General features: G+C 39.7%; 4 protein-coding genes across 6 annotated transcripts in view; 2 read left to right on the top strand and 2 right to left on the bottom strand.

Moving 5' to 3' along the window:
- Positions 1 to 2851: 2851 nt before the first annotated feature.
- Positions 2852 to 17651, top strand: shroom1 (shroom family member 1). Of its 3 annotated transcripts, XM_061055155.1 has the most exons (10): positions 2854 to 4055; positions 6699 to 7818; positions 7849 to 9620; positions 9714 to 9900; positions 10190 to 10236; positions 10584 to 11231; positions 11327 to 11926; positions 12582 to 12690; positions 13322 to 13594; positions 14982 to 17651. In XM_061055155.1, exons 2-10 carry the CDS (start codon positions 6919 to 6921, stop codon positions 15234 to 15236), a joined length of 4791 nt encoding a protein of 1596 aa, XP_060911138.1. In that variant the 5' UTR covers positions 2854 to 4055; positions 6699 to 6918; the 3' UTR covers positions 15237 to 17651. The 3 variants fall into 3 exon arrangements, with proteins under 3 accessions (XP_060911137.1, XP_060911138.1, XP_060911136.1); XM_061055154.1 differs by having other exon boundaries at positions 2852 to 4055; positions 6699 to 9620; positions 13325 to 13594; XM_061055153.1 differs by having other exon boundaries at positions 6699 to 9620.
- Positions 17652 to 21454: 3803 nt separating this feature from the next.
- LOC132988048 (ankyrin repeat domain-containing protein SOWAHA-like) lies at positions 21455 to 23632 on the bottom strand. The gene has a single exon (XM_061055152.1). The coding sequence runs from the start codon at positions 23621 to 23623 to the stop codon at positions 22142 to 22144; it is 1482 nt and encodes a 493-aa protein (XP_060911135.1). The 5' UTR covers positions 23624 to 23632; the 3' UTR covers positions 21455 to 22141.
- A 1974-nt stretch (positions 23633 to 25606) lies between these two features.
- septin8a (septin 8a) lies at positions 25607 to 56168 on the top strand. Its single transcript, XM_061055149.1, has 10 exons — positions 25607 to 25760; positions 35345 to 35459; positions 35774 to 35969; positions 39855 to 40041; positions 45743 to 45904; positions 47167 to 47263; positions 52282 to 52450; positions 52601 to 52733; positions 53298 to 53467; positions 55070 to 56168. Exons 1-10 carry the CDS (start codon positions 25731 to 25733, stop codon positions 55071 to 55073), a joined length of 1263 nt encoding a protein of 420 aa, XP_060911132.1. The 5' UTR covers positions 25607 to 25730; the 3' UTR covers positions 55074 to 56168.
- Positions 56169 to 59251: 3083 nt separating this feature from the next.
- Positions 59252 to 60948, bottom strand: part of ccni2 (cyclin I family, member 2) — a 9619-nt gene continuing 7922 nt past the window's right edge. The window contains exon 7 of the mRNA XM_061055150.1: positions 59252 to 60948. This exon is cut by the window's right edge and continues 59 nt beyond it. Within this exon, the coding sequence (XP_060911133.1) occupies positions 60678 to 60948 (271 nt within the window). The 3' untranslated portion in view covers positions 59252 to 60677.

Genomic DNA, 60948 nt, shown 5'->3' with positions numbered 1-60948 from the left:
TACTGGTATTGACTCTGCTGCATTTTGCATGTGGGTGTATGGTTATGTTATATTACACTGTTTAACTAAAGGCCATATGGATGGCAGAGCAGTCAAAGCAATGTTAGTTTCAATTGCACATTCAGAGGATTCACTTCTTTCAACAACTTTTACTCAATCAAGTTGAATTCAAGTAGACTAAACGTTAATAATGGCAAGGAAGTATTCAGGCCAGATCAGGGCAGGAATGCAGAGCTTATTAGAGTGTGACAGCTTCTCCTCCTCAGCTATAGATTTTAGACACATGGTATGAGCACTGCCCAGCAACACAGTTTCTCTCACCCCTGCAAACAGAGACATACCGGAGTCAACGCTCACACATATACAGGAGGAATTGCAGTCATTGCTGGTAACACTGACTGCATGGCAACACAGCTTTCCCTTTCCCATTTCTGGAAGCTGTACTCTGTCAGTGGTCAACAGCCGACCACTTCCACCTTTAGAAAAACAGCTTCCTGTCTGTTTCTGTTTGATCAGGGACAATAGGAGTGATGTCTTTCAGGTCCGGTGGGAGTCCAGAAGTAAGGTAGTCCAGTATTTGTCATGCTTCCTTGCACAGATTTCTCATCTGAAAACGCAAAGTAAAGATTTGTTATAAATGTCTTGTTTTTTGTTGTTTAGTTTCTTCAGCCATCTGAGTTCAATGAAACCTAATTTGTGTGTTATGGAGGTTTAAGCAGTATACTGCAAGTAAAGACTAAAATGGTTTACATTTTCATGGTGGCCTGTATGGGTCAAGAGGTCAATGGAACGATTTAAATCCTTTACAGCAGGGAGCTTAAACTATATGTAAGCAACAATGGGACCTTGTGACGTACATCTACAGTGTATTTAAGTTTTTATTGTCCTGTGAGTCAAGTCTCTGATCAGTCAAGAGTCTATTCTTGCTTTATGGTAAGGAGGACTTCTCTGTCCTGTAGAGCAGGGGTTCCCAAACTTTTCAGGTCGTGACCCCCAAAATAAGGGTGACAGAAACTGGGGACCCCCCACTGTTCTTTAAGGTGGTTAGTTAGGTATACAACGTAGCGACAGCCACGCGCACACTCTAATAAACCTATCCAAAAACTAGGAACACAAAATAATACAACAGCCTAAAAGAATTAAAAAGGTCATTTCCATTTCACTTAATGATACTGTCTTATATGACATTGGACTACTTTTTGTATATTTACAAAAATTGTAAAAATATATATTTATGCACTTTTAATTTTTTATGGAAGGCATCTCGCAACCCCCCTCTTGGTGGCTGGTGACCCACCTTGGGGTGGGTGTAGAGGACACTGCTGTCCTGTAGGCTACATGTTGTCTCTGTAGAGGACACTATGTGGTATATCTTAGAGGACACTATGTGGTATATCTTATTCTCTTACACATTTCACAAGAGTTGTTTATTCATAAAGCCGCATTCTGACAGTTCCTGGTTGTTCCTCTTGTACCTTACCTTGGTAATTGTTAATCCGAATGTTCACATCTGGATCTTTAGTTGTCTTTCAGTAGAAGTGACCTTCCATTCCACTAAGCCTGATTTTATATTAGTGTTAGAAGTTAACATGCAAAAAAAGTCATTTAAGTTTTCAGACATTTTCAGGCTTTTTGACCTATGGGAGGAAGCGCACAGGTGCATTAAATAACATTGACGAGTTAATTGTGGTGCTGCAATGGATCCCTCTCAAGTGGGAAATTACTGATATATAATGTTGTTGTTTCACAGAGTTAGACTTAGGCTAAGAACAAATTCATTAACAAAAGCTATTATTAAGCACTTTTAAATGTGTTTATAATGTTTCTTATTAAATGCAACAATCAATCCATTAAGCTTCTCAGTCAGAGGAATGGAGGTCCATCAACTCATCATCTAAATCAACAGATTAAGCACGTCCAGCAGGGCTAACAAGCTTATTGGTTCTGGCATGTTAGTTGATTGGCCAGCTATCCATGGCATCAGCTGTGTAGTCCCTGATTTTCCTGCTTGTGTCCTCCTCTCTTGCATACAGCTATGCCAAGTTTGACCATACTTTACTTTCATTTTTGTAATTCTGTTGCAACTTCTTACCATCCCTGGCTCTTATTCTCTGTCTTTCCGTCTAAATTCTGCCTTCAGTTCTTTGGCGCCTGGTGGTCCAGTCTCGTGGCTGCATGGTGAAGGTCACGCTGGAACACATAATCACTATGAAATACAAAAAGAAAAGAATCTGAAAGAATTTAACACCCACTGGTACCCTCACCCCCTTGTTCTTGCTCTCGTTCATTTGAAAATCCATGCTTCTTAAAAAAAATGTGTCCCAGCCTGAGTCCTTCCTTGACCCTGCTGGATGTTTTTAAACATATGGTCTTTAAATTCTTACAAGTCTTAAGGCAAACTTAAGAAGCGTAAGAATAGGACTTAGCTCAGTTGTCAAGCAGAAGTTGTCATGAGCTTATCCTTGTTTACACATCTCTTTTACATGGTGACCCCTGTTGTAGAGGTTCCTGGTAAACACGTCTCGAAAGTGGATTAAAGTATATTATTTTAAGGCTAACTCTCTTTGGCTTTTTAGCTCATAAGTTCCAATCAGGTAACTTGTGTTTTTTTGTTTTTTTTGTTGTCATTTTGTTTATTGACATAGGGGCACTTGAGGGGAACAGCATAGAGACAAGGGTGGAGAGGATGACATGAAACAGACAGGGGTTGGAATTACATCCACAGGGCCAATACAGGGCAGACTGTAGCCTTTTTACACTGGGCAGGTGATCTAACCAAGGGGCAGAGTATTAACAAAGACTGAGAATGAGTATAAAAGCTGTATAAATAAAACAGTGAAATGCCTGGCTGTGTGTTGTGAGTTCAAACTCAGATTTTCTTTGATTTTTACACTTAAAATATAATATTTGAAGCCAGAGATTTCTATCTTTATTATTAAATCAGGGGGGAAATGAATTGGCCAGGAAGCTCTTTCCAATTGGCGACCATAGTACCTCTGATGTAGGACTGAAATGATTCCTTGAATCACTCCACTCAAGTTAGGGCTTTGTTAAGATCAACTATACAGAGCAATGTGTTTCACAGGGATGGTTACTTCTGTGCAGTGTTTTCCCTACCATATGCGTTTTGCTGTCAAGAGCAATGTCTCTGCTCTGCTGTAGTGTTCCTACAGAGTTTCTGTCTTTGGCACAATCACACTGAATGAACCCTTTATGGTTTGTCTCAAATGAAGCGCAAGGAAATTACCTTACTGATTCCGACTATCTCTTTGGTGGCAGCCATCTTGGTTTGTACAAAATTGGGTTTGATTAGGATGTTGATTGAATGCTGCACAATTTGTTGTTCTCAGTTGGAGTCAGGTGTTAAAAACAAAAAAAAAAATATTGAGGATGATGGTGAGGGATAGTTAGTATTTTGGACCAGGGGGTTGAGGCCGATTGGTCACCCATACACCCAGCCGCTCCACCACCAAGACTACCCCCTCAAGCTTTGGCTAGTCTCCATGTGCAGGGCTCAGGGCCTTGGGAATGAATGGCGCCCGGCTCTGCTCCGTCTTTGAAGCCAGCCAGGAATGCGAGGCCTCCTTTTTTTTTTGCTCCCCTCTCTCTGTCTCTCTGTCTCTCTCTCTCTCCCTCCCTCCCTCCCTCTCTCTCTCTCTCTCTCTCTCTCTCTCTCTCTCTCTCTCTCTCTCTCTCTCTCTCTCTCTCTCTCTGTTGTTCATGCGACCGGCAGCACTAGCAGCTATCTGCAGCAGTGAAATATTCCCTCCGCTGCGCTCATTGTGCATCCGAGAGCCGGACGTCATCGGCTGGCCAATCAGTTGCTCCCACTGGGCAGCCTGGGGGGGGGAGAAGGGACTCACTAGAAGTCTTCCCTCTAATATGTAGCTCTCCTGGTTACTCGGTCTGGTCCCTCTTTAGAGGAAGAAAGATGTTCTGAATAAGAAATGAGGACAGAGATCTTTCAACAAATCCTTGTAATGGTTAAAACTAAGGAAACTTTTTCTTTTTCAGATGGAAATCAGGAAAGTGAGCAGCGTAGACTCAAAGTTTGGGTGAGTTTTTCTACCTTTGTCTTACTTACAGTGCTCTCTTAGGTTTGTAAACTTCCATTAGAACATTTAAACTGCACGTAGCTGGCCTCTTAGTGGTTCCCAGTCTTCCCTGTGACTGTTGCTCCAGCCTTCTAACTTGTGTCCAGTTTTCCTGCCCTGCTGTCATTGTTCGCTTCGCTTGTCTCTTGTTGTTGTAGTTTGCGTGTGAGGGTATTTGTCCGGGCTGGTCACCCACAGCCTCACCCTCCTCTCCCTTCCCTCTCCCCTCTCTGTACATTTTGTCACTGCCTGTCCCCTCCATCACTTCCACTTGAGTGCTCCCCTGTTTGGGAGCCTCTCCCTCTGTTCACAGAGGGAAGAGGAGGGTTGGAAACCACACACACACACACACACACACACACACACACACACACACACACGGATTAACAACAGATCAGAAGGCCCGTCAAACACACATGGGATCCACCTTAATACTGTGTGTTTCCAAAATGACAATATGGATCAGCTTTGATTCAGTTTTTTTTTTGTACTGAGCAGGAAAAACTTGGCAATAAAGGGAAAAAAAGGCTCCTTGATAATACAAGAGTTGTGAGTTATCAGTCTTGGTTTCAAAGCTGGCATTGATCGCTGGATTTTGATAATTGTCTGTGAGAATAACTTTTGGATTTTTAAAACAAAAGGAATAAAATCAGCTGATTCATAATGGGTCCAACATTTCTCCATCCATTGTGAGGCCTAAGTTTTATACTGCCTTTACAAAGTAGATTTACTGGTTGGCTTGTTATTATTATTGTGGTATCATTGACCTTTGTTTATGCATGACAGGTATGTAACTTACAATTTGATGACAAAGTCATGGGCAGGTATGCGGGTCATGGGATAGCCTACTTTTACTCTGTCATTAGAAGCCGCAGTAAAACCTAAACCTATCATTAACCTGCAGGGGCTGGTTTCTGCTCTGAAGATTATTTTTGGATAGCTAATGATGACAGAAATTGTAGGTTATCATGTTTTCAAATTCTATGTTTTTCTACAGTTAACAAGGACTGATTGGAAAAGGTCGAGGCAAAGCTATAAGAAACCCAAATCATATATTAGCAGGACTAAGGTCAGGGATATAGCCATTTGGATTATGGTCATTTTAATAATTTACCACACTCAAAATTCAAAATGTTCTTTGGAGAATCAATGTTAAAGCCGATTAATTATAGAAAGCACAAAATCATTGTTTAAATAGCACTTGCATTTGATGGTTTGATTTAGCTTTACCGTGTTTCTGTAAGCGATGAACAATACTATTAGTGCACTCTTCAAAGCAGAAAGCAAGAAACTTTAACATTTCCTGAATAATTGGGGAAAAGGTTGACTTGTCTTAAGGGGTTGCAGTGCTGTATAATGGGACCTTTTACATCTTTCACATGACTAACCTCCCAGATTTCTGCAGTTCCATATAGAATTCCTTACATTTTTTATACATGTGCTGCAACGTGCACTAAGAACCTCAAGGCCCTTAATGAGAGGCCTTGCTGATGCAGTCAGATTCCTCAACTGGTGGCTAATTGTACTAACCTAAAAAACGCAGCTTGGTGCCGTGTCAGCTGTTAAAAACATAAATATGACATCAAACCATCGGTCTTGTTCACACAATCATGTTATATTAAAATATAAAGTGTGAGGTATAAAGTGTCAACGTTTTTGTTTTCAAGCGATAATGACTGTGACTTAGCCAGACAGACTAAGTTAGCTATTTTGACTGAAAATGCTACTATTAGTTTATACAGAGATCTATTGACTGAAAATCAATCTGTAAGTATTTTCATAATTGGTCCTTTAAGCAAACATTGCTAGGGTTTTCAGCTTTTTAAATGTTCGTCGGAAAAAACGGAATGAAGACGTCACCTGTCATTATTGAAAAATGTTACAGACCAAAAATTACAAGATAGATCTTGTCGGCAGATGTTTCAATGTAAAGAATCATTAGTTGCTTCCCCTTATTTTGGCACAATATTATTGAACATGAACTAAAATTGGCTTCAACTTTTCCAAAATGAAGGGTTAGTAAACTTTCTAAAACAAATTCAAACACTTAAAAAAGAGAAGGGAATCAGACACATTTTGAGTCAAAAATAGGACAGAAAAAGATAGAATACTTTTAACTTTTGGGAAATAAAAAACAGTCCTGTGGTGTATGATTTGTCTCACTCAAGGAATTTGACCTAGAAATGCCCGGCATCACTGCTGAGTTACCATTTTCTGGCATCTTAATGGTGTTTGGGTAGAAAGCACCTGGCATAAAATACTTTTTTTTGCTATTCACATTTTAACAAACACAGAATTTTCTTTCATGCAGAGTGCTAGATGTGGTATAATTGTGTTTATCTTTGATGTGTGTGTATGAGCTATGTGTGCCATTAAACAAGATGACATGCCAAGTTGACAATCTAATACAAACACGTGTTTATAGTGTCATTTTGATGCAGGCAGTGAGTATTGGTAAACTTTAAAAAATCATTTGTGTTACACATTTAGTCAATCTATTCACTCTTGAGCAACCATTTGGCACAGATGTATGACTGAAGCATGAGTCCTAAGTCAAGACTTTAGACTAACCAGTCAGTGCTGTGTTTATGCTTTCTCCCCCAGGAGCTAACGAGCAGACCCTTTCAAGATTCTTTGAATAAACAGAAAGAAGTAAGGAAAATGACCTAATTAGCAGCAAGTGTGACAGGCAACCTTGTGCAAATGTGTTGGTGGTAATTCTCCCAGTTTCATCCACGAGGAAGACACATGCATCAGAGCACATACACATACCACACAACTCCAAACTCTGCCCTTCCCTTCCTGCTATCCTTCCCAGTCCTCCATGGATTCCTACAACTTCCACTTTGAGAGAATGAGCAACGTGGACCTGCATCCTCTGAGCCTGTCAGTCAGTCGGCTCTCCCCAGCCAAGTCCAACAGCAGCATTGCTGACCAACTTGCCCATCACCAACACGGCAAAGGAGACTCTGCTTATAGCTCCTTCTCTGGAGGGTCTAATGCCCCAGACTACCCCTCTCCCTTTCTCCCAGAAGACCTGCAGTCCAGCCACTTCAGCCACTATGCTGATCTTAAGTATGTAAAGTCCATCTACAACCCAACCCAGGTTCTCCAATCTGACTCAAAGACCATGGACCAGATCTATCGCTCTGTTGAAGCTATCTCACAGCAGTATCGCAATAATACCAATAACAATGTTAACCATAGCAATCATCACGGTAATAATAGTCTCCACACCAACAACAAAGCACTATCTAAGCAGGATGCACCTATTGATCGTCCTCCTCCAGTCCCAACACGCCTGGATAGTTTCATTGCCACAAAAAACTTGGAGAACAGCAGGATTCCCCAGCAAGACACTGAGTTTCGACCCCAGCAGCCAGAGGCAAAACAACAGCCCAGACCAACCAATCGACTAGTTCCACATCAACAGGGTCTGACTACCCCAAGACTTGAGGCGGCTAACCCAGATACAGCAAACTTCAGCTTCAATTCCGAGCCAGTGTTCTCCGTTTGGAGGGGCTCTCATCAGCAGCAAACACAGGCTCAGCAGCTACCAAGCTACCATCCCCACCTCCAGCCACATGACCAGACCAGGGTGAACCAGCAGTTTAACCCAGAATATCTTTTCATCACGGACAAAAAATCTGCCTCTGAGCAGCAGAAGTCAACAAACATTTTAAGCCGAGCCATGAGCCAGCCTGACCACCTGAAGTCCATACAGCTCCCCAGCAAGGCTGGGTGTAATGGAAACCATCCAAACAAGCCCAGTGGTAGCAGTAACCACTTTGAGAATCATCGCAAAAGGGCACACTCAGCTGACAATTGGGTTAGCGCAGAGTCAACCCAAGCAGCAAGCCCCTGGAATTCCAGACAGAGTTTTATCAACAGCAGCATTCAGCACAAGGGTCAATTCTACTTTGTCACCGGAGTGTGTAAGCCGTCTGAATCTGGTATGAGGACACACTCTTCATCAGTATGTGGGTCTGAAACTGGGAGTGAGAGCTCCACTGTGTTGGAGACACACAGCCTAAGAGAAAAAGAACGATCTCACAGCACAATGGACAGTTTCTTTAGACCTCTCCAAGAGAGCTCTCGTTCTTCCAGTGGCATGATTTCAGATGAGAAAGAGGCTTTCCATTCTGTGCCCAGGTGTAAAGAGCTGTTCTCCAGTAGCCAGGACCAGGAGAACTGCAGGTTTTCCCTAACATCAATGCAGTCATCTCAAAGCTTTGATGCCTTGGAAGAAATCGACATGATGCATTGTCGAGACATTGGTCGCCACACTGCCAACAACCCTATATTCTACTGTGGACCTGACAAAAACTGCCTTCCTGATTCAACAATGAAAATGAAGGAGGTCACAACACTAAGCAATGAACAGACCAACCATGCCAAGAAAGCGGACCAGGCAAGGAGAGGTAAACGGCAGCCCTTTGCAGATGTAGCCAGTGAGAAGATAAACAAAGAAACGACCCCGCTTCTGTACCACCTCACCGGAGCCAGTAGGGCAGCGTTACAGCCAAAAAAGGCTGTTGATTTCAGTACAAAAGACAAGGACACCATTCAAAACAAAACAGGACATGGCGATGGGGTGGTTATCGATAATGAGAGACATCCAAAAAGTGACAAAAGCAAGAATGATAATAAAGGGGATATTGTCTCTAGTGCCTGTAACACCTTGGACGACTCATTTAAAAAGTACTACAAAGAGAAGCTGAAAGATGCCCAATCCAAAGTCCTAAGAGAGACTTCATTTAAAAGGAGGGACTTGCAACTGTCATGGCCACACCGCTTGAGGCAAAATCTTGAGTTGAGGCCTACTGTGATCCACACTTTCTCCTCCTCGCAGGACTCTGACACCTCCACAGACACGATCACTCCCTCATTGACCTCTGAGGGGACAGAGAAAAGTAGCATAAAAGAAGAAATCAGTGAGAATCACAAGGAGATGGATAAAGAGACTGAAAAGGAAAATGGAAAGCCAGCAAATGTTGCCCAGCCTCAGGTAGCACGCATCGGAGGCAGAAGGCGCTTGACTCCTGAGCAGAAGAAGATGTGCTACTCTGAACCAGATAAACTCAACCAGCTTGGTAGTGCCCCGGTCCACTCTGCTTGCCGCTCCTTTGGCAACGAAAGTGATAACGTATTTGATGTTGAATGCGAGGAAGAGGAGCTTGTACATCAGGGGGAGCAGGGACTGGTCGCAGCACGTAGGAAGATTTTTGAGACGAGGAGTCGAGCCCTTTCAGCCTCTAGTGCTTCAAAGACGAACCTAAAACATCTGCAACAAAAGGCCCTGGTGGAGTACATGGAGCGCAAGACAGGTCAGAAAGTGGCAGAACCACAGCAACCAGCACCTCAGTTCACAACCCCATCAAGACAGCGGCATTCTCTAGGGGAGAAGCCATTTGACTGGGGTGCAAAACCTCTATCAGGAAACCAGGACGGTAAAAACATTAAGAAGAAACTTCACAGACCCCACTCTGCAGGACGAATCCTTGACTCCTCCACCAGCTCAATCAGGTATTAAAGCAAACAGAGCCAGAGAGCAGAAACACATTTATGTCCTTTTTTTTTTAATGCTGTCAATAAAACTTTTTAATTTTCATTGTTCAGGTATGCCCAGTTTTTCTCAGCTCAGTCTTGTTCAGGCCAATATGCTGGCCAGTCTAATCAACCAAGATGGAGGGAGAGCCATGGTCCATCTCAGGGGAAGTCTGCCTCAGTGGAGAGTCTCTTAGACCAGCCTGAAGTGCCTAGTTTCATCAGGAACAGATCCAAATCCACACCACATGCATTTCAGGTAAGCATATTCAAATGACATACTAACAACAAAAACAACTGAATGTAAAAATTAGGCCAGAAAACCCAAATGTCTCCTAATTATGAGAGAATGTGTTTATGGGTATATTAAGAGGTTATCTTTTCACCCTAAACAACATTTCTCAATGTTTGCAGTTAATTTCTGAAGTGAAAGTCAAATTACAAAATAACCCCGTTTACCTAAATCTGGCTGTTACTGTAATCATTTCAGTAAAGTTTGTACAACGTTAAGTGTAATTCATGTGCTTGTTCTTCCTCTGGGTCTGCAGGCACTCGAGAAGGATCTGTTACCTGTTAATGCTATGGAAACCTGGAGGTATGTGCCAGCAATCTCAGAAAAATTGGGACATTTTTAGGTTTTAGGTCAGTGGAGTATTAGGTCAGTGATGTGTGTGCTGTTGCAAGGACCATAAATCTCCGTGTGAGTTATTGTGGCACTGGAAAGTCAACACCCACCTGCTCCAGCAGACCAACAGTCCTTTTAAAAGATTTAAACATTAACTGCAAATTAAGAACTGTACCATTTTCTAAGGAGTTGGTCTATTTGTCAAAGTACAGCTTAATTTTGTAGGGATAACATTATTGTCAGTCTTGAATTAAAGATTATGTACGTTTGATTGTATTGCTATTGGCACATATTTAATCATTTAATGTCAATGTCAGTCCCCAGAAAAACAATACAGAGGATTCCTTAACAAAGCCATTACCTGAGGACCAAAAGCGTGTCCGTGTGGTTGCACAGAGGGGGAAGTCCATGGAAGAGCTCGGGGCCTCAAAGTTAACAAGATTGTCAGCTTTGAGTAAAAGTTCTGAGCAGCTGGATCAAATATCGAGACATTTGACTGGACCAGGAGGACAGAACAGACACAAAAGGAGTGTTTCATTCTTTGCTGAAGTCAGAGAGCCCCAGGGACAGGACGAAGGGAGGAAGAAGCAAAATGTAACGGAGCAAGCTGAAGAGATGGAGGGTCTGGAGAAGAAAACTCAGGGGCAGACACAAACTCCAACCCAGAAAAAGTCTATGTTGAAGCAGAACTCGGAACCAGAGCAAGATGCCTCAGCAGGAACAAGGAACTCTAGTAGATCCACCTCCCCGGCCTCCCGCTCTTCTTCCCGGGCCAGGGTTCACTCAGGATCTCCTGGTTTCCACGGTCCTGTCACAGATGAGTTCAAATCCAGCAGGCCACCCAGTGAGACTTCATCTAACCCACCTTCCCCCAGAGGTCCAGATACCTGCGAGGGGGAGATGAAATTCACCTTGTCCACCCCCACCCAGACAAAGCTTTCTTATGAAACCAGGCCTAGCTCCAGGTAAGATTAGACCCTTTTAAAATGCAGCACTTTTCCTTTTTTTTTTCCAATTCTTGTGTTCTTTTTCAAACCACACTTTGTTTAACTTCTCGCAGAGTCCGGACCTCTCCTCCTTCTCTGGCCGGATCAGAGAGAGAGCAGTCAGTGGACGAACCCAGCAATGAAACCCTAACAGCTGAGTCAAACCATGAAGTCTCTCTAAGCTGCGGCGTCACCACAGATCCATCGCTGTGGACTGTCCCCTCGGAAGATGAGATCAAAGACGAAGTCCAAATCTTACAGCTGACAGACAACGTTTTTGAAGAGGAGTCCACCACGTCAGCCCCCCCAACAGAGACAAGTAATACCTCTGTGTCTCTGTCCACCTCCGTCTCAGACACAGATGTCAGTCAGCAGGTGGAGGAGGAGAAAAATTCAGAAACAGAAGATGAGGAGCCCAAAGAGAACCAGGAGCTGGAGGAGAGGGGGACACCAGAGGGCGAGACTGAAAACCAAGAGAGGCCCACTGAGCGACCTAAGTGGGAGGAGCTCGTAGAAGTAGTGGTGAATGCCGACCAATCACTGGCCAGAGTGCTTTATCCACTTACAAATCGTAAGACAGCGCTGATGCTGATGGAGCAGCTGCTATCAGAGGACACGCTGCTGATGGAGGAGCACTACAAGAAGAAACAGGAGCAGAGGGAAGGCTGTGAAAGGTAAATGTTTGCTTTTCTTGTCCTCCACAAACCCCAACTAGTTTCCACAAATCAACAATACACATTTTAACTGAAAAGGTATTATTTTTACTTCCTGAATTGGGAAAAATAGCACACACTTTAGAAGACTTATTCTGAAACGGTGAACATGCCTTCTAGTGTAAAGTGTAAAATAAAAGAAATTGCTACAGACATCAAAGACAACTAGACACTTGATACATTTCCTAAATCCTTGAGTTTCTACACTTGAGCTACACAATCCTTTAACCTGTGTATACACAGCTATGTAGATGGAAAGAAGTATCCCTCCCACTTACATCAAGTTCCCTAGTGTAATGTTCCTCTATGAAACTTAATACTGGTTTCTGATTGCCAAAGAACTGCTCCACCAGTGCACTGTTACCTTTTGTTGCATCACATGCAGAGACACACTCTGGCTGTCTGCTGACAGCCGTGCCTGCACCCAGGTTTTTGCTAGAGTAAGCACACTGCAAATATATAGAGAGTGTACAGTTGCATTTCAGTATTTTGTTATATGCAACTATCCCTATGCTATCGCTCAGGGTATACTGCATGTAGAATCGAAGCCTTTATTGGCCATTTGTAATGAAGTATCATTGCTGAAAGCTAACTTGACCAAATGTTTCTTTTCTAGTGCCGAAACAGTTAAAGGGACTGTACCTCCTCCTTGTCCTTCTGCTCCACACAGCTCCACATCTCAGAGTACAGACCTGCAGAGCAAAGATGACATCACTGAGAAGAAGGTAATTATTGATTTGTGCACTAAACAATCTATTAATCCTAAAAACAGAAACACAACTTTAATAAAAAATAGTGTTCAAGCTAAAAAGCACCAGAAAGTAGGCAGAAATATATAACTTTACTTAAAATAAAACAATGGGTGTCTAAAATCATCACAGCTTTGGTCCACGTACATTAAGAAAGACAGGAATGCAGCGGTGACAGCTGAACAAACAGGGCCTTTACCTTTGTACTATGAACTGCTTTTTCTTTCAAAGAGCAAAAGCACTGCAGTGATATCATATCCATACCATTTTGTTGCTATTTGGCCTTAAGTGGACTCATTTCAGTCTGAGATAGTTATGTGTCTCTTATCTCATGATGTACTGTCTGTCTCTTATCACTGTCTCACACTTGGCTAATGTTTAGCTCAGTAAATAGCCAACCCAAGTCCCCTATTTCAGTTAGCATTCATTCTTGATGCAGTATACTTTTGTCCATGATGTAATGACAGCAAGGCTGGATGAAAAATCTGATTAAAACTATGTGCTTTGGTTTTAGAAGTTTTACCCCCACACTATTTTCACCATGTATGTCTATTGTACTTCATCATTGCTTAAAATCTCACATTATCCTCTCTGCTTAAATCAACAGCAGCAGTTGGTGAACCATATTGAGGCACGTCTAAAATCACTGGAAGAGACCCGTGACACCCTCCAGATAGAAATTCAGGACAATGTGGCCCACGGCGAGACCCTGGAGGTTCTTGTCCGTGAGTGCTGTGTGCCTGTGGAGCAGGAAAGGTACGACCTCTTCATAGGAGACTTGGAGAGGGTGGTCAACCTGCTGCTGTGCCTCTCTGCCCGGCTGGCCAGGGTACAGAACGCCCTGAGCACAGTGGACCAACACACCGATGCTGAGGAGAAGGTGAGGAGGCAAAATGATGGTATCAAAGTTTTGTCAAGAGAGAAATTTCCATTTAGAGAAAGTTCCTGTATGGTAAATAAATCAATTCAATTCAAATGTTAGTGTAATAAGACATAATAAAAATCTACTCATGTACTTAATGCATCATCATATGTTAGGGTAATTACATTCCTATTTACATTCATGTTAATGATTTTGAGTAAAAGCCTACTGTACAGTCAGTGAATGCTCTGGCGGGGGGGGTTACTATTTTTAACACATAATTTCTCCCGGTGGTTCTCATAATTCACCGCAACTCTTTCAATGCTTCTGGCGACAAGAACCATGAGTGTAAGAGGTGTGCTGCTGCTCCCATGCCCTCAGCTATACTCTTGTTCTGTTTGCTTTAGAACAACAAACATGCCACTTGGGAGAAGTTGAAGGGCGACTTTAATAGAGTCAAGGTTTCTCACTCTGGAATTCAAAAAATGTCGTTAGCTTTATCTTTGTATAATCACCCGTTTAAAACTTATCTGTGTCTGGGCCAAATGATTTATCTGACATTTAAAGGTTATTTATGATATACTGAACTTTGTCAGTGTGACTGAACTTTTTGGTTTGACTTATTGAGGTACAGTTACTTGAATGTTGTCATTCTGCATCTGAGTTAGCTTCATTTCAATATATTTACTGTCAAAAATGACCTACTTACTAATTTTGATAATAGTAATGCATTTTCTTTCTCAAATATTATCACGTGTAGCCCTAAGCTCTATGCTTTGAATATCATGTTTCATTTTGCATCTCAGTGTTTTCATCATCAGTTTATGTTTGCATGGATGCATTAGATTTCTAGATTTATCCCTGAAAGAGCTCCTTGTTAGTTTTTTCATCTGCAAAAGCCTGGTGGAACGTGCTGCACACTCAGGGCTTGTTAGAGGCTCATTTGTTTTCTTGCTGTTATCAGCAACACTGGTATTTACACTGACTCACCGAAACTCCAGTCCGGTTTCGATGACATTTGTATCTACCCTGCCCTCTGTTGACACAAGGAAACACTGCAACGCCTTTCCTTCTGCTGTCTGACACATGATCACACAACTTTCACTGCTCTATACCACACCTGTCTACAACGTCATGAATGATCTCATTTTTCAATTTTATCAAATAGTGTATTTGTATGAGCTGTGTTACAGCAGAATATTTACTTTTTTTTTTTTTTTAGAATAGTATGACAGTGGATCTAATGCTCTGCAGATGTGAACTCAGCACTAAAATAAGGCTAACATTTCAACAACAAAAAATCAGATTTCATTTTTCTCATCAATGTAGTGTTTCAAAGAGAGAAAATTTAACCTTTTACAATCTCATGTGTATTTTATCTGCTATCCTCTGTCTTTGCACTCAGCAATCCCTGGACAGTCGCCATCGTCTGCTGTGCAAACAGAGGGAGGACGCCAAAGACCTGAAAGATAACCTGGACCGGAGAGAGAACCTGGTCTCCACCTTCCTCTCTCGCCAGCTGTCGGCCGAGCAGCTGCAGGACTACCGGCGCTTTGTCCAGACCAAGGCGTCACTGCTCATCCGGCAGAAGGACCTGGAGGAGAAGCAGAGGCTGGGAGAGGAGCAGCTGGAGGCGCTTTCCAACAGTCTGAATGTGTGAGGAAGGAGGAGGGACAATGAAAGCACTGATTACTCCTTTCTTTTTATAACTTGCCCTGATGGAGGGATGAATGGTTCAAAAGGACATGCAGAGGAGTTTGGATGTACATGTAGACAGTAGTCCAGCAGGTATCTCCAACCCTTTGCACCGGGTCTTTTGTGCTTAAGAAGAGTTTGACTGGCTATCGGAAGACCCATCTTGCTATCTGCATTCCTCTCATAACGCAATGTCGAACAAGATATGAACAATCAAGACTATAAAGACTGAAGCTCCTTGCCTTTTTTGTCTCCTACTGAGCATGCCCAGATTGCTCATCTAATCACCGCCCATTGTCTTTCGCACAGTCTTCAAGACCTTTACCAATATTTTGGACATGTTTGTATTGACTTAAAGCAGACGAATGACATTTCTTTCCGTGTGCCTTGATATCTGCGGATTGTTTTCCATTAGTGCTGCTGGTTGGAAACTTTGCGTCCCTTGTTAGCTCCAGCTACTGTCCTCAACTTTTTCAGACGATAGTTGTTGAAAGCCCTGTATCTGCACCTGAGGAAACCTTCTATGAGCTTTAAGATTGTATTTTGACCAGTGAGAAGGCTTCAGTTAAAGTGGGTAGCCTGAGAGTGGGCAGTGTACTGTATCATGTCAGTGAAAAATGTACTATAGATGTAGTTTATTTTAATCTTCTTTTTTAATGTACTTTAAGAAGATGTTTCAAATGAAGGCACTAAAAACCAAAAAGGGTGAATGAAAAAAAAAGCACTTTGTACTGATATGTGAATGCACATTTCATCAAAATCCGATTTGTTTCTGCATAATCTCAAGTGAAAGCCTTACTCCATCCATTCAAACAATATTTCCACTTTACTTCTTTCTCTTGGTTTCTTGTTATAATGTTGAATAGGAATGTTGTAATAGTGTTCTGAAAAGGTACATGAGTACACCCCAGCAACATTAAGGAATGTGTACAAATTCTTCTCCAGCTTATTTCATGCTTAATGTTATTAAGTCTTGATGATTTCATGCTGGAACGGTTCCTCATACGGAGGCAGTAAACCTCTTTAAAGCAGATTATAAGTAAGCAACAATTATTTCCTTCCAATGTCTCTTTGTCGCAGGAGTGACACGTGATACTTGAAATACTTTTTAAAGAAGTCCACAATCTTCACTTCAGGTGTCTTAAACTAAAATTCTATTCTCTACCTCCACTGTTTTTCCCCTCTTTAGACACATGTAACCTTCAGGTTTATTTAAATGAACACTCTGAATCAAGTTACTTTCCCCTCATTCTGTCAAGAATATCACTTTTTAAAAACTGCTATACGTCATTAGCTTCTGTGGTTGTATTCATTTCTATCTATGGACTTTTTGAACCATCAGAGTTGTTTTTAGAGGTGTGTGAAGTGTTCCTCTACATGTGCGGTTTGTGTGTCTTTGCTTGGAATCATGAATGTCTTCACTTTGTGTGTGTAGAGATTAGTCACAGGAAAGACAGAACTCCTCTTGGTGTTTGCTGTGTATGATTTTTTTTTTTTTTAAACTCATTGTAAGTCTTTAAGTGATCAAAATCCTCCCTCAGGAAAACACACCTGTTGGATTTACTAAAAAAAAAAAAACAGATCAAGCGTTTGGGTTGCATGTTGTTTTAATGATATTTAAATGATTGTGACCTCAAAGAGGTAAAGTGTCATCAACAGATATAACACACTCAAAAATAAAAATACATCAGTAACTTGTCAACAATGTTAAAAAATAAAAATAAATAAATAAAAATAAACAACTAAAACCTGTTTTTCCACAGACACTAGAAACCCCTCTACACCTTCACCCCTAAAGCATTTCTTTGGAGATTTAGGTCCGGCCTGTTTCAGTTTGCTAAACAAATGTATGTTTGTTTTGGCTTTAGTGCTGACGCAGGGCTGAAGGGTTAGAAAGACTCATGTTGTTTCCTGAAGCCTGCAGGAATTCCTGAAGTATGCAAAAGACAGACTTTTTTTGGAATAAGAAAGAAAGACTGGGGAAGAAAGTGTGAGGGAAAAGCTCCCACAAAAGGAGCAGCACATGGAGAAGTAATCCTTTTAGTTCTTGCTGCGTGTGCATGCATACTAACAAATGTTTGACAAATTCCCGAGTCATTTCTCATTTCTGTCTTTCAATCAAAGCAGTGCTTTGTCATGGTCGCCGTTTATTTTTTAAATTGGATATTTGTTTATGTGGGCTGTTTGTTGTTTGTTTCAAGAACTGGATGCAGTGCAACATTAATACGAGCAGAACTTGTTTTAAAACCGTGATGGAAGCCACATTTTCAGCTATATTTCCGTGACTTTTGAGAGTGTGAGTTGTTTTTTTTGTGCCTGTTTGGAGTTATAAATTCCATGATGTTTGTAATATTGTGAATAAATTAAGCTCTCCCTCTCTTCCAAGTGTACATTTCTTCTTTTTAAAGCCATGGTGAACATTTTGAATCATTTGCTACAGGATAACTTCAAGTACATGACACTACATACATAGAGAGGCTACGTGAAGTATTTATAGAAGTGATGTATACCTTGTGCTACTGTTGCAGTATTCAGGCTTTGAGAACAGGAAAAAAATGATACTCTGTCACTTATTTTATTTAGAAAAGTTTTAACCTCCACATATATTTCATATACTGCCAAAAAAGTCTGGAGTGTCCTTGGCAAATCTCTTGGATTTGTAGGTTCTTATCAGAGCTCGTCTCTGCCCTCTGCAGGTACATCAACACACTGCATCTCAGTCCAATCACTTGCTATTAATTACTGAATCCACTCACCGTAAGCAAATAGTTCAACATGGGATTAAATCAAGGTTGTACAGTTAAAAGAATAGTGTTGTTTTAAAGAGAATCATACAGCTGATGCTGATATACTGTATATGACAGCAAGAAATTAGTAATAATCGGGTAGCAAATAACAGAGGGAACTTTTAAATACATTTCTGATGCTAAGTTGTTCAAGCTCTTACGCTTAATGTCAGTATTGTGAGCTCCACAGTGACCCCAACATTTAAATAAAGGATGACTTGGTAATCAAATGGTTTTCTGTACTGCTCAGAAAGTCAGTCTTTGTGTATTTGGTGTATTCTTGGCAGTCTGTTTTCTTCGTCCTGTCTTGTCTCTTTCATGTATCTCTGCCCTCAGCCTGACAGAGGAATGTCAACCAGTTTGTTTGTCAGCGATAACAAATGTCTATTAAAAGGCACAGAAAGGGCAGAGGGAAAAAAACAGATTTCATTTTGGCAAGTGCCCGAGGAAACCCCAGGAGGACAGTGAGAGACACCAGAAAGCACTTAGTGTACTTTACAAAATAGATCCCTTTCAATCAGACTCCCATTAATAGAATATAACACCATACTCGGCGAGTACTAAACAAGTACAATCTTTGTCAGACACTAATTGCATACTAATTAGGTTTAGCGACACTACAAGACGAGTAAATGACGGAGGGTTTTGTTGGTGAACACTGCAGACACCAAACAGAGAATAGGGAACAGGAGGGCCTGAACACTGCAGCCGCAGGCCTGTCTCTGTACTGAGTAATGTGGAGCTTTGTTTCTGATAATCACTGTGTCTTTCTGTCTTCACCGCCATGCAATGCAAGGGAACAGATGAAACTAAAACTTCTTCTGCTTCTTAAATAATGGTTAAACGGGCGATGGTATCCAGTGCGCGGGTCAGGAGGAAGGTTGCTGATCATGATGATGATTGTGATTACACTGCCAAATGAGTGGCTTCACAGCTCACTTCAACCTGAACTCTGAACCCTCCGCCCGTAGGAATGTCAGCACACCTTCAGTCTCCTCCTCTTTCCTCTTCTAGTTATTACACATCTCAGTTATGAAGCTCAGTTACAAAGCTTTCTGTTTAAGCAGAAAACACTGACGGTAAAGCTGTACAGGTTTATCACCAGGATTTATCCCCTCTTGGTGTGTCTATTGACGCTATGCTCTGATTTAGCTAAGTGATGGTCTGTTCATACCTATTTGACACACATACGGGATAATAGCTTACAGTAAAAATGCATTCCAGACCCTCCTCATAATATTTCTTTCCTGTCCCATACTCTGCAACATGTAAAACATCATCATAAACTGAAACTTGTGTAAACTAGCTTTGACTGAACTCTTCTCGACTAAAAATATGGCTGGCATGCACACTTTAGATTGTATTCATTTCACTTAATAACACAGATGGCAGATTAAAACTGGAGTGTGTTCAATACATGGGTAAAAGAAGATATGTTGAATAAAATCCTACTCTACATCAACAAGTGTAACTGAGCTATATTGACGTTTTCATCTTCTACTTTGGAGTAAGTTAAGCACCTCGACACTCCCATCATGTCTGTATGATAAACACAAAACTACAGCCAGCTGACGGGCAGTTTAGTTCAGCATAGGGACTGAAAACAAAGGGGCTCCATTCAGGCTTGGCTCTGTCTAAAGGGTAAAATATCTGATGGTTGCCTGGCAATGCCATGCTTTTAGATCTGCCGGGTCATGTTTTATTGGCTCTGAGAGACGTGTGTGTGGTCTTGTTGCTGTTAACAACCTTCTATGTAATATGGAGCAGGAGTAACACCAGGAGTAAGGCCTGTAGAGACTTTTTTTTTTCAAACAGTCGAGATAGCTGCTGCTAATGAATTGACTAGTAATCAGCTGTAATTTTACTATTAAATGCAAGTAAAGTAGTCCAAATGACATCTAAAACATGTCAAGCCAAATGTATGTGTCTTATAGAATCATATAAATTGATGTTTTGTTGGAATAAGCTTTAGCCTATCAGCCTTCTTCACACATCTGATTCTCTGAGTGATAGTAGCCACAGAGGCAACTAAGTATACAGCCAGATGATAAACTGAGTTGCTTCTTACAGGTCACTGCATCCCCACTCAAAAATGGGCAGATTTTGGGGCTGTGGTACACCTCAGTTGGTCCGATGCTACAGTCCTCCTCAGAGTGGTCATAGGTTTGAATCCCAGTCCTGTCAAGCTGCCCTATCTATTAAAGGCAGAAAAAGCCCAAAATATTATCTTTAAAACATGCATTCCTAGCCTTTCGAGATAAATATTTTAAAAGAATTATACTTTCATAATTTCTTTGGCACTAACTTTTTCCTTTCCTAGCCTTATTCGACATTATGCTGCTTCTTCTATCTTAAGGATTTGACTTCTTCCACCACTCTGGGTCTTGTTCCTGACCTTGTCATGACCTCTCTCCTCACAGAGGCAGCAGCAGAGAGGAACATTTGCTTAATAAATCCCTCAGGCTCTGAGATGAAACATCGTCTTGACGTAAAGACAATGCACGCTGCTGGGGGAGTGACATCATGAGACATGAGAGAAACAGAGGGAGACGGCTCGAGGCGGGGACAAGACTAAGAGTTAGAGATGGAGCCGTCTCTAAACATGGCTTCTTCCTTACCCATGATTCTTTTCATCCCTACAAACAGATTGCAATTGAACATTTCCAGAACATTTAAGATTGCACTTTTTTACTCTGATAGCATACAGTCTCGTCTGTTGAGGAAAATGAAGCAGGACATACTGGAAACATTCCTCATCAGCAGCTCATCCAGCTGATTCACAGCTGTCTCAACAAGCCAGGAGGCGGATCAGAGACGCGTTTCAGAGAGGTTTTGGCACATACAGACACTATAATGATTTATGAAGCACCTGCATACTGCGTGATAAATGGCAGACCCTTCCCCTTCTCTTGTATCAATTGTACAGTAGTGAGAGCCAGAGAAGTTGATAAGATTTCTTCAGTGGGATGTTTCCTTTTCCTAAACTCTTCACAGTATTGAATAATTTAAAGTGAAGCAATGAAGAGGCAAGTCCTCTAAATCATCCTCTGAGGAAAAAACACTTCTCTCATTTCTTTGTTAACTTTTCTAAAGATGTTTTTTTTGATGAATCTAAAGGTTTGATTGAACCTTATGTTTGCAAGCCATTAAGGTCATTAAGTTTGGGCATGTTTGCCTCTTTTAAACTGGAGGATGATGTCCTCCCTTACTCAGACGTGAATCACTCAGAGGGAAACAAGTCCAGTCTCGACCTCTTTGCTTAACATGTACGTTTATTTCATGTAAGTTTCAATTCATTTCAAGCAACATTATTTTTGTTGAGAAAGTATGTTTTTATAAAGAATACAGATTTAAAATCTTGGCCTGAATGTGTGAAAGAGATCATAGAAAGAGAAAGTGAACAGCGGGATTTATTCCTTGTATTAAGAAGGGAAGCTCATTTTAAATCAAAATAAATTGTTATACATGACGTTCTTCAACAGGCTTGACGTACATTATGATAAACCTTATACAGTACATGCCATTGAATCTTACATTTTGAGTGGGTTTTTTTTGGACATGTTCTTCTTTCTTTAAACTGTCAGTGCATAACAATGAGTAAACAAATGGAAAGTCAACAGAAAATGTGCCTGTTTTCTAAAATATTACTCTTTAACTCCCTGAGTCTGGGCTTGTATAGACTGAAAGCATTCAAGTTTTCACAGACAGAGTTATGAAAGGACAACTCACAAGATCCAGTGGAGTTTTTTTCTGAATACATTTTCATGTTAGCACTTCGCATATTAGATACAATAAATAAAGATATTGCTCAAAGAAAGACAGTTGTTGTCTCTCATTTAACCAGCTACAGAAGGTTTCTCCTGATTCCATTGTTCATTTAAATCTTGATTATCCCCTTCACCAAACAGCCAAACTCATATCAAAGAATTTTATTTTCTAAGTGGTCTGCCAACTAGAAAAAAATAAATAACACTAAACAAGAGTCCTGTTTCTTAAGCAGTTTTTTTTTTTTTTTTAAGTATTTGTCATTTCTTGGCAGGACAGACTATTCCAGAACAAAAATAACCAAGACAGACTTCTGAATTTACATAAAAGCATCTGACACCAGCCTGTGTCTGAATCCGTTGCTGTCTTCTTTGGGGTCATCGCTCAGAGAGTAGAACGCTGGCCTCTGCTTGTGCTTCTTCTTTTGGGACGTCGTGTGGGGCTGGAAGAGGCGGCTTATCGAATGGAATCCCTTGGAGAGATCGGGTAACAGATCCAGCTCTTCCTTCTCTACCGGGGCCTTTTCCTGAACCTTGACCTGGGCTTTTGGCTCACCCAGCATCTCTCTTACTGTGTTTGAGATGCCTTTGTGCAGATAGTGGTAGGCTTTCTTCCCACAGTTGTCCCGGATGCTGGGATCGGCCCCAAACTCTCCCACCAGCATGGCCAGGATGTACTCCTGGTCATGCAAGGCGGCGATGTGCAAAGGTGTGTATCCACCATGTGTTTTTGCATTAATGTCAACGTCAACCCCTCCTTGCTTGGACAGGTCGATTATCTTCACAAGCATTTCACTGTTCCCGCTTTTGGCCGCCCAGTGCAGAGCAGTGAACCCTGACATAAAGTCTCTCTTCTCAGCCAGCTGGTTGTCGCTCAGCAGCAGGCCGTAAACCTGGCTCCAGTGTCCGGCTGCACATTTAACCAGCCATTCATGCTCTGACTGCTCCAGGGGAACCGAGGAGGGCATCCTGGATTCCTCTGATGCCTTGGTGCTCTTTACTGCTCTCCTCAGCTCGGGGGAGCTAATAATGGAGCTGCTGCACGACTCCACTGAAGGCCTCCGCTTGTTCCTGAAGGAGTCCGGTTTAGGACCCTCAGGAGGATCATCTGGTTCCACTTTAAGTTTACGGATCTCCACTCGGGTAGCGCTTGGTGGCACTCTCAGAGGCAGGGCGTAGGGTTTGTTACGGATGGGCTCATTTTCTGAACCCTTTTGTGAGCCATTTTCATTCTGTTGGGTCTCAAAACTCAGAACTTTCTTTAATTTAAAGTCCATACTTTTGCTCCTTTGCAGTGCCAGCAGCACAGGAGACAATAATTCTTCAGGGTTTTCAGCGACTTCACTTGCCTGTACTTGATCTGGCTCAGGATCAGCTGATCTCTCCTCTCCTACATCCTCAGAGCGTTCGGCTTTCGCAGGTGGGCGCTGCTGCTCACCTGTCAGCTGGATCTCTTCAGTGTCTGTCTTTCCTGCACTTGGAAGCAAATGCCGATACATTTTCTTAACCGCTACATAGCGGACACCGTCGATTTCTATTACGGAGGCGATATTGTTAACGAAAGTCTTGAAAAGCTCTCTGTTCTGAGCTCTCTCCTCTGGATCGCCGCAGTTGATTGAATCTTTGAACTTACCCACCAGGTCCGATTTCTTCACCTTGCCCCCCTCCGCTATCAGCAGAGATAGGACGGATTCTTGCGTCAAAGCCATGATAAAAAATCGTTGTTCTAGGCTAGTTGTTAAAGTTGAGACGTCTTGCCCCGCTGAATCCTGTTCACCTTTGTCCTGGTGACGGCACAGCATTAACCCTCACCTGGCCGCGCTCTTCTTCCCTCCCTCCCTCCTTCCCTCCTTCCCTCCCTCCCTGCCTGTAGGTGTCTCTTTCCGGGGAGAGTGCAGACGTGGATTTCATTTGAATAAAATATGCAGAAGTTTATCCCTTCAGGCAAAGTGGCTGTGAGTTCAAAGTGACTTTTGACTTAAGACTGTAATATTGCATTTAGCCTTTTTTTCTCGTATAACTTAGGCAAATCTATCATTCAAGAAATCATATTTCTTCAAGAAAGACAAGAATGCCTCAATTAGCGACTCTGAAAGACCACTATAATACCAGTCCATAGAGTATAGCCCACTAAATAAACAGATATAGATAACAAATAATAGTAGGCTATATGCCTACTTCTTTTCCAATTAGCCTACCATAGTCTATAGCATATTTTGAAAGACTGTACAATTATATTTACAGGCTTTATGGGCCACGATTGTAATTCTATCACTAGGAAAAATTTAGGCATAGCTATGGAAGCCCATTTCCGCCAGTTAAAAAAATAAAAATTAAAACAATAAAGTCATAATAATGAGATAAAAAGTCGAAATTATGAGATAAAAAGTCGAAATTATGAGATATAAAGTCATAATAATGAGATAAGTCAAAACAATGAGATAAAAATACTTTATTATTTTTATTTTTATTTTTTTACTGGCGGAAATGGGCTTCCATACATATCTAGCACAAACATAGCTACATAAAAAAAGAAAGGGAAGACATCATTTAAAATCAAACTGTGAGGAAAATGTCCTACTCCTATCATATAGCTATATCCTAATCGGAGGAATAGAGACGAGAAAACCTATGACCATAGTCTTTTCAATGATTATCCACAGTGTTAGTGAGGACGATAATCCCAAATGTATCAATGTAGCCTAATATCAAAATTCTAGTAGTACGCTCAAAGTTTACAACCCAAATGTTTTTACATAAACGCAATGCCAGCAACACCATGTAAAACAATACACAAGTACAATATTTAATCTTTCATATTTCATTTACAACCATTTGCGACTCTGTTTTTTGCACACTTACATTTAATCTTCCATATTTAATCTTCCTATTTAAGACTAGTAATGCTTAGTTAAATCCTGGTTGTATATATTCCCATTCTTAGTTTTGATATTTTTAGTGCTCATTTACTTTGTATTTAATATTATATTGTGTTTAGATTTGCTAATATTGTGTTTTTTGCTCATATTGTGTGTTTGGATAACCTGCTGTTGTAACACCACAATTTCCCAGTTTGGGATCAATAAAGTAATTCTATTCTATTCTATATAGGCTACAATAGGCCATTATAAACAAACAGTAGACCAACAATATGGCCTACAACAATTAGTTTCCCTGCCTTGATTGGCTGACCCACATTCTCGTAAAATCTACCCTACCTCATTAATTAGTTTAAATATTAATGCCTTATCCTGACAGGACACAGCTGAGAGCACAGCAGTGATGACTTAGTGTTTTTATTATCTAGTGCATATTTCTTGCTCTTCCCCCTCCTGTCGCCCAGTTTTGCATCTTCATCTTGTCCTGGCTTGCAATGTGTGCAGCATGACATTCCTCCTACTGAAAAGGAGTTCCTGAGAAGTGGCCATATTGTAACGTATGTGTCCTGCTGCCCAAAGATGAAACATGTACGTCAAGGCAGTTCACCTACTTTAACACAGTTGTAAAACGTTCACTGTTAGCACTGGAAATGGAAACGCAAAAGCGACTGTTTACGTCTATAATAGTCTACATCAAGGTTTTGAACTAATTAAAGAAATAAATAAGTTAAAAATACAATATTCCGAAAACAATAGTGGTGTTCTTAAAAGCACCCCGTCGAAGTCTCACGAGAAAAACAACGAGTCTGGCTGGCGAAACAGAAGACGCGTCGCAGTGAATTCTCTTGTCGCCTAGCGAGTAGCCTCCCTGCCTAGTTACCAGCTCCTCTCCGTCTTGTGTGTGTGTGTGTGTGTGTGTCCCTCTCTTCCTGTCTCTGTCAGTTTGGCTCAGTAGTTTAGCAGGCTAGTACAGAGACGAGGGCTGTTCCCTTTCGCCTCTGCTCAGCACAAACTCCATACATTCCTCACCATGGCTGCCACGGACGTTGACGTGTTTCTGGTAAGTGAAAACAACGCCTTGTCCCCTTCGTATTCATCAACCTAAACCCTCTTTAAGTGCAGCCGCTGATTGGTTGTGATTAGTAAAAGTGTGTTTGTTCGTTAGCCGTGTTGTGTGTGTATCGTATGAAGCTAAGCCTCCCCCGCTTTGAAGCCTTGTAATGAGGGTTCAACCGAGATGGTGGAAGTGATTTCTGTGATGGTGACTGGGTGTATTTCAGATAACACTACCAGCACCGTTCACTATTTAACGTCGTGACTTATAAAATTGTATAAAAATGTTTTTTTTTTCTCACTGACTGATATGGGTGTAACGTATGGCATCATCTTCTGACGTGAAAGAAGTATCGGTCAAAACAAAAACAGTATTATATACATGTATATATCACCGTTTTATTAAACACTACACTCAAATTACAGTGACTAGCTGGCATGTTAAAAACTACAAAGTCGTTGCATGTCACTGTGTGCTCCATTGACACACATTGGGTCTTTACTACTTGTGTGGTGAATTCCACTGTTGTGTGTTTAATATCTACATCTCAGTGAGTCTTACAATATGTTGACGTGTGGGTATTTTAGCTTCCTGTTCATGGGTGCAAAGTGTATCTTGTGGTTCAGTTTCATCAGTTTACTTGTCAAGTGTCACCAGCCAATTGCTGGACATGTTCTATTGCTGCTCCCCTGTTTTCATTTCACACTTCACAGCAGTAGGTTGGGCATACTACCACATGAGAGAGGAATTTGTCCTGCATTATTTTCAAAGTGACAAGCCCTGTCAGTCAGGTATGGTGATGCAATACAGGTGTAGGGAAACAGCAATTACATTCATTAGGACGGTCAACTTCTTATGTCAAGAATTCAAAGCATGTGTGTCATGGAAAAAAACAAAACAATAGTGCAGTGAGGAGGCGAATGCACAGGAGGGGATTTATAAAGGGTGATTAACTTTTTTGGCAGATGCTTGAAGAGATCCTTGTGGTGGAGAATTGGACAGTAAGCAGCACTGAGTTGCAGGGATAAAGAGATTAAGAACACACTCCGGGCCACTCCTACCACTTATTGTTGCAACAGACAGAGCTGCAAAAAAAGGAAAGGGTCCCAAAAAAGGGACAGAGTTGGTATACTGCTCAGTGGGCTCTTGTGATTTTTAAATTTTTCTTTTGGAATACAACAGTGGAGCATTGATTAATGAGAAAAATGCTGAGATTGCAGTGAAACAGGCTGTTGGAGTGAGCAGACGCACAGTTGCCTGACTGGCTGACTCCCTGTCTAACTTTGGGAACTAAGTGAGACCGTACTGAACAAACTGACATGCTCGTCTGGCAGTTTGTGTAAAGGGCCCGCTGCTAATTATGTGCAGATATTGATAGGGATGTGTGGTTGGCCCATGTCAATGCCACTTCGCTTTGGGTTAACTTTCTAGGCCAGAGAGCCATATGAGGCGATCAATCTTACTGACTGCCATTCTATTGTGTCACTCATTGATTGCATTAGAGTGTGTAAGTTATAAATAAAAAGGATGTTGTTCATTTAAACGCTTATGTAATGTAATGCCCTATAACATATTATGCATGTACAGTGCTTACTGACCATAAAGAGCAATGTTTCTCCTGGGGGGCCTACATGCATGCATGACATCAAATAAGCCTCATAATAAAGTGCTTTAAGGCATGAGATGTGGACATAAGAGGCACATTCCTGCACTTTGGAATTGCAGCTGTGGTTGTTTTTGGTAGAGAATAGTGTTTATTAATCTACAAAAGTGCTATTTTTACAGTCTAAATGTGTATATTTCAAATACCTAAAGCCTTTACAGTATAACATTCCTTCAGTGTAAGCCCTTTGAACTTTGCAATAAAAATTAATCTGCCAGTGCCTAAATTGTATTCTTAGTGTGATATTATTTTTTTGTAGTATATTCATATGAAATCACGTCTATAAAACCTAGGCTAAAAGATTATGTTATTCAATTAACCAATTAATTGATAAAGAGATTGAAATTAGGAAAAACTAAAATTGTTCTGCAGAATTTTGTTTTATCAATTTAGACATAATCCTGCAAACTAGATAATGACAACAACAAATGCACATGTTGCCCTTAAATTCATGTTGCTAACATCAAGGAAGGTTTCAGCCATTTTTTTTCTGTGATACTTGGTGCAAAGGACAGAAAAAAAGTCATTTTGTTCTGCTGCAGAAAGTAAAAAAATAAATAAACTGCTGTTATAGCTGTTATGTAAACTGACTGCCTGCAGTTAGCCATTGCCTTTTATGTTGTTCAGCTATGTTGCTCAGGTCAGGTTGAAGGTCAAGCATACAGACTGATATGTGTGTCATCAATATAAAAATACAGGCTAGAGCTTCCTGGAGGCGGAAAGTTTGTCAGATTTACTGTTTTAGATGTAGATGAGTGATGACAGCCGAGCTGCAGCCTCTGTAATGATGAGTCAATATACGTATTTAGAATATGTCAGAATTTCACAAGGATCTGTTTCCGAGCTCCAATTGTGATGTTCTGAGATTTAAGCTTAACAGATAATGTTGGCGAAAGCTGAATAAAGATTTGGGGGCAGTAATGTTGGTTTTGATTTCAAAATAACCTTCAGGGTTCTCTCTGTTTGAAAAAAAAAACAAGGAAAGTCAATCATCACAAGCTTGTAGCATGCAGTCTATAGATCAGCAGTCATGTGTCTCCACAGCTCCAAGTGCTCCATGTGTCATGTCCTATTTGCTTCACATATACAGTAGATGTGTGGTGCTTTTATCACTGAACTGTAGAAAACGCTGCTATTCATTTCTGATTTGGGTTCTGAACTAAGGCCTGTATGTCAAAGGTCAGATCAAAGCCATTTTAATACATTCACCCAAGTGAGTTAAAGCGTGAGCAGGGCAGTGTAATAAACAAAAAAGAAAGTAAAAGAAAGGTTCAGTCTGTACTTTGATTCAAATTCACTTGGTTGGTTTGTCTGTAAATTTCAAACAGAACGCCTGAAGAAATGTGCATCAGAATCAGATATACTTTATTAATCCCCAGGTGGAAATTCAGTCGTGCATGTTTGAGTGAGCAAGAAATGTCCCCAGTAATTCCCCTCTGGATTTACAGTGTACAGTCGGTGTAGGATGAAGTCAAGTTTGGCTCCTTGATTTCTTCAAAATCAGCAACCTATATAACATTCAAAACTCTTCTGAGAAAAAAATGCGTTTTGTCTAACTTAATAGCACGTGTTAAAGTTCTTTCATACGATAGAGAGAAAAATCAGACTCGTAACATCACTGACAGATCTTAGAAAATATATTTTCTTCCGTAGTTCAGCAATAGTGAGGAAACAGCATATTTTAGCAAAGCACTGTAAAGATGAGTGAGCGGTTCCTGTCTCCTCTCCTGTCTGTTTTTTGTATTTCCTGCTGGGCATAGATGAGTGACGAGGCAGAGCTGTTATGTAGCTTTCAAATTTTTGTGTGTGAGAAGAAAGAGAAGAGAGTCATCTAAATCTCATCTGTCAACATCTTAACGTTGGGAACACCAATGTTGAGATGTGGCAGCAAAAGATCAGCTATCGCAGTACAAGGATCAAATCTGTAGCAAAAAAATCACATGTAACAATGGGCCGAGGTCGGATTCGAACCCACGGATACTGCGACAAGGACTTAGCGTCTGTACATGGGGTGCTCGACATATCGACAAGACTATCAGCGCCTCAAGTTATATGTTTAATCCTTAATCTATGAAAACCTTCAAAAGTATTAGGTACCAGTCAACATTTTGCATCAGGCATTTTCATAAATCTATGTGACCATCATTGGACAGGAAGCATCAGCCATCCTCTCCATCAGAGTGCAACTTAATGCTTATGGGTTTGTCTTTGAGTTGTCATGTGGTCTCCTCCCCTCACAGATGGTAAAATTCAAATTAGGCCCATAGTGTCTCCAGAAGCCCCAAAAACAAATGTCCTCTCTCACAATCTAGTTTAAATTTGCATACAGTTAGTAAACCTCAGCAACTACACACAGGAGATTTGGTTGCTATTGCTAATAATGATTCATGTCTTTAAGTCAGCTGACTATTTGTCATATGTGGTCATCTTTTTTCATAAATCAGATGTCAGTAGTTTCAGATGTTGTTTCCATCTTGTTTTTGTATTGCTCTTACTTTTGACAGTGTACACATAGTAGTTATAATAAATCTGTTGTCTATATCAGCACATATGTCCTGGATATGAATTAACTGATGACTGAATAAGGAGCTAAATTGAGATTAGTTGACCATTGCGTCTGTAGCAGGCAAAGCTTTTGTTTGCATATAAGAACCAGTATTGTACCAGTACTTTGAAATGCCAGAAACTGTGACAAAAAGCTACAACACAATATAATAGCTGTAGCATTTGCAGTAGTTATACCCTTAATCAAAGATAACTAAGGAGCAATAAGGCAACACAAATATAAGATTAACAGTAAACATTTTGGATCGATAGAAAGTGACAATACAAATTGAGGCTGAGATTTGTCAGGCAGGTTGTTCTGTTGTAGTGACAGTGACAGAAACTGCTCTGTCCTTTTTAGTACTGAACTTTGCTTCAGGACAGCCAGGATGGTTCTGGCAATGTGTCAGAACCCAATGTAATGTCTGCACCTTCTGTCCAGCTAAATGTTTGAAATTCAAAGCTGCAAATCATGTAAAAGACAAAAATCATCATGATGTTTTGAAGGTGTAACGTCCAAATGATTTGTATTTGTGTTTTAAAAAAAAAACTGAACTACTTTTATTAAGTGAATATTTCTAATCAAAGTAGTTGGTAATATATATATATTTTTAAATCAAGTAAACAGTTGATTATTTATTTCAAACTTACTCACTTGTCCAAATGTTACATAAGCCCCTCTGTCCTCTGCATTGATAGATCATTAAAACACAGCTTTACTAGCCTGACGCATCATCAGTGGTACAGAATCCTGTTGCAGTTTCTATAATAAATATAAATAATATAGGAAGCAGAAAAGGTCCAGTGAAGTGAGAAAAGGGGGGGAGAATCGACCATTGTGGAAATATTTCTATAAAGAAATAGAATACCCCGTAGCAGTTGATCTGGCCTCTTTAAAATGAATTTGAAAACACAACCTTTTAAATAAAGTTTTGAGTCACAAAGAGCACCACAAGTTATTGTATTTGTGTAAATATTTTTTACAAGCATTTTCAGAGGCTTTCCTTCTGTATATTTTCCCCACACACATGTTTCAGCTGCAGCTGTGTGTGTCTCAGGCTGTCAGGTTGCTGCTGTCTTTCAGGTGGAGACTCACTGAAGCAGACACGAACTGCAAACACAAGTCAGACACAAGTCAGGTGGTGGTGGTAAGGGAGGCCAGAAGGCGTTAGAGGCTAGAAAGACAGACAGCAGGAGGAGGAGGAGGAGGAGGAGGAGGAGGATGGGTCTGAGAATGACTGAGAGGAACATTTCAGGTCAAATCAGGACTGTTCACTGAAAGTGTTTCTGAAGAGAATTGGGGGCTTAAAACTGATCTTGATTTTGTCCCAACTAAGTTTATGTCAGGTTAGATCTGTATGTCACAGACTTATTTCACCTTTTGGAAAGTTTTTCATCAGGACTGATGTCCACGTGCCTTGTGAGCTGCCTTGACTTACTTTTAATGTTTAGAAGGCATTGTTTGTTTCTTTAAGAAGACTGCGCTAGATGGGAGGTTAGATGGAGTTGCATGATGCCATAGAGTTAGTGAGGCAAAAGTATCATGTTTGATTTGTCTAGCTTCTCAACTTGGTGAACAGTTGGAGGCTGCATCAGTGGTTGTGACACATATCATGAAGGCAATTTAGTTATGTCTATTTGGAGTTACAAACATATCTCTTGCAGGGCTTTACGATAAATTGTATTTGACAATATGATTACGACGAATGAACGCATTGCATTGTTAGCCCATAACAAACTAGCTTATACGTGTTGTGCCTCATATCACTTTAAGCCACCGGGGCCCCTGTGTGCAGCCATTTCCTGTTGGCATGGTGATACGGTGGCCTGGGAACCATGTTGTTTCCTCACCCTGAGATAGTTAACCAGACGCTTGTCATTCCTGTCATACTTTATGCTCTTCTCTTTTCTGCTTGGATGGCTGGACCATAGTTGGACAGACGGATGTCTCAAAGTGTCCCTAACAGGTCTCTGCTGCTGGCTTAACATTGTTAGCTGATGGGTGTTTTCATTCTGTTGTCATTTGTTGCAAGTGTGTAGGTCAAGTTTATTTTGAGAATTTAATGTAATTTTTGATGTTAACTGTTATCTCCTCAGTATCACATGATGGAACGCTCTTTGTCTCCCAAGTAGACAAAAAATAATTCACATAAAATGGTTTCACATGACAGATAAGCTATAGCTCCCATATTTCTTTATTAACACATGCAAGCTCATTCCTTCTGCTGTACTACATTTCAAAGTCAACGTTGCACAAAAAAGTAACTCCATTGTTTGACATTTAAAGTGCAGAAGACCATTTCCAATATGAAGCATCCAGCCACAAAATTGCAACCAATATTTAAACAGACATCAACTTGTTCCAAGTATTTCCTGAAATCTAGTTTCAGTATTCGAATTCAGATCTCGCGTTTTCATTGTTTTAAGCGACAATTTATAAACGAGTGAATTTAAATTGATACATTTTTAGGTGTCTATTATCCAGGTCTATATTTAGTATAAGAATCCATTGTATTGTTCAAATTCCATGCTATTTCTTTCCAAACATACTGATAAAAGACTCATGTAAGTAAGATTTAAGTGCAAAATGTTTTTTGATGTATGTTTTTTTTTTAAACCATATTCTTTTTGCTGCTTTTCCTTTACTAAAGGACTTGTTGTCCACTGAGTCCATTACACACTCACCAGTCACCACACATTAGTTAAGCCACATAGCTTGGCAAGTTTGTGTCCACGTCTGCAGTACTATTGTGTGTGATCCTTAAAGATAACACTGCTGGTAAGGTCTGCATGTGCTTTTGGTCAGCCTCAGTCACAGACTCATCATTCACACAAAGATGATGTGCTGCTGTCAGCTTGGTCTGGTTCAGTGTAGGAGGTCAACCTAGAATTAACGCTTGAGTCAGGACCTTTCTCATCTATCTGAATCCGAGAGTTTCACCAGTGTGGTTTTGTGAGTTTGGAACGATATCCACAGAACCAATGTTTACAAGGTAGAAAAACAGAACGTATGACTGAGAAAAGCTTGCTCCTAAAATGTTCTGTGTTTCTCTGAAGGCTCAAATATGAATGAGGCACATAGAGTTTCCAGACCTGTGATTGTAACGCACACACAAAAAAATCCACACTAGCTCAAAAAAATGTTGGCAAGGCGCCTTTTAGCAAGACGCCTAATCACCAATTGTGTGCAGTAAGAAAGCTGCCACGTGTAGGTACAACACAGGGAGTTGATGGAAAATACATGCAGGCCATTATTTATTCTTCCCTGGCCAAATATAGGCTAATAAAACTTTCTCTGCTTCTTCTATTTAAAACACAAATCTGGAATCCAGACAGTCATTGCACCGGTTTCCCTTCAAGGCACGATACCAGCTCAAACCCTCCCCCTTTCCTGTGATCTCTCCAAATATCTACACAAGCTTCATTCAAACTGAATACCACTGGGAAGCTTTAATGCGTCCGACAAGCTCTCAGTGTAAAGTGATTACACCAACAAGAAATGGCCACTGCCTTTTCCTCTTCCTCATCTTTGTTAACCTGCTACAGTACAGAGCAGTACAAACATTAACATAGGCTTTTGTTTAAAGTGGCTTCTAATTGAGTCTCAAAAGGAACAAAAAACATCAAAAATTGGAAGAGAAGCCCTCTTAGACACACATTCGAAAAGTGTGCAACATTTAATCCTTTATTTTAGCTTCTAGGTGAATTAAAAAAGATTTGTAAACATATCATTTAATGTAGGAGTAACGCTAGTAGTTCTTTTATATTTTATAAGAAGAAAACCAAAGGTGAATATGGGCAGTTAAAGTTATATAAGGCAGCAACTAATGATCGATAATTCTCAATTAAATGTGAAAAATGTCTACATTTTGCGAAAGCCCAAAGAGAGACCTCCAAATAAATTCCAAACAAAAAAGAATCAGTTCAAAGACTTTTATTTTACAATCAGAAGTTAATGATAATTATAAAAGCAATAATACCTTATATGAGAGAAAGTGGAACCAGCAAATGTTGACATTATTTGCTTGAAAAATGACTGAAACGAATAATCCATAATCAAAACAATCTGAAGTTAATTTCCTTTTGAAAGTAGCAGTTAAAGCTCCACTGCACTTCTAACTGATTTACCTTGAAACCCACTTCCTCACCTCCTTGTTTCACAACATGACATCATGACAATAGAAACATTTTTATAGCTTGTATTGATTCTTTTTTTTTTTTTTTACATGCATGTTTATTTAATGCAATTAACTCACCGTGTGCTGCAGTTCAGCTCAATACTGCAGAGCTCAGCTCATGTCATATACTGTACTATTTCCTGCCTTTTAAGCTATACTTTTTTTTTTCTTACGCAAACACATATAGCTCATTGTTTATTGTGTATTTCAGTTATAGTTATATGTTTATAGCTGCATACAGAGCCTGCCTCCACCCCTGAGTTCAGTGTAGCATTCAGCTGAGCCCTGCTCTGCTTTCGGGCTGCCTGTGCTCGGTGACATCAGCCCTCAAATATGCAGTCCTTCGTAGCTGAGCCAGACGAGCTCGGGTGGCCTCATTCATCTCAACGTGTTGTCTGTTCCCTTCCTCTTCAGCTTTCACATGCTCTGTATCCTCTTCTCACCAATGGTCTCTCCTCCAGATGAGATGTGTCAGATAAGAGAGTTCAAAGTTGAAAAAGCTCATAATAGTTTTGTCTGCCTATCTCTTTTTTTGGATATCAGTAATATTTGTTTTTTTAGGATGCTCTATCCTTAATGCAGATTGATTATACAGTGGTTGTGGACCGTCTCTACAATAATTGACCGTATCGATGGTGATAAGAGATTAGTTGTGGTTTTGTTTACAGATTTGGGTGCTGCAGCTAGTCACACTCAGTTTCCTTGTACTGAAAAACATGATTCAAGTGCCTAAAATAAGATGGTTTTGTAACATGTTTCCTAGTGTTTGGGTGAGCCATTTATACTGAAGTAATAGAAAGGGAAAGTTATAAATACTTATGATACAGCCATCAATCTGCTCAACATTCTTCATTAGTGACTTTTTTCCCCAATTGTGGACTGGGATACTAGAATATTGCTTTGATTGGATATTTTCTGGTGGCTTTAAAAATATGGGTAATTTCTTTGTGTGGAGGTCTTTAGTTCTTCATATTTGTGAAGGATTTTCCTTGCAGCTCGTCCTCACTGCAGGCCCTGATTACCTCAATTTTAATTGTCAGAGAATGTGTTTGACATCTGCAGAATGCATGGAGGGTGTTTGACATTGATTTGCGTAGGAATGTGAAGGCTCCAGCTCTTTCTACCTGTGACTAATACTTTCCCCACGTGTGTTTTCCTTACATGACACCAGGCTTTAAATGCTTTTTTTTTTTTCTATCCCTCAGAATGAAGAGAAGCGTAACCTGAATTTGGGAGGCCATGTGGGATTTGACAGCCTCCCTGACCAACTGGTCAGTAAATCCGTGACTCAGGGATTTTGCTTCAATATTCTGTGTGTAGGTGAGTAACAAGCCACAGCATGTATGAAAGTAACTGAATACAATTAGCACCTCATGGAATTGCCATGCCTGAACTGATTTCTCTTCACTATTTTTTAACCATAGTCTTGATTTGTTTACCTCCAAACAACATGTTTCACTACGACAAATCACCAACATTCTGTTATTTTCCTGACATGAAATCAAGGCACAGACCTCCCACTTGTGTTGCTGCAATAAAAATGTCCTGTCTGATAGTGAATTAATTACTCCCTGGTGTTTGAGTGAATTAACTCACTCTGCCTCCATTTTCTCTCTTCTTGCTATAATCCACAGGGGAGACGGGTATTGGAAAATCAACGTTAATGAACACGCTCTTCAATACCATGTTCGAAAACGAAGAGGCAAGCCATTATCAGAACAGCGTGTATCTGAGGCCGCGAACATACGACCTGCAGGAAAGCAACGTTCACCTGAAATTGACGATTGTTGATACTGTTGGCTTCGGAGACCAAATAAACAAGGAATTTAGGTGAGGAGGAGGAAATCTGGGATGATCTGCATTCTTTTGCATGAAAAGTGAAGGGCTTTATGAAATCCAGGAAGCTAAAACCACACACACACACACACACATGCCTGCTTCTCTCCTTCCTCATTCCTTTTGTACGCACAGCGGCTTGTCTTACATTGCTTTTGTACCTTTTTAACTCTGTTTTTTTGACAATGTTCACCAGCAGTATGTGAGGACGCTAAAATGCATTACCAGTGTTTTGAAATGTTTCTCTTGATATGTTGTATGTAACACCAGGGGATCAGCGTTTGGCCTATTGATGATGACACTTATGATGCACATCACAACGATCACTGCAGGTGCAGAAAAGTATTAGAGCATGTAGAATGAGAAGGTGCAGTTTTAAATCAGACATAGCACCCTTATCGTCGCATTTATGGGAGGGACGTGCGTCAGCTGACTTCCCACTCCCTCTTTTTCTCTCTCTAGCGTGTGTCTCTCCTCTCTCTCACTGTTTCTCAAAAATGTCAGGAAATGTACTTAAGAAATGTAGGGCTGGTTGCCCAGGTATCGTCTGTGTGGGAAACACTGGTACAGGCTAGTATTTACCATATTTGGTCTTGAATGACAATATACATCTTGTATGTCTTAAAATGATTAATGGGACACAAAAAATTGTCAGCCACACCAATTGTTAGACCATTCTGCATTTACAGTAACAGTAATTGATATGGAGCCATGTGAGAAGTTCAGGAGAAATGTTTCAAGCTAAAATTACTTAAAAGTCATCTTCAGTGCTTTAATAACTTGTATAATTATCTAAAAAGCCACCCATTTATTCAGCAAGTATGTGTTGCATTTTAATAGCTGTAAACAGGTTTGAATATAAAATCCAAATCAGATCACTGTAGTGCAGAAAGGAAATCCATTATCTCTTCAAGTTTAAGTAAATAAGCAAAGAACAAAGGTTCAACTACACATTATATTATACCAAATGTTCTACTAATCATCATTAAAAGAGTCCATTTAGTCAAACCATCGCTGATTTACGATGAAATGGAAATTATTTTTTTCCATTTGAATCCTGACTGATGTAACAACATATTTTCCTGTCAATCCTCATCCAAAACCTCTTTTCTATTTGCAAGTTGTCAACTGCATAGTTTTGCTAAAATTAGGTCAATGTTGCCTAGTAATACAAATGAAAGAAACAGGCACAAAGGAATATCAGTCAAGGTTTCTGCACCGTTTTCTTTCCTCTGTAGGATGGAAATAAGTAGTGATGGGGAAAAAAAAAAAGATTCACTTAAGTATTTGGATTTTTGATTAGACGGTGTAAAAAATCCCCCTGGGATCGATAATAGTGATGTCATACACGTTTACAGAAAAACGACTAATGTGTGCCAAGAGCATGCAGAAAGAGAAAAAAAGCAGGCATTGTTTTCTCTAAAGCCCTGAGTCTTTCAGGCTATTAATAAAGCTATAACTCAGTCTCATCCCCCATCAGTCTCTCTGAATGAAATGGTTAATAAATAAATAAAAATCTATTAATAGGGAAAACAGCTGCTTTTCATCCCAACTGTTAAAAGATTACCTGCGGCGAGTTGTTGTCGTGTCTGTATGTATTCAGTTTCATACAACCATCTCTGTGAGCAAGTAGGATATCTAGCCTATCAGCTCATCTAATGAACATTCCGTTTTATAAGGAAAATAAAACCTCAGCTGTCATCCCCAAAACTAGATTGTGGCATTTGGATCCAGTAAACCATGGGTATTTGTTCCAGGTCAGTGAAACCGCTTGTAGCAGAGAGCCGGGGAGGTGATCATTGATTAATCTTAGACCGCTAGTTTTTGTTGCGGTTAGCTCACAAGCTAAATAAGTCAATTTTTAATTAAAGAGCTGTTCCCAATGAAGAGAGAGCAAAATCAGCAGCATGCGGGTACTTGGGAGGCAACCACTCCACCCAGCGTCTTTGTTAGAGCGTTCAGAGTCTTTGTTCAGGGTTTGTTCAGCCGCTCTTGGCCCTACTACTGAAAAATCTAAGCCCAAAAGACAAAGACTGTCTGACGTGATGTGCATTGTTTTAGGAAATATAATTTATATATTCAGATATTCTTCTCTCTCTCTCCTGTTATATGGTTCAACTTTTGTTTTGGGAGAAAACGGAATAGAAAATCGCAATAATCAATACTATCAGATCAAGTCTGTCAAATCGAGACTGTAGCATATCGCCCCGGCCCTAGGATTGAGACAGGAGATGAGACGGCATTGAAAACGTTTATTTAATTTTTTAATTCAGCTGAGGAATGAAGTGATGTTGTTGTGGCCAAGCCAGTGTGCAGCACTCTCACGCCCTTTGGTAGCAGCTTTCCCTGCAGACTGTATAAACCAACATACTGAAGGACAGACCCTGCAGCAGACTGTAAACGCTCACTGAGAGCCTCCAAAGGTCAGAGTTTGTGCATTCCACAGGGCAAGATGGAAGATAGATGTGAATGGAGAAGACAAATGACTGTAAACATGGAGCTAGCTGAGGATATAGAAAATATTTTTTACACTGCTCTCTCTCTCTCTCACTGAGTAGTAACATGACATTTATGAAGACACACACTTGAGAATGTAATCTCAACTTGTGAGTATTCTGAGCATTTGATCAACAGGGACATGTTTTAAGAGAGGGAGGGAACACTTGGATTTTCAGACATATTTATTTGAGGCAAGGCAAAGAGAATTCAGGGGGAGCAATGCAAAGGCTGTGCTTTCATAGCATCCTGCTACATGCAGGCACTGCAGCTTGCAAGCAGAATAACTCGATTTCATTGGTTGTAATTGCATGCACTGAGGAATTTACTGCTTCATTGACTCCATTAACCATAAATGCAGTTAAAAAAAAACATAAGATTTGTCATCTTGTAGCTCTCAACCTGTGCATTTTGGGTTTGCACTGTGTAGGTGGCTCAGAGCATGTTGCACTTCTTAATGTATTGAGCATATTCTTGTACTGAACGGGTTCTTGTCGTGTACTCTCTTTAATCTGGGTTACACTTCAGTGGCTTGGAAGCATTTAGTGCCTCTGATGGCTTGTAATATTAGTTCATCAGTTTTGACTATGACATTACTTAAAATTGTATATAATGTAGTTTTACAAGGCATTTGTCAATTTGGTTGGATATAGCCAGAGGTGAAGTAAAAGCAGAAGGTGACACCAACCTCATTCTGTGACTTACATCTTAGGCAGCCATGATGCAGTATGTTATACATGTAGCTGAATCTAATGGTGTCTTTCTCATCACTCCAAACGAACTGAACTAATTGAGTTAAAGCTGCATTGTCATATTAACTTCTCCAGACAGGCTTATTGAGAAATTAATTAATTATCTTCAAACAGTTTAATTTCTTAAATAAATAATCAAATATGCTTTAAAAGATGTACTGATTTATTTCTATTGTTGGTTCATGATGGAGTAAGACTTGTCTAGTAATGGAGGGCATGTGCAGTCTTTGACATATGTTTCTGGTCCTTTTTGTTTAGCTACACATGAGATGTGGTTATCAGCCAATACTTCAAAACACTGCTGTTTCCATTTCCTGTTTTTATATTTACTGCTGACACTGAAGTCTAGTAAGACCATTCATTCATTTCAACAGAGGACAGAATATTTTGCAGTCTCTGTGATTTGTTTCAACAAGACTGCCAAAAGCAGAACTCAAAATGCATGCAGCACTACGCTGTACAGCTCTAAGCTGAGATCACACAGTAACTGAAAACACAACTGTCCCAGTTCATTTCCCAAGTGACAACTCCATATTTTCTTTTATCACCAGTGCAAGACAAATAAGTCAGACATTTAAGCTTCAACCCTCAGTCATGAATACTTATCCTTTCTCTTTGGCATCCTCCACAGCTACAAGCCAATTGTGGACTACATCGACACTCAGTTTGAGAATTATCTTCAAGAAGAGCTGAAGATCAAGAGATCTCTCTTCAATTACCACGACACGAGGATCCACATCTGTCTTTACTTTATCTCCCCGACAGGGCACTCTCTGAAGTCCCTAGACCTCGTCACGATGAAAAAGCTGGACTCTAAGGTGACAAACAACTCACAAACACACATACATAAACATGCTGTTGTCTTCTTCCCCTTTGGCTAAAAGCACACAACCCTTGCTGAAATATGACCGCCCTTTTAGGGCATGTGTCCACAGACAGTGCTTTTTGGCATCTAGAAGCCAAAGTGTGATATCCTTTTTTGCAACTGAAAATCTTTTAATTGTTAAGTTGTTTGTTCAATTTTCTGTATTGATCTTGACAGTTTATGATGTTTTACATTACAAGGAAATAAGTAGGTCTTTGTGAGGGTTTTATATAAGATCATGGAAATCAATGAAGAAATCATGACTCTTTATTCTACAATTCACTTAGCAGACGCTTTTATCCATCAGAGAGTAAGCACAACCCAAGCAAGGATCTAGAAAAAGGAAACAATGTCAGTAAGTGCAAGCGATCAGCTTTGAGTCTGACTGGACACACAGGTGCTGACAGACATTGCACAGAGGCAAAGCACAACATTGACAGCAGTTCTTGAGAGCTCTAATCAGTATAGTAACCATCTTAAAAGTCGCCTTTATCAACAAAACCGTCGTCATTACCATCATCATCATCATCATCATCATCAATAATATTGAGACCATCGTCATCATCTTTATAATTCTGAGTTGCAGTTTGACATATTTGCAGTTAACATTATTACAGGTCAGCCATACACAGGTCAATAGTCTCACTCAGTGCCACATTGATTTGTGGCTTTTGTCATTGCTCTGTTGCGAGTATTACTACATGGTTTATTGGTCAGTGGAGCCATGTTTTGTCATACATCCGGTGAGTGCGGACAAACTGAAACAAAATCATTGGCTTGACCTCAATCCGAAGAAAAGTGGAAAAAACATCTCATCATAACAGCAGTTGAAGTGGGAAAAAGGTGAGGTAGTTTGAGTGGGGAAGGACGAATTCAGAGTAAGTAAGTAAGATCATTTGAAGGTTTAAGTTGGGGATGTATCGTATATTTAAAATTGTATTAGTACATCAGGGCTTGTGTTTTTCTACCAATCTTTGCATGCTTTACCGCGATGGCTATTGTGACTCCTACTACCAACACATTTCCTCTGTAATCCCAATAGGTAAACGTACTTCATATTAAGTGTATTTGCCATGAATATAATGTATCATATAGCGGTAGAGAAGTCTTTCTGCTTGATAAATTCAACCTGTTGATGTTTTGATCAAATATTTATAAAACTGTCTCAGGCCATAAACACAGCTGAACACTTCAGTGGTTTTAGGATTTAAACTCTTAAGTTTCAACATGTGGAAAGTGTGGAGTTTCAGATCCCCAAAACATTTCAGAGCACATGTTTACAAAGCCCAGAAGAAAGAAACCGACAGAGAAAGAGGCATTCAGAATGTAAACCTAAATCATTTTGTGTCTTCAACTCCATATGCACTTGTTTGACTAAAGAAAGAGAAGGATTATACTGACATCTTAGAAGCCCTTCAGCTAAGAAGCCATCAAAACATTTATTGTGTTGTGAACTGCTTGTATTTATACATATATCAATTATAATTTATAGATATTTGAGTATGCCTTTCTGTATAGCAGGTAAAAATTGTATTTGATAAACAGCACTGCTGTAAAGATGACAAGGGGCAGATTTAGCCCTGCTTGTGTTTGATCATCCAGAACAGAATCTAGAACAGAGCAGATGGTCAACTTGTGACCAAAACATGCTGACTAACCCCTGCCAACAATTGACGCACTGTTGGACATCTCTGCCAAATGACTCCTGATACTATTCAGAACAAAGACTGGACCTTTCAGTCATCTCTTAGTCTCAAAGACCAGTTAGAAGTTGGATTACAAACAATTCCTTGATCATTGTAAGTTTTCACCCAGTTTTGTGATCCTAATGTTGTGTTGCTTTATTGAACGTAAAATGCTTGTTTAATTTTTTAAATCATTGAAAAACTTAAGTGTTAAAGAAATGCAACTGTTTTATTTTAAATGGGATAACCATCACTTTGACGCTACACTGACTGGTTATAGGGAGAATTCCACCTCTTTCATTCCCAATACAGGCCAAAAATAATTTGTTTGCACGTTGTAACTTGGGTTAAACTGATACAATCACCCTGGAATAGTATGGCATACATTTTTTTGCAGGAAGCTTCAAAGGCAAACACCTCCTAGTACCGCTCTTAGCTTAGCTCTTGCAGTACAGACACCAAAACAGAAGTTAAGGGACCAAAGAGGACCTTTTACTTACCGCAGAGAGAGTGAATGTACACAAAAATATCAATTCTTTGGTAGATAATTTAAATAATTCCTTGAAGACTTTTTTTTATTTAGTCATCTATTGATTATACAACCAGCTTTAGCCTTACTGCTACAACTAACTGTATTTTCAAGGCAAAACTCTCGAGAGCCATAGCAAATTAGGGGAAAACTTCCATCAGCCAAAGGAAATCTTCTGATTGTTGATTTCTATGTTAGAACCAGAATACAGGTCTGATCTGAGAAGAAACCCAATAAACGGCAGAGAGAAGTTCACACACAATAGGCCAAGATACAAACTCAGCACTCTTCAGGCTGTGAGGTGACAGCGCTAACCCCTGAGCCTCTGCACTACTGTCTTTACACGTCGTCAGAGTGATCGAATCCTGGCAGCCTGGATTGCCAACTGTTTCCTGCTGCCATCCAAAGCACCACAGCACCCACAGCCAACTCTCTCTGCCCCCTGCTTTGAAGCAAGACATGAAAGCCTACCTGCCTGAGCTAAATATATTTCCGATGTGATGCAGTGAACATGAGCCGAACGTGTTGTGCTATTGTATAGCAGCTTACCTGCTACAGTCACCGCTAATATGAGTGAAAGCAAAACAGCTTGTCAAACAAAATCCCTCTTTCCATTCATATCAACACAACTCTTTTTCTTTCTCAATGACTGTTACTACCAGGCCTTTTTCTGTTCAGCACTGCCAAATGGTTGAAGTGTAACAGCAATGGTGGTGCTTTTGTTTAGAGTTGTCAACAGCTTTTGTTTGCCACAGTGGACTCCTCAGTGGGGGGCCATGATGAACACCACTGTCAGTTGATCAGTCCCAGTAATCTAATTTCATGTGAAATATGACCACTGTTTGATTTAAAAGCAGGACAGCGATCATGTTGGCAGTGTGACACAGTTTTGTTTTACTTGCCCGATACTCCACTTCCACAGATACTCTTAAACCTTTGGATTTAGCAGTTTTATGTATTCAATTCGGAGCTTAAGATTTTTTTCAGTCATCAGAGTGGTTATTTTTCAATGAACCTATTCACTGTTCAGTATGTGAGATGTCAAAAATACAGAAAAATAAATGTTCTATGCACCTTAAAGAGACACCTTCAAGTTTAAACCAACTATCAAAACATAATCAATCAATCAATCAATCTTAATTTGTGTAGCGCCAATTCATAACAAGTGGTATCTCCAGACACTTTTCAAAAAGCAGGTAAAATACCTTACTCATTGCTATATTACAAAGACCCAGCGTTAATCCATCATGAGTTTAGCACATTTTAGCAAAAGTTACAGTGGCAAGAAAAATGTCCTTTTTAAGAGGCAGAAATCTTGCCTCATAACTGATTTGTTTATGACTAATTTCAAGTAATCTAATCACCCAAACATTTCAGTACTAAAGGAATAATACAGGTGATTATTCAAGTTATCAAGTATACATTTTAATGTCACGAGAAGGATTTCAAGAGGTGCTGCATTTTCAGGAGAACAATTAGGGTCCAGGGTTTGATTTCTGTCAAGGGAAGAAGAACTACATGTGACTATCAACTTAAATCTTGATAAAAGAAAGGATAAGTGAGCAGATCTATCTTTCCTGCCCACACAACCCTGCCAGAGAAAAAAAATCTGGGAAGCACACCAGAAACAACTTTTCCCTCGTTCTTTAGAGTTTCCAGTCAAATCGACACAATGGTGTTTTTCTTCCTAATGTGGTACGGATCACCCCACCCTCTGTGGGAGTGATTATGGCCCACAAGAGTGAGCATGGTTTGTGGTAAAGGAAGGCAGGAAGAGAGATAAGGCTTTGAAGGAGGGGTCTTCTGTTTTAAATGGAGATATTTTGTCTTAAATAGAAGGAAATCATGAGCAGTTTATGTAATACCAGAGGCCTGATATTTCCTGATAACCTTTAAAGTCATTCATAGTTTAACTGTAATACAAAAGTCAAATGACCTACAAAAGTCAACCAGTCTTAGAGAAAAGATAGATGAGTTCTATAGAAGTCATTTCTATGTCACTGCTGTTGTGGGGTAGATGTCTGGTGATTAACAGCTATATGTTGAAACAGCCTAAATATGAATAAATAGTTTCCATAATTCTATGTAGCACTTTAGACATCAACAAAAAAGGGTTGAACAGGAAAACCACACATGTACAAATAAACATGCTTTGTACACAGGTGTTGCCAAAATCAACATGAAGTTCTCACAGGAGCTTTAATATGCAGTATTAAAGGCAGAGATGTTTATTTAACCTTTAAAGAGAGCTTCATGTCTGTGTTCTTACATGAGTTATTAGTCAAATCTGAACTGCTTGATGGCAAGCTCAGCATCATAACTCAGCACATTTTCTTAAAGATGCAGCGTCATTTACACTCTCCAAGGAAACCATCACCACCAGTGTTTGAAGCGAATAAATATCACAAGTATTCCGAGAAATTGTTGACTTAGGCAACCTAAGACTTGATCATTTCATATACAGGTATTTTTCCTGTGTATTAAAATAAAAAGTTACAGAAATATCAGAAAATGAGAATTTCATTACTCCTTGATAATCTTACATAATGCAGTAATTTGATGAGGTCGAAGATCACCATCTGGATTTCCTACTTGTTTTAAACACACATCGAGAACTCTGTGGGAATACTCGTAGGCCAGCTGGGAAAACTCGGTTGTGGGAAGTGAACAAATATCTTTGTCTCCTGCCCCCCTTGGCTGCTCTAGGGAACACACAGCAGGGCTGTTGTCAGTACTAGATAGTCATTAGTGAACACTGCTTGTAAAATAAGGTTTAAAACACAATACTGGCTACCCTGCTGTAAATTAATGATCTAGTAAAGTATGATGAGCCTGTAACTTGAATTCTAACAAGCTCTGGCTCTCCCTCTGAGGCTCACTGTGGAATTGATGAGTGGATCTGTGGGGATCCTCCTCATTCACCCTCCTCATCCTTAGTGATTTGAGTAATGCTGCTGTATCAAGGAATTCCGAAACACTGTGTTTATATCTTCACATCTGCTGCTGATTGGAGATGGAGCCCTGTTTGTTTTCATAATCACCGTTTGTTTAATGTATCTTTAGGGCTTCTGACTGAGCAGTTTTCATGTGCATGGTCTGGTGTGCTTCCTCAGCCATGTTCAGTGAGGTCTTTATTTGGTTTATGTTTTTAATTAGGTCCTCAGTATGTTTTATTTAGCTTCATCCACCATGTTTGTTTTTGACCCTCTGAAAAATAGACCTTAATTGATCTGATTTGCGATTCTGTGAAGACATTTGGCTGATTCTCTGTAATCATATTGAGCTTGTGTTTATCAGTTATGAACGCAAGTCAAACCAGCTTAAACAAAACAATGACATAACACATTCAATCATATATGCTGAATAACAAAGCTGCTTTCAAAAATGCTGGACATATTGGACATTTCATAACGGTTTCTTTTTCTCATTGGTTCCTTTAGGTGAACATAATTCCCATCATTGCCAAAGCTGACACAATCTCCAAGAGTGAGCTCCATAAATTCAAAATAAAGATCATGAGTGAGCTGGTGAGCAACGGCGTCCAGATCTATCAGTTCCCCACAGATGATGAAGCCGTCAGTGAGATCAACGCCTCCATGAACGTGAGTCATGTTGTCACACTCCAATAATCACAATCTTGTAGTCGATATTTTTACCATTATGTGTTCATTATAGAATTGTGAACACACACTGATGGCTTATTCTTTAAACTGTTGACCCACAGAACTTCTGGTATCTGTTTTCCTACTGACATGTAACCCCACGCCTTTACCACCGCATGTGCTACACATCTGGCAACGGCAGCACATGTTAACACTAGCTTATTACTTTTAGGATGTGCTGAACAGTAATGTAGTTTCTTTTATCGAGGCACTTTTTAAACCCACAGATCTGAGACTGTACTAAAAAACTTAAAATATCTGCAATTTACTGTTCACAGATAAGCGCTAGAGCCTGCTTTTTATTGAAACTTTCCATGAAGTTCTAAACATTATCATACTATCACTGATCCTGTTTGATTGCACCAGTTCCCCATACCTTGAATATCTCTATAATACAAATAACTTATACACTAGATTGCAGCACATGCTCTTATACTGCTGCCCATACTCTGGTGCTTTTTTTTGAGGCAGCAAACATGAACACATCTCCCTAACAGTACTCAGCCATTTTTAGTGGCGATGTTATAATTGGGATGATGTATAATCACACTTTACTCAAAACACTCACCCACACATGTACAAATGCGCAAACAGTAAATTCTCCCATGTACTTGTTCAGTATCCCCATCTATTCATAGTCGGTTACATCAGCACCCACACTCACCAGCTTGTTCCTCTGAGCTGCAACCAGCCAGCTGGTTCCAACTCTCCGCCTAATTTTTGAGGTTGTGTATCAGGCATGTTTTCCCTCCATGAAGCCTCACTGTTGATCCTAACAAGGCGTATTAGTTCTGAGAGCAATGAGAAGGTAGATGTGTGTTTAATCACCTCAACAAAATTGGCCTCTCAGACCAGACTGAACCACATGTTACACATAAAAGAGAGCTTTGTTGCTGCTCATATTTCAGCATGGTTACACTACTCTCTGGTGTGGTCTGGTTGTGAAAGATAAGACAGACGCCAGCCACAGTAAAAAACAGAATTTATTGGAAAAACCCAAGTTTACTGTCTCTCCTTGTTGTGCTTCTTGTTGTCGGCTGAAATTTTACCGTGTTTTCATTAAGAGTCTAGGAAAAAAACTCATTAGGAAAGAGTAACCCGGAAAAAACAAAGCAGCTGTGATTGTGCCTATCTGGTAAAGGCTCCATTTACGTCTATGACTTTTTAAGGCTTTAAAAACTTTAATGTCTCTTTTTGTTCAGGCTCATCTTCCATTTGCTGTGGTTGGAAGCGTTGAAGAGGTCAAAGTGGGTAACAAAACCGTGAGGGCCAGACAGTACCCCTGGGGTGTTGTGCAAGGTGAGAACCATTTAAAAGCAAGATAATGGCTCGGGGTGTTTGTGTGTCTCTAGCAAACACAACAGTAAGTTCATGAAGGGGTCAGTGAATGTCTAGATCCCCTTTCTCGAATGAATCGAAATCAATATTTTTAGCAATAAGGCAGAGGGATTTGTCAAACTGTGATATTTGCACTGTTATCCTTGTGAATCTGTAACACATCTCTGATACATTAACTTATGTATATAAAAAAAATGTAAAGTTTGAGTTCAGTTCCATTAGAATGGGTTCTCCATGAAACTCCATTTAATAATTATTTAATAATTTCCTGTTTTACAATAATAAATGTAATACTAAGAAAAGATTTAGCTAATCTCATTCCAGTGTTAGTCTTGACTTAGCATCAACAAGGGTACACATTGTAAGAAAATTCAGCAGCTTGTGGTGGAGTGGCGAGTGCATCCCACAGTTTGCCTATTTATTTATACCCGTCCTGTTAATGCCAAGTGACCTCCACAGCTGTGAGTGTGACTTCATGCAGAGTGACACTGTGAAATGAAGGGTGAGTGGCCAGGGATCGTTTTGGGAAGTTGTCAGTGTGTGTCTGTGTGTTCTTGTGATGTGTAGGGTGATATCTTTCTCTGTGTTACTTTTTCTCTGCCTTTGTGTTTGTGTTTATGGCACACTTGTGCATCTGCATGCATATGTTGCCATGCGTCACATCACTTTTCGTTTTCCACATCTTATTCCCCCGTGCTTGTCAATTAGAGTCAACATTTTAATTTAATGTCACGCAGAGGTCGGCTGTGAGAACATTACTGCTCAGATGGGAGTTCTCAGATACCCCCCCCCCCCTCCCTCTCTCTCTCTTGCCCTTCTTTCCTCGGTTTACTGCTCTTGTTTCCTCAACCTCTCTTCCTTTCCTCCCTCCATTATCCACTGACCGTTTCATTACCCAACCCTCTGCGGACGTTGTAGATAAATATAAAGCCTGCTGTCTCCTGGGGACTGACTCTGTCAGTTTACATGAAGCTGAGGTTCACTCCAGTAACAGACAAAAAAGAGCAATCTGCAGAAAGTTTTCTCAGCTTTAGTGTGAGCTCTTTCCTTGTGATTTGACTCCTTCATAAAGATATAGTCATTATTTTAGGGGCAGTTGTGGTTCAGTGGTCGTCTCTCAACCGGACGATTAGGTGTTCGATGTGACCCATTACCATTTTACTCTGTCATTTTTCAGCAGCAAGTAACTTCAGGTAGATATTAGATGGTCTGGAACTCTGCAAATGCTTGCATTTGAAGATTACGAATACAATTAAAGGGGGGGAAACGATGCAAAGGATTATAAAGCAAATTATTTTATCTTCGTTTAAACAAACAAGAAATGAAGTGGAAACATATGGGACCTGAATGTCACTTATTATCTTATTATATTGCTGTATTTAGTAGGTGCAACAAAAGATCAAGAACTAGAATCTACATTTTATGATTATTTTCGTGGAGCATTCAAAGATAATAGTGTAAAATCTAGAGGAGACTGACATCTTGTGTATAAATAACTGACAATACACATTTCTTAAACCCCCCTTTGTATCGTGAATGTAAGTTTTTATTTACTTCGGTTTTGTTTTTATCTTTGTCTTATCTAATCCACCATGGAATCTCAATCTAAAACCAAAAAGCAGAATGGAATACAAGCAAGCCTCATTGCTTTAACCAGTTCTGCTTGTAATCAGATGGCTCACCATTTATTCAACACACTTTGTCACAGTATCTGAGCACTCAGGCAGAGGAAGACAGAAGTCTCAGTGTTTGACTCCACTTGGCCGGCTGAAAAGAAGGCCTGTGTCAGTGGAAACCGTTTTAGATGCCAGATGTCATATAGACGGGTTATGGTAACCTCTTGAAGAGCCATGGGAAATTTCCAAAGACTCCAGAGAAGACAGAAGAAGGGCTGTCTACTGACAAAAGAGTAATTGCAGGGCGTTCAAGTGTGTGTGTGTGTGTGTGTTTGTCTTCCCTCAGGATCTTGTTGCTCTGTTATCTCTGAACTCCAGACATCTTTGGCCTAAAGAGGACCTCTCGTTAGGGTTGAATGTAGTTAAAAATGGCACAAAATTAAAACCATATTTGTAATATCAGTATGAACCATTATTGTAAACAAATGTTACGGAAAATCACAACAACAACAACAACAAAAAGTGGTTTCTAGGTACATCAAACTATTTCCCATAGGCATACAATAACAGAAAAAAAAATTTTGGCCCTAAAATGATGTTTCGGTTGGTCAAAATGGTGATCAAGCATATTTTTGGGGGTAAATTTGTGTGATTTCTCAGCAAAACTACCATAACTGTTATATTGATTATGCTGCGTCACTAAAAATATGCTAAAGCCTTGACACACTAACACATAAGGCCAGGAACAAATGGGCAGTTTGTAAGTTCAATAAAAAGAACTAGGGGCCGGACCGTGTACAACATGATGTGTTAATGAATTTTCAATTTTCACTCCAAATTGTATTACTTTTTGATATTCACTGTTAAATTTGCAGCCATGTAGTCTAATGTTGTTCTCATGCTGCAGAGCCCTGTGCTCAGATATCTTCAAGGCTCAATGCTGCAGTAAGTCAGAGGATTGGCCCTCATTCAGCCCTCAGCAGGGGGCCCGTACAGAAAGGCTATTAGATGCCAAATGAACAAGCAATTTCAGTAGTCTGGATGCAGCCCCAGAGAACAGCTCATTCCTGTTTTTAACTCAAATATTCCCACTAATGATGTGCAGTCAGCCAACAAATGTAAGTAGAAAGTAACAGTGAGAGATTTAGACAGCTGCATCACCACATCGCTTTGGGCCAGAATGTGTTAAAGTAGGCGAGGGCAAGTTCGTGCTTATATTTTCTTACTTTTTATTCTCGTCTAACAAAGAGAAGTTTTATGAAACTGGATTGTTTGGGCCCTTCAACATTGCATTTTTTAAATTTTAAAATATGGTATGTAATCATGCACTGCAGACTCATATCCCTGCATTTTCCATCTGGGGAGCTAAATGGCATGCTAATTGGGCTTTCAGTGTCATTATTGCTGCCTTTACTTCCTCTTAAATCCTAAATACAACATACATGCCATGCTTTTCCACTGTTAACCTTTGGGTTCATGGCAGATGCTCCAACCACTGAAAGACCGTGTGCCTTTACTCTGCATGGGCCCTTGGCCACATCACACACCAGCTCTGGGACCATAGAAAAACTCTTCAGTGTACCTCTCTGAGGTTTGCCAACAGTTTTTATCACGATAAATTCTTGAAAAGGGAAAGTTATCATTTCTTTTACAACACATCTCTGTTTTAATGTGGCATTGTTGCTTTTTAAGGTAAGCCAGCTGATGTATCGCGTTGTAAACTGGATAGACGGTGAGCGAAGCTGTGCTCAAGGATTTTAATACTTTGCAGACATTTGGCATTTCAGTGGGCCAATATTTAAAGAGAAGATCAGGCATATCCAATCTAAAGCAATTTAACAACTTTCCACATAGACTATAAAGGTATTATGAGGTTTGAAAATGGCAGAGAACTTACTGTCTGGAAGGGAAAGTTCATTTTGAAAAGGAAGAGTGCAGAAAGTAGAGCAGAAAAGCTTCTGACTGCAGCGTGTCTGCAGGCCTCAAAAAGTCTTAAAACGCATGGAATTAAGTTTCCTCATAAAAGCGTTTGAAGATATTAAAAAGTGTTGGATTTAATTAAAAAAACTTTTACATGGCGTTTCAGTCAACATTAGTCACTATAGCAACCACTGTCAGTACTGCTTGGGAAGCTCCTACTTTTATACTAGAAAAATATACGTTTTAGTGAAAAACTCACGTGCATCTATTATTCTACAACTCTTAAAATCAGTCTCATGTCTATTATAATTATTATAAATTATCAACTTTAACTTCTTTAACATCATCAGTCCTCCCAATTTCCTTACCATTTTAGTTGCTAATGTTACTACAAGACGGATCAGTCTATTATCATACTAAGCTGTTACTGCTTGTACTACACATACTTATACCTTCATAACTGCCATTGTATCTTTAAGCCTACATCATGACTATTCATTGCTCTTCCATCTCTTTCTTCATCTCCCTCAATCCCCTCACAACTCCAACACAGTTTTGGCTGTTCAACATGACTCCGGTTGTGCTTGAGGTATCTGCCTCTTAAAAGTGGTTGTTTCTTGCCCCTTAAACTTTGCTCACTGTTGCTCAAAGATTTCTCTTTTCATATTTTAACCAAATTGTTTCATCCAGACCATATTCTAAAAGACCAGAGATTGTCCACGCACCCTGCCCACTTGCTAACCTTTCTTCTGGACTCTTAAAAAACTAAAAAAAAAAATCATTATTTTCATTTCCAGCACAGCGGAAATTGTTTTAGTTGGAGCAGATGAGGTGACCTATGAGTAAAAAGGCTTCATCAAAATGGAAATGACGCCCAGGGCACATTCCCCCTCTGCTGCTGTCAGTCTGTTAGGCAGGAAATGCTTTCTGCCCTTTCCCCACCATGAATTCATTTAACTGTTAGTCGTTTTGACATCAAACTAAGGGAAACTTGTTTAAGTTGATCCTGAAAAAACAACTGAACAATTAGAATTGAGCATAACATTCTGCCAATTTTTAACAGTAGTTAGTTAGAAGAGTGTGATAGATTGGCTTGCATTAAATTTATGAAAGAATTGGATTTCTTCCCTGAAGTATGTGCTCACTCCTTCACATTCCTGACGATTTGGTATGATTTCCTGCTTTGAGAGAGGAAGGGAGTGAGACAAGGTGACAGATGGGGTGTTAAAAATAAATAAGAAGCATTAAAAATGACAGCCAGGCATGTAATAAAGCAAGAAACAAAGATCCAAGACATGACTGCACTTTGCTTTGCTTACCAGAGCTCATTAACACATCGAATTCCAATTTTCAATTCCAATAATTATTTTTTTTTTTTTTTAAATGTGTTGGAAATGATGGAGTGATAAACTGACCTAATCCTGGTGTTTTCCCCCTCTGCAGTTGAGAACGAGAGTCACTGCGACTTTGTCAAACTGAGAGAAATGCTAATCCGGGTCAACATGGAGGATCTGAGGGAGCAAACACATGCCCGCCACTATGAGCTGTACCGACGCTGTAAACTGGAGGAGATGGGCTTTAAAGATACAGATCCGGATAGCCAACCATTCAGGTAGGCGGGATGAGAGAGTGTTAAGAAGAGTCAAAACCACAGAGATACTCGATCGTTGACAACGGAGAGAATGTGTCTGGTGTTTTGGAGGCGATACCTCACCCATCACTGACGTTTTCTTCACTCTGTCCTGTCTTTTCTTCCCGCTAGTCTGCAAGAAACATACGAAGCAAAGAGGAAAGAATTCCTTGGAGACCTGCAGCGTAAAGAGGAAGAGATGCGGCAAATGTTTGTGAACAAAGTTAAAGAGACGGAAGCAGAGTTGAAAGAAAAGGAGAGAGAGGTCAGTCTCAGTACAAGGTCAAATATTATCCATTTATCAATATTGAAACTTTAGAAGCCTCTTCCATTGATGTATACATTTTCACAATGGCAGCCTGATGTCTTTTTGATTACAACAAACAGGCTGTTGTTGTCAGGTGCATGCAGTTATGAGTGTAATCCCATAACACAGATTAGCCAAAAATGTAGCTGGTGAAGTAAAAGTGTTTTTGTTTTATAATGTGTCAGGGGATTGTAGTTAAATCTGTAAAATGACACCTTGCATGGTGATTCTGTTCCTCCTAGCAGCATTCAGTGTTACTTCGATGTAATTGACTTTGATACTGATTCGCGGTTAAACAGTTACAGCTATGTGTGCACCTGAGTGCCTGCCTCTCTTCAGCTCTGCTAAAGCGCCAACGGAGTGCAACGCTAGCTAATGTAGACAGTCAACCTGCACTGAAAAAGCTGGACGTTTTTATTCGTGTTCCTGTTCTTGCATCTCACTCTCTCGTCTCTCCTCTCCTGTCCTTTTGTCCTCCCCCATCTGTTCACCGCCACCACTTCTCCTCTCCTCCCCTATCAGCTGCACGACAAGTTCGAGCAGCTGAAGCGGATGCACCAGGAGGAGAAGAGGAAGGTGGAGGAAAAGCGGAGAGACCTGGAGGAGGAGCTGAACGCGTTCAACAGGAAGAAAGTGGCAGCGGAGACCCTCTCCCTATCTCAGCCCCTCAAGAAAGACAAGGATAAGAAAAAGTAAGCAATCCATCTTTTCTGAGACCCACTCTACTCATTCTTCTTTCTATTGCACAAATTATATTTTCTTTCTATTAATTCTGTTGTCGTTTCATTGGGTGCCTTAAATCCTGAGATGATCTCCTCTTGAATACTAGTTTCTTCTGCCTCTTTCATCCCTTCTCTTTTTACCTTAACCGCCGTTGCACATGTTAAAGCAGAACGGTTCTGCTAAGTCCTGTAGCAAGGTGTCACATCAGTGAGCCTTGGACCGAATGTGCTTGTCCACCTTTCTTAAGCAAACAAACATTTCAGCTATTATCACTGCCTGGCATCATCAACTAGCATCCCTTTTGTCCTGCCCAGCCTTAACATCTCCTTTCACTCTTTTCTTTTGCGACGCTCTAATTATTCAGGATATTCACAGAGAAGTCGGTGCACCCACCAGGACAATGGGAAGTTCAGTTCATCAATAAGTGATACAGAATAACACTCATTCAAAGTGAAACTGATGTCTTCTAAGGCTTTAATGATGGTGCTTAGGGACACACAGGTGTGACTACAATGTAGCTTCTCATGTTTAAACATATTTAAATATATTTTTCTTAGCACTGCTTATAATTTTCCAAGTTTTTACACTTAATTCACTCGCAGTCCGCTTTTGGTGTCTCTTCGACACAGCACTGTCTTGCATTTATAACATGTAGCGCTGCATGAAGGAGAGTTTTGAAAATACAAAATCCTAGTGCAGTTTTTTGATTCAGCATAGACCCCTTTGTTCCAACTAAGAAACATCTAATCTCATACTACAGAATATGTTAACAATGATTTTCATCCAAAATCAGACATGCATCTGTTTCCACTTTAAAATACCAGTTTGCTTTTAATGGAGCTCTCTTTTATTGCGTGGAGCTCTCTTGCATTGAGTGGTTGTAAATTCCTGCCACTCTTCCAGCATATTTATTTTTCTCAGTATTTATCTGATACAATAGGTGAATCGATAAGGTAGTTAGAAATATTTGTTCTGAAAGTATTTAGAAAAGACAAGCATACCACTTGTAAATGTATGACTTTAATCTATTGTTACACTTCAGACCTCTGAAATCATTTAAAAACAGAACTAAATATGTGAAGCTCATAAGTCTGGGAGATTTGAAATCTATTCCACACAATTGTCAATGCTACACAATGACATGAACTGAACAGAAGTACAAGCTGTGGTCCTCAAGTGTGAGGCTTGAAATGCATGGAAAGACATGTGGCTCCCCCTTGTGGCTGCTATCAGACTCTGCTCTCAGTGCTGCCTAAGGAGACTGGACTTCCATTTTGTGGCTCTGTGAAGACAATTCCCCATTTTCTTTGTTTGCTTTTCATTCCATACATCTGCCAAACTAACTCATTGTTTAACTAACTCCAGCTCCCTCAGCTGACAAATGAACTACATCGTGTTTAATGTAGTTGTGATGCTGCTTTCTACTCTCTAACACAAGCACTGCTGATTCTTTTGACTGTAGCACATCTTTGCTTTAACACTACTTTACAGGTCACCTTCAGAGTTTAAGTTTTGTTTGAATCTACCATTCATCATTCATTTAATTTATTTTATTTGTTTTTCATTTTCAGTTAATTTATGGGCGCTGTAGACCCCCCCACACACAACCATGGATATGTCCTCCATCATCATACCGACGAAAACATCAGTTTATTTTTGTTTATTTGTCTACTTTTGTTTGTTTGTTTTTGACATTCCATCTTGACATTGTGCACATGGACCAAAGACAATGAGGAGGATGATGGGGATGATGACGTCACAGGGGGAGAAAAGAGGGAAAAGATGGTGAGAGATTTTGAGGAAACAATAAATTCTAAGAGTGGCCATCTCATTTATTCAGGATCTTTCATTCCATGTATGACTTTTGAACACTTTTTTTTATATATATATATGCAATTAACTATGTTGTGCTTTATAGATGTTTTTCCATCAATTACTCACACAGAAACAAGATAATACATTTTCTGGGTACTACAGTTTAAGTATTGGGGTGTTGGGTATTTGAACTTGTATTTAGAAATCATTAAGGGTTCAAGGACTGACATTCGAAGGACTCATTAGAGAGACTGTTAAATCCAGCCTTTCCTGATTTAAGGAACCTGAGCAGTTTGATCTGTTGTCCAGGTGTTGTGTGACTGTTAACCTTCTTGTAGTTAGATTGAGAACATTTCACAGTAGAGAGATTCCTTATCACATGAGCCAAATAAAACATTTAAATAGCATAGTGTCAAGTAATAAAACCGAGTACCTGTATAGCGTATATATGACTGCCTATACTTTAGGTACTGACATCCTAAATCGTATTCTAAAGTCTTAATAAAAACGTATGCAATATTTCGGTGCTGTTTCATATTAACTCAATAAATGTATGTGAATATTTTCAGGAGCTTACTCAGCTTTTTATGCAATTTGTACTAGTTTTTGAATAAAATATTATTGTAAGAAGCACATAATATGACGGTGTACAGTGATGTTACTATATTGTAAACCAACAAGTTATGTTGTGAAAGTGGACACACACAGAAACATGAAGCCATTGTACAAACAAGCAGAGAATTCAGGAGATCATACAAGCCTCAGCTCGCTGTAGGAGAGTTTACACTCAAAGATGGAGAAGAGAGAGCAGCTGTGTTTACTGTCTGTCATTGGAAATAAATGCAACAAGCCCCATCCCGACTTTGATGTGTCTCTCTCTCTGCCATGATATGTTTGACAATATTCATCAGGGAACGAGATAAAAGTGAAACACAGGCAGGTGAAGACACTTACTTTGACACACACACACACACACACACACACACACACACACAGAGAGAGGCTGTTGGGCTGTAACCCAAACAGCTGTCAGCTTGAGATGCAGTGTTTCCTGTTTGGTGCAGAAAAGCTGAAAGACGTTTGCTCAGTCTTTGTCCTGCTTTCACCATCGTGCTGCTGTGTGTGTGTGTGTGTGTGTGTGTGTGTGTGTGTGTGTTTGTGTGTATGTATGTATGTGTATGCAGTACAGCATGTTTACAGTGTGTTTGCCAGAGATAGAGAGGAGAAAGTGTGCTTGTGAAAATGACAAATATGTCACATTTATTGACCTAGTTTGTCTTTGCAGGATGTGTGAGAGTGTGTGAAAAGTGACATTAATGACAGGATGCTTTTTAGTAGTGAACACAAAGTGTGCGTGTTAACACCAACTACAGCTGTTCCTCATTTCACCAACAACCGCTTTCTCACTTCATCTCCATTTCCGTTTTTTCATTCTACCTTGAAAACAAAGAAGTTATTTAAATATTAGTATTTAAGAAAATAAATGCATGTGTGTGACATTTAGAGTTACTAAACTTATATTTCTCTAACAAGTCGAAACTTTTTGTGGGTCAAACAACCACTACAAGTTTATTTATTGATTTGTATTTTCTGTTATAGTAACGTCCCTCTGATTTTTGATTTATTAAACACAGACAGAGGAAGTCATGGTACAGTATTTAGATCTGCCCATTGTAATGGTTTTCTGTTTACTCTGCCAGCACTATTATTATTCTGCCCACCACCTGCAGAGCCCACTGGATCTCATCCAGCAGTACAATCTGTTCAAAGCTCTCTGTTCCCTGTCCTCTAGTGCACCACCAAAACACTCTGCTTCCACAGCTCAGTGATAACGACTGTCTGTTCTACAGACTTTACATACAGGACAGCATGAGACACACAGCCCGGCACAGGCAGGAATGATGAAGACGAGGAAAATTGTTTCAGTGCTATAGTTGACAAACTAACACTGAAAGGATGAAGTGTCTATATTTTGTTAATTTAAGGCAACTTAACTGAACCAGATAACACTGACTCCCATATCAAGTTCACAGCTAGGCCGAACAGAACAATACTTTTTATGTTTAGTAAAAAATATTGTTCTGTAAGACATTGCATCCGGCTTGTTAATCATATTGGGAAAAAAAATGGAAAATTTGTAGGTATCTGTTAATGAAGTTACAATTTTGCAATTTAAAAAAAGAACAAGGATAAACTGCAGGTTATGTCCCCAGATAGAGAGCTTTTAATGTATGTAGTTATCCAGTTGACATTCTTCCTTTAGCACACCTGTGTAAGTGTGTTTATACACATCGCTTTTTGCTTTTCACTGAAATGACTCATCTGAGAATAATTCTTGAGGTAAAACAGATTCCACCAGATCAGGTTCTGATCATAGCATTTTGTGGATGATTATTCCAAATTAATTATATTCATCAACTTTAGGACACAGTAAAATATGTTGATATACTATAATTTGAGCGGATTTTAAAACTTCATATATCGTTATGCCTGCTCTCTTACTAAATGTTGCGTATGTCATCAAAATAATACACATATAATCTGGATGCTTTGAGCAGTGTTTAGTTTTATCATGTTTGATTGCCAAATATTTGATGCAGGAAAAAAAAAATCATAATTTAGGTGATAATCATAGACACCTTACACAGTAAGTCTGAACTTACTTTAACATCGTCAGACTCCTATATACTTTTCAAAAGGATCACGATTGGGGCGCAGGTGGTTGAGTGGTTAGTTTGTTCTAACCCATGTACAGAGGCTACAATCCCTGAAGTGGGCAATTTGAATTCAACCTTTGTCATTCCACGATCTCATCCAACCTTTCCCACCCTATCCACTGTCCTGTCTCTTCAGGCACAAAAAGAAATGCAATTTGTCCTAAGGAGTTTAGTCTAGGATCTTTGTTTTTCTCATGCTTTTTCAAGTGGTAAAGGGCTCGCATTTAAACCATAAATGCACCACATACAGATTTTTTTTTTTTTAAATAAACCAAGTTCAAAAGACCTCAGTAGTGTCTGAAATCACTCTGTAAAAAAAACCACATCTAATATTGGCCAGACAGAAGGTACTGGGTTAACTTAAACCAATGACAGTTTTGTGTTCATGTTTCCCAGTTTCCCCGAGATAACACCTCCGTTGTTTTGGTTATAAAAAAAAAGACAGTGTTGACCTGATCTATATGTTAGGTGTCATATTCCTGAGAAGGCAGTTTTTTTTTTCTTTTGTTGCTTCATAACTAAAGATCCGTTGACTTGTAACACCACAGCAGTGCTCATTTTTAGCCCAGTTCAGAAATGTACTAAACTATGCAATTAAACAAGAAGGTCACCGAATCTGAAGCCTGTCAGAGAGGCCGCAAAATTAAAATGAGCATAACTGATATTTTAATTCACTGCCTACTGTTGAAGTGCCATTTATACAAAAAAGGTATAAATTGTGTTTACAAAGGAACGCTTTTTGTCACAGCCCCTGAGCAGTGTGGAGCAAAGACCAGGCTCCATTTACTCCTTCAGTTGTTATTGAGAAGATAGGACACAACAAAATAATAGTGAGGGGGCATTAGAGTCAAGTATCCTGCTTACATTCTTCCTGAATCATACCGGTATATGTGTTGAGTGAAGAGCATGCTCTGTAGAAAATCTACAAATGCTGAACTGACTTCAGACCATTAACATTACATGACACATATAAGGACAAAATAAGGACCGTATAATCTTATATTATTAAAAAACATGAATGTATTGATTCTGTAGATTGCTCAAGGACACTATGTCTCCAGAAATGAAGAAACTGGAATTATATTTTTCAGCACTTTGTAAACATTTGTTTTTAAAGTTGCTATATAAATAATTAAAAATCAAAGTTATTATTATTTGATGCAGAACTAAAACTTCCCCAACTTTTTAGAACACTTAAAAAAAAATATAAAAATACAGAAATACAGTTTGAGACTTTGTAAGTCGTAGCTTTATTTCTGTGGGTGACCAAACAATAACATATAGCTGCCTCAGTATATGAAGGAAATACAAAGTAAAATGCTTCATATTGGTCCTTGGTGAAATGACACATCCAAAAAAACTGGATGAATTGAAACAGACAGTTAAAAAATAAAAAAAAGAGACAGTAACCAGTTCAGATTGTAGATCAAATTGCTAGTTTCCATCACAGTTATTGTGCCTACAGTCACAGACTGAAATTACAGATGTGTTTGCTGCCTGTCGGCTTCGACTGTTTGGACAAACTGTTCATTGATCAGTGAACATAAAATAAAAGTTATTTTTTGATACATAATATTTTGCCAGTTCACATCAGTATGGTCATGAAACTGACAGCAGCTCTGACAGAAATGGCTGATAACAGAAAAATAAAAACAGGGTGAATGTATCCTAATACTTCATGTTGTAATCATGCTGCAATATATTTTAAATAAAAACACAAGTAACCCTCAGATAATTTGTTATCAAAACAACCTTTTTTTTTTGTCATTCTACTCTAGTGTTGAACTAACCTCCTGCAGATGCTCTCGTTTGATATGAAAACATCAGTTGCATAAAGCATAACCAACAAAGGCTGAAATAAAATATATTTGCAGCATTAAGTTATGAAATTAAAGCTGTTTATGAAAAGTTAGCTTTTTAAAAATAACGTTGAAATAGCACAAAGAGGGTTTGTACAAGTGAGTTAGAGATTCAAATAATAATAAAAAAAACTTGTAAAAAATATTTGCATTAAAAAGCATGCCATAATCTCAAAGTGCTATGTGGAGGAACTTGTGCACCAAGACACTCCCAAACAAACAAAATCCAGATGAACTCTCAAACATAAGGAAAAAGCTTCTAACACATTAAAAAAATATACAGTACAACTGCTTTATCCTTATCATTTACCTGCAACATGTTAAACAAAAGATGATGGAGGTTTTTAAAGGACAGGTATGTAAAAAAAAAAAAAGAAAAAGTAGAAACAAATATAGTATTTATAAAAGAAAGGAAATGTAAAGGGACCAATAAGGTCGCCTCAAGGAGACACATTAGTGTCTGTTCAGTTAGGCTCAAAGACTCCCAATCATTTCTTCTCAACTGCACAGCTCTCACACAGAGGAGAGGATATGGAAGCATGTCCAGAGGTTTCACTTAAGCACTGATCCATACACGCCTCGAGTCATTTCGAATATAGACAAGTAACAGAAAAGACTGAAATAAAATTAAAATCAGCACTCGACTTTCTGCCGTCAATGTGTCAAAGGTGTTCTTATAGAACGCATGATTGAGACCCCAAGTGCGATTTGAAGTTTGTAACATTGTCACTGTGAAATGGAAGCACCGTGCACTTGTAAAAGGTGGTCTGTGTTGATTCGTGTTAAGACTAGTTGACAACAGGATGCAGTGGTGGGCACGGTGAGATGTTTTTCTGCTGGGAATTGAAGAAAACCATAACATCGTCACCCTCTGTCCCTGGAGTCGTCTCCTCGTTATACAAACAGCCAAAACCGTCGTAATACTCATCCGACTCCCCCTGCACATAGCAACCCTTCCGTGCATGCCTGGCGCGCTGTGTGGGGCTCCAAGCTCGCTCCTTGTCCTGGATCAGGGCGCTGTCGAAGATGTACACGGCATTGGTTGGCAGGGAGAACTCA

This window comes from Labrus mixtus, chromosome 14 (assembly GCF_963584025.1).
Source record: "Labrus mixtus chromosome 14, fLabMix1.1, whole genome shotgun sequence".
Classification (NCBI taxonomy): Eukaryota; Metazoa; Chordata; class Actinopteri; order Labriformes; family Labridae; genus Labrus; species Labrus mixtus.
This window is presented reverse-complemented; position numbering and strand designations above follow the sequence as displayed.

Coding starts and splice junctions, on each gene's coding strand:
- shroom1 (XM_061055153.1), top strand. CDS start 6,919: ATGGATTCCTACAACTTCCACTTTGAGAGAATGAGCAACGTGGACCTG. Junction 9,621..9,713: donor TCCTCCACCAGCTCAATCAG/GTATTAAAGCAA, acceptor TTCATTGTTCAG/GTATGCCCAGTTTTTCTCAG. Junction 11,232..11,326: donor GAAACCAGGCCTAGCTCCAG/GTAAGATTAGAC, acceptor AACTTCTCGCAG/AGTCCGGACCTCTCCTCCTT.
- LOC132988048 (XM_061055152.1), bottom strand. CDS start 23,623: ATGCTGTGCCGTCACCAGGACAAAGGTGAACAGGATTCAGCGGGGCAA.
- septin8a (XM_061055149.1), top strand. CDS start 25,731: ATGGCTGCCACGGACGTTGACGTGTTTCTG. Junction 35,970..39,854: donor CAAATAAACAAGGAATTTAG/GTGAGGAGGAGG, acceptor CATCCTCCACAG/CTACAAGCCAATTGTGGACT. Junction 52,451..52,600: donor CCGGATAGCCAACCATTCAG/GTAGGCGGGATG, acceptor TCTTCCCGCTAG/TCTGCAAGAAACATACGAAG.